We start from the raw sequence: 72,089 nt of genomic DNA, 5'->3' as shown, positions 1-72,089 counted from the left end.
GGAATGTGCATGGGAAACCAGATCAGATTCTGCCAGGAAACTTTCTCCCTTTTGATTCGAATAGATTCCCAAATGTCATTAAGCCTAAGATAACCAGAAGAAGATAATACTGTGAGAGCAATAGAGCGCGATTTTAAAATTCTAGTAACAGTCCAACTCACATTAGAACCTGCAACAAAATCCCAGAAATCTTGATCTTTGAAAACATAAGATTTTAACCATGCAACCCAAAGCGAGCCATCACCCGCTAAGATTTTCCTAATAAGATCAATAGAACATGCTTGGTTCCAGATTTTAGTGTTCTTTAAGCCAAGACCACCTTCGGCTTTAGAGAAGCAGATATCATCCCAGCTTACTCGAGCACCTGAAACAGACTTGTCTTCACCTTTCCAGAAAAATCTGGAACAGAGCTGGTCCACTTTGGCAAGGATCGAATTTGGGAGGATAAGCTGTCTGCACCAGTAATTCGAGACACTGAAAATAACAGAACGGATGAGTTCGAGTCTTCCAGCGTAGCTCAGATTTTTAGCAGACCAATGATGGAGCCTCTGTTTAATTTTTTCAATGAGCACAACACAATCCTTCTCAGTAAGTTTACGAGTAACAAGAGGGAAACCTAAGTATCTCACAGGAAGGCTGCCTTTTTTTAAACCAATGATATGTTGAAAAAATCCATTGATCTAGAAGAACAACCAACAGAAAAAATTTCACATTTGGAGGAATTAAGATGAAACCCAGAGATTTCATAAAAATGATCCAGAACGCTTAAGACACCCATAATAGAATCAACATTACCCTTACAGAAGATCATTAAATCATCAGCAAAAAAAGATGGGTAAGGAAAATCCTTTTGCATTTAGGGTGATAACCAAACACTCCTTTGGCAGCAGCCAAATTAAGCATCTTAGATAAAACATGCATAGCAAGAACAAAGAGAGTAGGAGATGGTGGATCACCCTGTCTTAAACCTCTAGCGCCCTTGAAATAACCAATAAGAGAACCATTGAAAGAGATGGAATACCTAGCTTGAGTGAAACAAGTCTCAATCCAAGCTATAAAACGAGGAGGAAGAAGGAGGGCTCTTAGGATAGAGGAAATAAAATCCTAATGGAGAGAGTCAAAAGCCTTATGGAGGTCAATCTTCAAAGAACATCTAGGAGAAATAGTTTTCCTACCGTAACCTTTAACCAATTCTTGGGCGATGAGGGTATTATCAACAATACTCCTACCCTTGATGAAAGCAGTCTGGTTTAAAGAGATGATATCAGGGAGAAATTCAGACAATCTTTTAACTAAAATTTTAGTGATAGCTTTGTAAAAGACTGAACAACATGAGATGGGTCTGAAATCTTTAACAGCTTGGGGATTTGGAACTTTAGGAACAAGTGCAATGACAGTGGAATTAAAACCATGATTCAAATATTGTTATGGAAAAAATGCTTTACATCAGCCAAGACATCTTCTCCCACAATAGACCAAGCCTTCTTGAAAAAACAGGGAGAATAACCATCAGACCAGGGGCTTTATCATTACCTTGACTAAAAAAGGCGTCTTGAATTTCGTTATTAGTAATATCCTTAACAAGAACCGAAACTGCATCATGAGGAAGAGAATAATTCAGCAGCTCTTTAAGGGAAGAGGGATCAATGTTTTTAACACTGTTGTCAATAGATCCAAGCAAGTTAGAGAAAGAGGAAGTAACTTCCTTAGACATAGCATCGAAAGAATCCAAGCGATTGCCATTTCCATCAATAAGCACACGAATGGTGTCTCTCTTGTTCTTAAAAGCGAGCATAAAGTGAAAGAATTTAGTGTTTTTATCACCATTTTTTATCCATTGAATTTTTGCCTTTTGTTTAAGGAACAAAATTTCAGCTTCTTCAAGAGTCTTCAGCTCATCTTGAATGAAAATCTCCTTTTCAATTCCATCATCACCATTTAAGGTACGGAGTTGTTGCAACTCCAGCTCAGCTCTTTTAGCTTTCACTTGAGAAGGAAGATTATTGAAGTTTTCATTGTTGAACTCTTTAAGAGTAGATTTAAGCCTTTTAAGCTTAGTGAAGAGAACATACATAGGATTTCCACTAGCAAAAGGGAGCCAAGAGTTCCTACAACATTCAAGAAGCAAGGATGATCAGACCAGAAATTAAAAAATTTGAAAGGTTTAGGTCTATTTATAGGGGACTCTTTTGCAAGGTTTACAATAGCCATACAGTGGTCAGAGATACCAGGAGCAAGGAATTCCACAAAAGAAAGAGGAAAAGAAGTAGACCAGTGAGGATTTATAAGAACCCTATCAAGCTTCCTAGCAAGAAAAAAATCAGTCTGCTTGTTATTCCAAGTAAAAGAAGGACCAAAAAAGGGTGATCAAGAAGATCTAGCTCATGAATAAGATCTTGAAAGTCTTTCATGTCAGTGGTGAGGTAATGGCCAAGAAAATACTGGTCAGAACTTTCATGAGAGTGCAAAAAAAGTGTTAAAATCACCTCTAACTATCCAAGGGTAATGATCAACAGAAGAATTTACAACTTTTAACTGATGCTGTAATTGTCTCCTAATAATTCCATCATTGCTACCATAAATAGCAGAAAGGAAAAAATGGGGAACCATTGTAGAAACCCTTAACAGTGATAATTTGATCCGAAACAAAAATGACATTGAAATCAAGACCTTTTCTCCAAAGCAGCCATATTCTGCCATTAATAGCAAAATCATAGTTTGAACTGTTATTTCAATTACATAATTTAAAATTTAAAATTTTATCAGAATTTTCTGCTTTTACTTTAGTCTCCAATAAGCATAAAACATCTACTTTATTATGAGAAGCTCTTTGTATCACTCTATCTTGTTTAAGAGGATTGTTAAGTCCTCTAATGTTCCAAAAGCTTAAGATCATTGAGGGGGAGTAGATCCCTTTTGACCTCCCACATTAAGACTTTTAAATTTTTCAACTTGGTCTTTCTTCTTTGACTTTATTTCATTCACAAGATTTGCTACTCCTAAAGAAGCAGTTCTGACTTTTCTTTGCTGATTTTCTAAGGGAACAGAGATGTAACATCCCAAACTATGGGTTAGTGACTAAATGGTAAAGTTTTAGAAATTTGGTGATTAAAGTAGAAGAATGGATTAGTTCAATGATTTATCTGGAAATAAATCCTAAAAGTTGTTAGTAATTATCAAATGAAGTATAGGGAAAAATGGTCATTTGACTAATAAATGAATTAAAAATAAATATGATAAGGATATATATGTTAGATGGGATAAGGATGAAGAGATATTCTCTTCATCTTCTTCTTCTTCTTCTTCATGTACGAGAGAGAGAAGAGCCAAGCTTGCAAATGTAAGATTCCTTGTTAGCTGATTATTTGTTAATTTTAAGAGTGGGTTTTGATCATTAGGTAATACTTAAGCTTATGGAAAGCTTAAGTTGTTCTAAAATCAAAAGATAAAGAAGTTATGAAATATTAAAGAAAATGAGTTTTTAAAGGAAATTCTGGAAAAGAGTTAGTAAGTGAATTTTGAGAAGGAATTTGACTTGTCATAAATCTAATTAAGGAATATAGAGTGTTAGAATTAGATTTAAAACATGTTAAAAATCTGGTATGATTCTTGAAGTTAATAAAGATGAGAGAATATTAAGGTTTAAGATGAAATAAATGAGTATATATTGGTTTAAGTATGTGTACTAGAGTTAAGAAGGAAAAAGGGGATGAAACATGAATGATTTAATCCAAAATGAATGAATTTTTGGGTTCAAAAAGAGGTTCTGGGCAGAGTGCATCGATGCACATTCATAGTGCATCGATGCATCAAGGTTAAAACCCAGAAATCGTTTGAAGGTGTATCGATGCACATGAAGTGCATTGATGCACTCTTTTAAAATAAATACATCGAATGCAATTCGTGCATCGATGCATCCCAGTAATAATACAACATCGAATGCATTTTATGCACCGATGCATCAGTAGTGCATCGATGCATACCTTCATTAAAAGATGAAATTGCCTTTTCTGTTAGTCTAAAGAGTGAACCATTAGAGTATATTAGTTATAATACTAATATAGATCTATGTATGATGATGTAGATATAGAACGTGATCCCGTTCCGGATCAATTGAAGGATTATAATCGAATCAAAACAAAGCTAAGGTGAGTGCAATTTAATTTGTACTTATATTATTGAATAAACATTTGGCTTGCGATGAGCCAGTGATGGAGTTACTATGGTAAGAAGTAACTCCTAAAATGTTATTTGATTGGTGATCAATGTTATGATTTGTGTGATTATGAGATATATAAGTTATATGGAAAGTATATGTGAAATAAGATATGAGCTTATATGAATATGTGATATGAATAAAGCTATAAGAAATGATTTATGTGAATACATGCATTTGTGATGCGTGTTATATGATATTAGATATATGTTTACACATACATATGGTATGTGACCGAAGAGAATGAACATGTGATTATAAGATCAATGATTACACGTACATTTGGTACGTGACTGAAAAGAAAAGATATATGTTCATAAGAGAAAGGATATGAATAAGTAAATTGAACTGTTATGAATGTTAATGCCCATGTTATGTGATAAGAGAGCTAGTGGTATAGTTGGTATGCCAAGGGTCGAGGGTTTACCTATGTTCTTCGGGACATATGGACTGTTTACCTAGGTTCTTCGGGATCTATGGACTGGTCCTTCGGGACGAATACTGAACTAAGGTTCGGTGCCCTATAAGGGAATTGATACGAGCTGTGGTGACAGCATTAGTGCACAACCTCAATGTACTCACATACCTTAAGTTCTCAAATGTATACATGGGCTAATGCAAGGGCTTTAAAGATAATAAATAACTTGTTATGATACTATATATATGCTTTGTTGTGAAATGACATGGATACTCGATGATGAGTATAAAAAGGTTCAATATATGCTTACATGATAGAAAGAAATTAGTAATAATGATATGAGTACTGATAAGTATATTAATGATATATGTATAAGTATGCATTATGTTATATGAAATGGTTTGTGGTTTTATTATATGTTTTATATGCCTCACTAAGTCAACGACTTAGCGTGTAAGTGATTTACACGTAGGTATGGAGAAGAGTAAAGAGCGATGTGGAGTAAGATAGGTCAGTTCTCCTTACTCAATGTCAGATCAGAAAAGAGGTGATTAATATGTACTTTAATATATAAAGTTCTAGTTGGCATGTATTCAAAAAGATATATTGTATAAACTCTGAATAGTTTTGTAATCGTTTTGAATAAGTTAAATGTTATAAAAGTTTTTTTAAATTACTCACTATTTTATACGAATAAAAGTTTGAAAAGTCAATGTGACACCTCAGACTCGTATCCGGGTCGGATACGGGTTGGGGGTGTTACAAGAGATGTCATCAACAGAGTTTAGAATATCAAATCTGTTATTCGAACCAGCAATAGGGACTTTAGAATTAACCTTTGGGGGTCTACCTCTACCCTTTTTAATAGAGGCTGATTGAGTAGAATCCTCTTCTAAAATTTCAGTAATTTCAGTTTGAGATTTGGCAGCATCAGAGGCATTAGAAACAAAAGAAGTGCAGTCATTGTCGGTTTTAACAGTTAATGTCTCAATTTTATCACTATTTAAACCGAGAGATTGAGAGGGATTTAAAACTTTAACTCCAGGAGATGGAATAGAATTATGGGAATTTACAACCGTAGAGTTTAGAACAGAGCATGTTTTTTCATTCTGAGTTGTTATGACATTAAGGACAGTATCAACAGAACTGTTGGGTTCGGAACTAGTTAAAATTTCCTGGGCTACTATTACATTAGGATCAGTAATTACCTCTATTTGAAGAGAAGAATTTGAACCAGCTGTGTCAATAAGAGCATCAACAGAAGTCAAAGGTTCAGTGTTAGTTTTAACAGGATCCTGTAAAGCTTTAGTTCCTTCAACTAAAGGGGCTAAAGAATTAGAGACAGAAGTTCCTTTTCTTTTCCAGACTTGGCAACCAGAAGATGGAGGAATAGACTTTTGAACACACCCTTTATCACTGTGACCAAAAATATTACACTTCCTACATGTTTGAGGGAGCCAAGGAACCTCAACTAAAATCGAAATAGTTTTACCATCTTTGAGCACAACATCAACATACCTAGAAATTGTAGCCCCAATTTCAAAACAAACTTTAACAAACTCCAATCTAGATTTGGACGTAGTAATGGTGTCCATAGATATAGGAACGCCTATGGCATTGGCAACATAGCTAAAGCCAGCTCTAGAAAAAAGCTCAAGTGGGACATTGAACAGAAGAATCCAAACTGGAATTTTAGACAGATTAAAGCTTAGGGATTTAAGGTTTGGTTCCCATTTCCTAAGAATTAGGGGATTATTATGAACGTGCCAAGGACCATTTTCAATCACCCAATTCAAAGCAGATTCTGAAGAGAAAGAGAAAATGAATAGGTTACTACCTGCAGTACTTACCTGCAGTCGGAAGCCCTTCAAAGCTTTGTTCCATAAACTGTTGACGATCCTTTGGTTAGTTATTGCATCATTCGTCTGGAATTTTTTCCCCATTCAGTGGTACTTGAAATCATTTGTTGAGGGTCTTATGACCATTGTCCATTCTGTTACTGGTTAGTACTTGAATTGTCATGGTACTTCGTATTGCAATCATTTGTGTATTATTGATTTATATTTCTATTATTTATATTCAGCTAATACGAAAGATTGTTGATGGACCATCAACAAAGAACATGAGAATTGGTAGAGCTTCAATATCATTTCTAGCAGCGTTGAAGCTGATATGGTATACATTATATTAATTTTTATATTTTCAAATGCTTTATTATGCATTGTTAAGTTGTTACCAGAATTGAAGTTTGATGGTTGATTATGATAGTCATCCTATAGGCCTTTCGCAAAGTTTGTCAGTATTGAATGGTAAGATATGTGGAATGGCTTTTTGTGTTCCACCTCACTGTGGGACTTGAGAAGAGAGCTATCTAAGAAGATATTAAGGCTATTATCAAATAAGGATTAAAATATATTTTTTATCTCGTCTTAAGTTGTCCTTTAACTCAAATGTCGAGAGGCTCCAACCATTTAGCCACTGTAGAGTGTGGGGTTGTGTTTCTGGTGTGGCACGATATTGTGATGTGCACTATATTGTATAATATAGGTAAATGTGTCAAATGTATAGGAGAATTTGGTTTTCTTTTTCATGTAGCACCTGTATATTGCTAACATTTTCTACTACTGCTGAAGCTAGTAGTATTAGGGAACAGTTGTTATTTATAGATGATGGCAGATTCAAGATTTATGTTGTTATTCATGAAAAATGGAATTGTAATTTGAGTCATAATTGCTTCGCTTGAAATAATCTGTGAAAGTTTATTTACTATTTATGATTGCTTATTTGTTGGCAGTTGTCTCTTTTCATCTTATTATTACTTGGTTTAGAACTGGGCGGGGGAGCTAAGAAGCTTGTTCTCGAGCAATCTAGTCGATTTTGGATATAGCCCATTTTATTGGATTGTAGTTTAACTTCATAGGTAGGATAAAATATTCGAATTATTTAGCAATGTAATTTTGTCAAATTTATAGTCATAGTTAGTTGGACGATGGCTTTGTGAGGAAGTATCATAATTCTTTGTAGTTGATATAATTATATCATGGAATTTATTCCATCGCTTCTTCTGAAGTCGACCGATGTTTACATTTTCAATTTTTCTCTTACTAGTCTACTTTTTTTGTGATTAAATTACAGGAAACCTTTGTATAGCCTCATGAAGTGGAACACAAGTACCTGTACAAAAGCTTGGGGATGAAGCTATCGCTGACAATGCAAGTTGCGCATAAAGTGAACCTTTTTTTTTTCTTTCATGTTTCTTTATGAGAAGTTTGAGGCTTCTTTGTAATTAGTAAAATCATAGGCTATTGTAATTTGTAAAATAATGTCATTATTTTCATTTATAAAAAGTTTTATACTTTATTGTAATTTTTTTTAAAAATTGTCCTTTATTATAAATTTCAAAACGCTTTATCCTTTATTGGAAATTCAAAAAAAATTGTGCTTTATTATAATTCTATGATTTTTATACTTTAATAGAGAAATTGTGACGATGTTTTTTCATCATTAATATATAAAAACATTAATTTATTAATGACGATATAAATAAATAATGAAAAAATTTAGATTATTTTGATGACGTAATTAATTGTTACTGAATATAAATTATAAGGTAACATCGTGCATTAATGTCACTATATGTTTAACAATACGCGACGAAAACATAAAAATTGTCAAATTTGACATTTAGTGACTCGCCTAGCATAACGTTCATTGTGACGTCAATTTTTACGTCATAAACTATAAATAGTGACATCTAAGTTTCAGTGACAATATTTTAGATGTCACAAATAAATAAATTTCTTGTGGTGTATTGATTTGAGTTTTAGGGTATGTGAGATATTATGTACTTGTATTTTTTATTATCTTTACGTTTATAATGATTTGGATGAGTGATTTGTGATACACTGAGTTTTAGTATAAATATTGACTATTGGAATGCTTGAGATATCACATATTTTTACTTTTTGTGATCACTATGTTTATAGTGAATTATTGTTCTTCTTACTCGTAAAGGTAAACAAAAATAAACTATATTAATTTTTATCTCTTACGTGTATATTATTCTATGCTAACATTGCGTTATTTTTTTAGATAATAATTGTACAGATATGTATCGCTTGTAATTAGACAAACAGAAGCGGATAAATCACATCAACAACAACGTTTAAACACTGATATATAAGATACCAACAAGAGACATTAACCACGACTTCCTTATTGACAAAATTACATTTATTTAGTTCAATCTTCAGTAGTTATGACCAAATTCATTTAACCCTCCTACAATGAAATTGAAACATAAAATATATCATTATTTAAATCCCGACCTTTTTTATTTGACAAAATTTAGATTCTGGCCAACGTCTTTGGGCTTTAATTGTCACAATCAACAATCACGTGAAATAAATAATTGATAATTGGACTGTCTTCCTTACCTAATACCATGAAAAATTATTATTTGAATTTATTTATAAAAATATATAAATTTTAGGTACAAATTATTATATATTTTAACCATGATAGCTGAAATAAACAACCAAAATTTAAGAATAACAAATAATTAGTCCATAAAAGAGAGTAAACGTTGTGAATTTGAGGAAGAAGATAAAAGAAAGAATGTCAGTGATGACGAAAGCAGAAGGAAAAAAAATACATTTTTCAAAGTATTAATTGAAAAATAATTAGGCTAGGCATCGAGAAACTGGCAAAGAAAAAATAATAACAAAGTGACTATATATTTGCCAATTAGAGACAAAGTCAATTTAGAACATGTCATTAATTCACTAAATAAAGATTGGTCTAATTATGCAATTGATAACAATCCAAAGAATTTTATTAACATCTCAGAGCACCATTCACCTGGAACCTTCCTTTCACTTTGAAATTAGACTCAAATAGTAATCAGCAAAAATCATTGGACTATTACTTCATCATCCATTTTGTTTAAATGTTATAATTATAATTTAAATATCGTATTTTAGTTTTAAGACGTTAAATTTATGCACTATTTCTTATTTGAGAATATTGGTCTCTCTTCTAGTTTTTGTTTAATTTCATCATTAATTTTTAACCTATTAACATTTTAAAAAAGAAAAATAATATTTTTAGTCTTTTGTGTGTACAGTTTTTATTAATCTAATCCTTAAAAAACTATAAACATAGATGATTGAAAAATTATTTAATTAATAATATTTTTTATTTTAAAGATTAAATTTCAAAATACCATACGTCAATTTCTGACTATTCCAAAGAGTTAATATTAGATTTCGTCATAAAAATAAGTAAATTCATTAATAATAATAATAATAATCCATAAATGAAACTAAGAATAATACACCATTTGCATGGCATTGATAAATCGGTATAATCCATATACCAAAGGAATATCTAACCATTTTTATTATATATATCATATTATGTTTACACATGATGCTTTATACTAATTTTCATTTTGTATTTACGTGTAAAATAAATAAAATACCGATGTATAAAAAAACATTAAATAATAATGAAGTATACATTCAAGAAGAGTTGATATTCTAATAGAAAAAGTTGATACGATGACCATCAGTAGGTTTATTTTACAAAAAATTAGATTTCAGAAAATGGTTTCCATAAAACGAATTATAATTTTTGGAAATCATTTTTCGGTATTTGGATGTGCTCTGTAAACCATTTTCTATTGGTTTATACATTTATAAATTGTGATGAAAATTATTTACATAACATCATTCAAACACTGATTTGATTATTAAAAATAAATGACTCTGGTTTGATTATTTTAATTTTTTTTGTAAACTTATTAAGTATTTTAAGTGATACAACAAAGTGTTATTTTTTCTAGAGGTTACGGATTAGAACAATTATGTTTATAAAGTGTGTGCATTATTAATTGTTAAGAAAGTTATAAATAAATATTATCATCTAATCGCCCTAGATTATTAATTTTTTTTGTAATTTACAGTGAATTTTATAAAAAAATTAAGGCAAAATTAAAATGCTAACCTTAATTCTTTACACTTACAAATGGCAACAAAATAAAAATAAATTACTAAAACTAGAAGTAGATGAGCAACAACCTATATTATAAATGTACGTGTATTTGATTCACCAATGTGCAGCAGCTTGATCAGAAGTAGTGAGGAGTTGCTCCAAGAAATCATCCCCTAAGTCCTCAAATACCACCTCATTGTTAATCCTCACACTGCGGTCACCGCCGCCACCGTCTCTTTCTTTCCTGTTTCTGCTCATTATCTTCCTCTTCATCGAGTGTTTTCTCTTCAAAGCCACCACCGGCGAACACCCTTCGTCTTGGCTACACTTCATTTCTTTTAAGGATTCCAGTACTTTCTCCTCCGGAAAGTTGAGTACAGCTGCGGAGCCTCTCATCGTGAAAGCCGCCTGATCATAAGCCATAGCTGCTGCTTCCGCGCTGTCGAATGTTCCGAGCCAAACCCTTATCCCGTTTCGGGTTGAATCCCTTATCTCCGCCGCGAACTTCCCCCACGGTCGCCGTCTTACGCCTCGGTAAACCTTCTCTTTGGTCGCAATTTCGGCCTCCGTGGAGCTAACCTCTGGTGTTTCTTGTTTAACCTCCGCTAGTAGCCCGTATAAAAGCATCTCCTCGGAGTCATTCTCGTTGAAAGGAAGTGAAGTTTGATCCATTGGGAAAAACTCCGATGACCCTAACGATGATTCCGATGAACAATTCGAATTTGGAGAGTGAAAAAGGAAGGAATCCATCGTGTTCTTTAAGGTTTCTGTAAGAGTTTTCTCTGTTTTTCACTCTGTTATGTAAGTGTTGAGATGCAGGGCAAAGAACACTTGAGGCTTTGGGTTGCCCTTTTATAAACGAGAGGAGTCGAAGGGGGGTTTAACTGTAATTAAAACATTTTTTGACAAGTGGCAAAGGATGCTGACATGGCATTATAATGTTTATTCGTTATTTTTGTGGTTCCTACTGTAAGTTTAGAATGGACACGTGGGTCAACTCGGGGCGTGACGGCCAAAGTTAGAGTAAGTGACGTGGGTGGATGACCTCACTTTTTGTTGGAGACGAGGCAAGCATGGGGACCATTGTCCACTTTGTCATCATCCCTCGTGGAAAGACAACCTGATAGGTGGTTAAGAACTACTTTTTCTTTTTTTTTTTAGATGTTTTAATTTTTCGATTAAAATATATATCTAACATTTTATTCATTAATTATTTTTAGATCACTCATTAAAAAATTATTATCCTTTACTTGTGAGTTCTTTAAGTTTTGATTTTTTTACCTAACTCGTCATTACATGTAAAATTAAAGTGTTTTAGGATTATTTTTTTAGAATTAAAGTATTTGGTTTCACTTATATATAAATAGATTTTTGTAATCAAAGTATTTTGAGATTATTTTCTTAGAATTATGGTTTTATATTTTATACAAAATGAGAATGAAGACTCAAACCAAAATTGTGCACTGAGAATAGATAAGTTCTCAAAATTGAAGTGTTGAGACTGTTTGATTTCTAAAAATTGAATAAATTTTTAAATTTTCTTTTGTTTTCCTAGAAAAATGACGGAAAGAAATGAAGAATATGATCACATGCCACACGTTACACATTTATTGGGTAATTTTTTTTAGAAAATTGCATAATTTAGACATTTGTTTTATATTAAAACCTTCATGTATTAATGTTGTCTTTTTACGTGTAATCATATTATAAAACTGAGTGGAATTAATTTTATTAAAATAAATTATCATAATATTAATATTTTAATACTATACATTTTAAAATATTAACATTAAAAAATCTCTTAAATTAAAATTTTTCAACATACCCTAATTATTTGAAAAAATGACAAAAATAGTGTAATATTTGATGTTGAAATCACATAGACAAGAATGTAGGATACATTTCTATCCAAGATTGTTCAATGAATTGGGGCAAACATCCAAGGAATAGTGGCTCCATGATTTGACAATTAAAAGCAATCTCGACTTGGAATAAACCTTTTCCACTTATTCATGTAAAATGGGAAACAAAATAAGGGTTTCACATTGGAATTTTTTTTAGCTAAAAGTGATTACAAAGTAGTATTTGTTATAAGTACTCTTAACCATTTAATAATGAACATTCAATCATTCTTGCAATCGTTGGTGTTCGAACACATAATCTCTAGGAACAATAACAATTCCTTTAACCACTAAGGTAAATTGTTACTTTGACTCCTAATATTTTATTTGAGGAAAAAAAAGTAAGTTAACAAATTATTTTTTAGCTAAAGTGATTAACAAAGTAGTATAATATATGATATTCTCAACCATTTGACTATAAACATTCAATCACCCTTGGAGTCATTGGTGTTTTAACCCATGACCTCTAGGAACAATAACGATTCCTTTAACTATCGGGTTAAGTTGGTTCGTGTCAATTAATAAATGATTAATGTACCAAAATAGGGGTCTTTTCCCTAAAATGAGACTTTAGATGTAAAAATGCTTAAAAATGATTATTTAATCAAACATTAAACGTAATTGTTTGACATTATGCCTAAAATTTTCATAAGCATGCAACATATAAATATTAGGGTAAACTACTTATTCGGTAATATATATATTACTTAGTTTCAATTTTGGCCACTTATTTATTATTATTTTTAAATGATACCTAATATTATATTTTGATACCGTTTTAGTCATCCACTGTTAAAAAATTAACGGTAATACTAACATGTCACCCTAAGTTAATGTCGTGTCAACATAAAAAAATAAAAATAATTATCATGTCAGCATCACCATTACTTTTGTAACGAATGGTGACCAAAACATAATGTTGGATATGATTTTAAAAGAATTAGTTAGGTGACCAAAATAAAAACTAATTAGTAGATGGGTGATCAAATATATATTTTATATTAAATATTATTGTTCTTGGATGATAATTTACAACCAACACGAGTCACGGAGGAATTGAGGAAAAACAAAGAAGATGGTTGATAATTATTGCTATTGTTGGATAATCTTTCTATTAAGTTAGGTGTATGTTTAATAAATACACAAATGAAATCAAGATGATCATCATTGCAATTCAATTATATGATGCATTGTTGATAAAAAAAGGGTTCAATCAACAGAAAAGTAATGTCGTTTGTCAATTAAACTTCCGTGGAGTTTAATTTGCATGGATGGTAACGATTATTAATATGGGAACCGTCAAGTTTTAATTTCATGCATGATTTTCTCAATGAGTCTAATAAATTAATCCGTGGAGCTTAATTTCATGCATAATATTGATATTTTATTAATACAAATATTATATTTATAATAAGAATCAACTACCTCATTAGTTAAAGAAGTGGTTATTATTCTTAGAGATTTCGAGTTCGAGTATGACATTTACAGAAGTGTTTGAACATTCATTATTAAATCGTTGAAAGTCTATTGAACCGTTCTACCCTGTAATCACCTCAAACTAATTTAAAAATATTACATTTATAACATAATAATATTTTATAATATAAATTATATATTTTTACATTAAATAATATCAATATCTAAATATAAAATATACTAATATTTATGTTATAAGTATATTAATATTAAAATATTAGAATATATTGTCATCTTAAAACCCAAGTTTAAGTTCAACCACCTACAATTTCTAATTTTTCATTGGATGAAATTAATTTAATAATAAAATTAAATAATATTAATTTAATAAATAAAATATTTTTATTGACGTGACATTCTCACGTCATCACTTTTAGACATGTAATATATGTCATGTCAATACATTATATATGTAATATGTACTTGTTATTATTTATGTGCATGTAACGTTACATCAATATTTTGGACACATATGACTTCATGTTAATGACAAGTGTAAGCATTTAATCAATTACAATGCACCCAAGAGAAAATGGAGACAATAGTTACATAAAAAACTCATACATAAAATAAAAATATTAAATCTGAAGATACGAAGAAAAATGAAATATTCCACTGAAAATGACGTCTAACATCAAAAGAACCAATAACCTTTATAAGATTTTTGTCTATGTCGAACAAGACGCTTTACAAAGTGATAAGGAATGATCGAATCAAACAATTTGGTAAATTGTTGGGCTACACAATTTTGATTATATCGGTGAACAAATTTTTACCGAAAGGAGATTTAAATGACGTCTAACATCAAAAGAACCAATAACCTTTATAAGACTTTTTGTCTATGTCGAACAAGACACTTTACAAAGTGATAAGGAATGATAAGCGAATCAAACAATTTGGTAAATTGTTGGGCTACAATTGATTATATCGGCGAACAATTTTTACCGAAAAGGAGATTTAACAATATGTGACCACCGACAAACCAATCAAAAATAATGTTGCGAAGATCTTTATGCGAACACCATACACCGTTGAAGTATATGAAAAAAACATACCAAAAGTAAAAATAAACGGTCACAAGAATAGAAAAAACATGTCAAAAGAGAAAACTTTAAAGAGACATACGAAAATTGTAGAATTTTCTACTTATCTTACAAATGATAAAATTACAATTCAATGTAATTAGTGATCATAATTGTAATTTTAACTTTATATATTTTTTCTTGAAAATTTGTTGACCGTTTAGATGATAACCCTCTAGAAAAAGTTAGGTTTGGTGCAATCTTTAATGAGTTGTCAACCACATCCTTTCTTAATAAAAACGAGATACATATGAAACGACACCAAAATCATAAGTTGTTATTCTTAAGGGTAAACTATTTCTGAGGTCATTAAATTATGAGGTTGATTCTATTTTAACTATTGAACAAAAATTGTCAATTAGGTCAAAATTATAAATTTGATTTTAATTAAATCACTAGTCTTTAACTGTTAAGGAATTATTATTGGAGTAAACAATGTGTATAATAATATATTTTATCATCAATTTGATCTCAATTTTAAAAATAATTTAATAAATTAAATTTAATTAATCTTGTAATGAGATGATTGGTCAACAAATTAGGGAAATGAGGATGAGAACGTGGACTCAAAGTTGGAACCTAGGTGGTATATGTCATAAGTGCACTTAATCGCTGACAAACTTCTATACTTGGTTAATTGTTATGTAAGATTCTTTTAGAAATATGAATAAGGATGGAATTGAGGGGATTCAAACTTGAATCGAACCGAGTCGATCGTTGAATGGATGATGCACGCGTGCAAAGGAATTGTGTTGCCACATTCAATCAGAAAGGAAAGGAAAAAGAATGACTCTTTAGATACCCTTCAAAATGAGTTTTCATTTTCAATGTGAAATGACATGCTCTTACACTATTTAAACATTTCTTTGAACAAAATAATTAAATAATATTATTAACTAAACTTTTAATTTATTCATCAGTCAGTTTTAGTAAATAAGAGCTTCTTGGCAAAATATATTGTATAGTTCATATTTATTTTTCTACTTTTTTTTATTAATTTGAGTGATTGGTTAGCAAGCAGTGATGCCAACAGATTCATGGTACATGGTCTAAATTGTAGATTTTCCAATCTTCACCTTGTAATAATTATCAGCCAATTTGGCCCACTTTACACTTGTCCATTATCTCCAATATCTTATTTCCCAGCCGCCACGCTCTGGTCACTTTTCGGCCATACAAAAACAAGGATAAACTATGTATTTATGTCATCCAATTATCACTTTAATTCTGTTTTGCTCACCTAACTATTATTATTTTCAAAATCATACTTAAAGTCATATTTTGGTTCCGTTTTGGTCACTCTCCATCAAAAATTTATCATAAGGTAATACCACATCATCAAAAAAAATTACCTATCATTAATTCTATATATTTATAAGGGGTGACTAAAACGAAATCAAAACGTAACGTTATATGATTTTGGAAAAAAAATAAAATAGTTAAGTGATTAAAACAAACCAAAATGATAGTTAAGTGACTAAGTACGTAGTTTACTCTAAAATAAAATCATAGGCATATTATTATATTTTTTATTTTTTATTTGGTAATATACAGATAGTATAATATAATTTAATTAGTTAAAAAAATCATTTGTACTTATGTTTGTATAAGTATAGATATATATTAATAAAATAATATTATGGTTAAAAATACCACTTATAATCTATACTTAATAGGAATATATTAAAATATTTTTAAATAAGAAGTAAACCCAATAATTAATATTTTAAAATAAACATATTCAGCTACATATTATATTTTAATTGAAAATAAATAAAATAAAATTATTAATATATTTTGAATCAATTTAAGCCTTAAGCCTCAAACTGCAGAAATTTTGGTTCAAACCTATTCATTAGGTGTCAATTTCATCCAACTGTTTACATAATAGAATGGATGGTAACGGCCCCATTTTACCTAATATATGGTCTAATCTTGGTTTTAGTCTCTTTACTATGTTAAAACTTAAGATGACTACTTAACTTTAATTTAACATAATCTATTCCCTCTATTTTTATAAAGTTATTAGTAGGTCCAATTGCTATCATCTCAATCGTTGCCATTAAATTTAAAATGTGAAACTTTTTAAAATAATTTTAAGCATTTAATTGACTTATAAACTTATTATTGGCTTAACATGGATAAACATAACTATATGATTAAATAATAGTTAAAAAATTACACCACTACTATAAGAATAGCAATTAAGATGTTATTTTTAGGAATTAGTAAAAAAAAAATCAACGTCATATCATATGGAATAGATTATATATTAGGGTAAGATTTGACATAGTTTAACCTTAGCTATTTCCACATATGAAAGAAAATAATAATACTTATAAACGTAAAGATTATAAAGAGTACAAATAAAATATCTATTGGATCCCAAAGTTGATATCTACAAATTACAAAAGGATTATCTCTCTAAAATAATTATCTGCCGTAATTAAAGACTTAGACCTACCATATACTTATAGGCAAGGAAACATGATTTTATGTTAGGGGTGAACTTTTAAATTTTAGGGGTGAACCAACATACAAAATTGTAGGAGGCGAAAACAGTTATCAATAAAAAAAATTCAAAAATATAAGAAATATATGAACTTGAAATTTTCAGGGGGACAACTACCCCTAACCCCTTTCGGTCTTATCCCTGCCAGGACAAACGCAAAATTTTATGTTAAAGGGCGAACTTCTAAAATTTTAAGGAGCTGAACTTATAAAATTTTACGGGTAAAAATATATTCTATAGAAAATACAAAAAAAAATTGAAATATATAATAACTTAAAATTTTCAAGAGGGCCACTCACTCTCCTACTTATGATATGCAATTATACATATACTTTTTTAGCTTACATAAATTTAAAATCGTTAGATAAGTCAATAGACAGATGAGATTAACAGTGAAATGAGAATATATTCACTAAAAAAACAGAGTTAATCTCAATTTTTTATTTTCACTAATCCAATTATTTTAAATATATAAAATTAAAAACTTTACCCTATAAGTCGATCATAATCTTATATAAATAATACTACTTGATTTGAATTAATTTTTTTATGGACAGGAGTCTCAAGCTTCAATTATTCGTCAAACCCCTATTAAGTTCACATTTTAAACGTGGTAATAGTGAGGTTTTTTCCTTAAGAAATATTTGTTGTATCTTTTTAAGCACAAAACGATGTTATTTATGTCTTGAACCGAAGAAGCAATTATGTTAGTTGTGGTTAGGCTCAATGCACCTCTAATTAGGCTCTGATTGATGGCTTCTTTTCGCCTTTATTCTCATCCATTCCTTGAAGTCTTTGTTTTTTGACGGTGACAAATTGAATTTTATTGTGTAACATTGATTTAAATAAAAATATATTTAAGGATAATAATCAATTAAAATTAATGAAAACTATCTTTTATGAAAGTATTTATTTTTCAATATTTTATAAATACCTTTAAACTTTAATATTTTAAATTTATTATTATACTCTTGATATTTTTTAATTTTTACTTTTTTAAATTTTCATAGTATTTTTATTTTAACTAATATTTAATATTTGTTTCTGAATCATTAAGATTTTCAGTCGATCATATTGGTATTTCAAAAACTCTCAAAAAATTAATACTAACGATATAAAAGTCGAATGACATGATCTTTCATCCAATCATAAAGGGATGAAGTATTCATAATCATCACAATCTCATCATAAATTTTTTAATACAAATGATATATTGGGTTCATTTCATACCTATGGTACATAAGAAATAAAAACTTCGAACCTCAATAATACTCCGCTCAAATCAGAATAAATGAATCATTTACAACTATTATAAATTATTTCTACAGTTAAACTTCAATAATTTTAATTTGTCTGACTTTTAAATTTAGATATTAATAAACATATACTATATCTGGTATGAGTACATGTTTACCTTGTATATATTTACAGGTAAGATGGAATACAATTAGTGCTCGTTAATAATTCACAAGCTTAATGTTATAGGTAAACATATAGTATATATAACATATATATATATATATATATACATATATTCGGTTGGTCAAGCTATACATCTTTATTCACTCAAATTCCTTAAGCTACAAATTCTAGACTCATTAAGAACACTCACTTTCCTTCTCCTAGAGTTCCTCTTCTCCTCTAGTCTAGATAAGATTAGGATTAGATAAGTAAAATGCCTCCTCAAATGCAGTTTTTTTACCTTTATTTTTTATTAGTCTTAGATAATTATAAGATAATATTTTTTTTAAAAAAAACTCTTCATGATTTGACAATAAATGCTCAAATACCTCGTAGACATCGTGTTCGAACTTGAAACCTCTAGAAATAACAACCATCCTTTAACTACCGCAATCTATGGAAGGAAAAAGCCAATACACCCAATTAGTCGATTTTGGAGATCAGCCTCATTCATTTGTGATGCATGTGGTCTTGAGGGACACTTTCTTTCCTATATATGTTCTCCATGCAACCTTTCAGCCCATAAAAGTATGCATTTCCTTGCCACCCCCCATGTTAGAAATCCCCCGACATGAACACCCAATTTCTCACAAATATTCCTTCCACAATATGAATCTATGATTTTTGATTGTGGACTTTGTGGTTCTAAAGTGAATATAGAGTAAGGGAGTTGGTCTTGCTTAAATGCATGTTTATTGTCCATGTAAAATGTGATTTACAGAAGATAGATCGGTTCCATGTAATTGCTTCAAACCCAATTATAGCATTGAATCCTCGATCCTCGTCCATCACCAATCATTCTTCACGACAATCTTAATATCAAATGTTCGTATTTTATTTGTGATAATTGATGGTTAAACTTTAAGGTGGCAACTGGTGCCAAGTTGTGTCACAAGATTACAAAAATAAGGTCTAAAAAGACCGCCATTAATGGTTAGGTGTGATATTTCTCGACAGTTCTGGTTCATAGAACATGATAGATTGTAGATATCAGAGTAATGTCATTTATGACATATATAAGTGATACGTGGAATGTTGCTTGGTCACTGGCCAAGTCTACGACATTGACTTGGGAAACGTTGCTGCCTTCATTCTACTGATAACAGAGAGGACTTCTCTTTGATCAAAAACAGGCTTACTATACCAACAATTTCAGACTAAGATTAACACGATGGAATAGAAACTGGTGAATTTCAAGCAGATTACGATCGCCAAAGTGAAGTAAATGCTTTCGACGATACAAAAGCCGGTGTTAAAGGACTAGTAGATTCAGGGATCACAAATCCCTCGTATGTTCATTGATCAAGACTTCATCCTTGAAAAAACCACCGATTCTTCCAATTCCCGACTCAGTGTCCCAACCATAGACCTCCAAGCCATCAATGAAGATTCAACTGCTCGTGCCGAGTTAATAAAGCAAGTGGAAAGTGCTTGTGCGGATTGGGGTTTCTTTCAGGTCGTCAACCATGGGATTCCATCCAGTGTTTTGGATGAAATGATTGATGGAATCCGTGAGTTTCATGAACAAGACACTGAGATAAAGAAAGGGTTTTATACACGCGATCCATCTCGTAAGGTGATGTATCTAAGCAACTATGATTTGTTCAAATCCAAAGCTGCTAATTGGAGGGACAGTTTGGTTTGTATCACGGTCTGTGACAATCCTCCTCAACCTGCAGATTTGCCTGAAGTTTGCAGGTACGCGGTTGTAGATTACGTTACTCTAATTCAGGTGCGAGTGTCCGGATATATTCGATATAAGCCATTTTTTTTGTCAATTGCATTGCAGAGATATAGTGATGGATTACACCAAGCAAGTAACGACATTGTCGTTCACATTGTTTGAACTCCTGTCTGAAGCTCTTGGGGTTAACAACCCTAGTTGCCTTAAAGACATGGGTTGCACTGACTATGTTCCTCATTGGTCACTATTATCCTCCATGCCCTGAACCAGAATCAACAATGGGAACCTCCAATCACAAAGACAATAACATCATCACCATTCTTCTACAAGATCAAATGGGTGGTCTGCAAGTTCTTCATCAGAATCAATGGGTTGATGTTCCCTGCAGACCCGGAGCTTTGGTTGTAAATGTTGGAGATCTTCTAACAGGCAAGTCCATCCTCATGAATCTTGAACATTGTATCCATGACATGGTAATCATTGTATTCATGTTGTTTCCGTGTTATAATGCGAAGCTCATCTCGAACGACAAGTTCAAAAGTGTGAATCACAGGGTGTTAGCGAAACGAGCAGGACCTAGGATATCGGCGGCATGTTTCTTGAGGATGCCGGGAAATGGATCGACTTATGGACCAATCAAGGACTTGTTATCTGAGAACAATCCTCCGATCTACAGAGATATCTTGATCAAAGACTATCTGTCGGAGTTCTACTCGAAAGGTCTCGATGGTAGCGGTGGACTTGGACGTTTCAAGCTGTGAAAGTTGGTCTACATAAGATCAGTGTAGCCAAGAAACTTGAGAATTGCAGAAGAGATGCTGGTTCTTGATTACTTTTTAAATAAATTTTTATGGATATGGTTATAAATATATGATGTTCTGCCTTCTAATCATGGTAAAACTACTCTGTCCCCCCCCCCAAGTACCTATGTCTAATATCGAGTTTGCTCTGAATGTTTGAATTATTGTTATTATGCAAGTAAGATCTCCAATGTGCTGCCTCGAACTCAACATAAAATATTGGAATCAGCTTTCGATTTTGATGTAATTCGAATATTATTTATGCATGTTTGGTCCCGGTTAGGATCAATGGAATTTATTTATGTTTTCATTTTAATCGATAGAGAAATGGAGAAAAAATATCAAACAAAATAGGTAATGACAGAACAACTTTGAGCTCACTCAACATATAATGCAGATTACCTAATGACATCTGTGTCTTACCTAATTCACATCCAATTTTCATTTGTTCACATTGTTAAGTTATTTTCTATATTAGTTTCATTGCAATATTTTTTGTTGCATGATTATCCAATTCGTAATCTTTTTATTTCAAAATATTAAGTCAGTAAATTTAATAGAAAAATTTTAGGGTAAAGTACCCAAATGGTCCCCCTACCATAGGACGATGTTTTGTCGAGTTCCTCGACTATTAAAAATTACAAAATGATTCCCGACTATAATATGTTTCTTTGTTGAGTCCCTAGACTATTTAAAGTTACAAAATTATCACCCGACTATTCCTATATTCCAAACTCGTCCTATTTTCTTTAAAAAATTGACGGCGGTCTGAGTTGAACGTTAACCTGTTGATTGTGATAAAAATATGATCACAGAATCTCAAACGACATATCTCAGTTATCATGTTAACATCTAGCTCAGACTACCATTAATTTTTTTTTATGAAAAAAGGGCGAGTTTGAAATATATGAATAGTCATGTAACCTTTTGTAACTTTTAATAGTCGAGAGACTTAATAAAGTAGTACTCTATAGTTAGGGGACCATTTGTGCAATTTTCCCAAAATTTTAATAGTGTTAACAATTGGACTTGATTTTTTAAATTAAAAAAAATCAGAAAGATTAAATAAAAGTAAGAGAACAAATTCCAAACTTGCAAAAAGTAAAAAAGACTATAATATTTTAATCAAATATAAAAACACACAATGCACCGCAGGCATAGTGTAGTGTGAGTTTATTTTAACCTTGGTTTAGTCCACACATTAGCGGTGTGATTCCTGGCTTGTCTTTCAACAGTTTGCAATTTGGTGATGATATGGTTATTATGTCCAAGTAGAGGGGGAATCCGTTGTTAAATTATGGTATTTGTTGTGGTAACAGCGGCTCATAGGTAGCTTTATTATAAATCCAAATATATCTTTGTCAGAGTACAGGGGAATCAATTGTTAGATCATGACATTTGTCAAAATACGTATGTTTTTTATTTCGTCGCATATACATGTATATCTCATGAATAACTATTAAACTTCGTATTATTAGGGTTTTACTCTCATACCCTCAATCAGAATCAAAGGTGGATATCGATTCAAGAGTTCCCTTTTTCCCTTTTAATTTATTTCATCCACCAAACATATCGAAGTAGTTCAAATTCTTCGGAGTGTAGGGAATCCGAAGTTAGGGGTGTTCAAAATTTTATTTTAATTGAATTAACCGATCGAATCGAACTATTTCGATTAATTCGGTTGGCCACCGAATTAGTTCGATCGGGGAATAGTTATAGTTTTTTTGGATATTCGGTTAACGGTTAATTGGGTTCGAAATCGGTTAATTAACCGAAATAAAATTTTAAATATTAAATATATTATATATAACATATGGGCTCAACCCAACCATTTAAAATTTAATTAATAATTTAAGATCTAATAACTTTTAAACCTAAATCAATATTAAAAAATTAAAAAAATTATATAAAATTTTTATTTTATAATTATATATTATTTAAATTAATTTTAATCTGTTTTTCTGAATTAAAAAATATTAAATATATTATATATAACATATGGGCTCAGCCCAAACCATTTAAAACTCAATTAATAATTTAAGATCTAATAACTTTTAAACCTAAATCAATATTAATTAATTAAAAATTTTATATAAAATTTTTATTTTATAATTATATATTATTAAAAAATATTTAATTTTTATATAAATTAGAAAATTTTAAAAAATTTCGGTTAATTCGAAAATTAACCGAAAATTATTCGGTTCGTTAATATTTTCGGAAAAAAAATTCGGTTCGGTTAACGGTTAAAGAAAAAAAAGTTCGGTTAATTCGGTTAATGGTAGTTCGGTCGGTTCGGCCACCGAATTAACCGAATAAAGAACCCTATCTGAAGTAGTTCAAATTTTCGAATTATTTGTACTTTGTTTCTTGATTTTATTTCCTTTCTAAGATTGTCATGACTTTGTAAAATTCTGAATTTTCATCAATGAATTGCATTTTTTTAATCCAAGCTTTTGTTACTAGCATTTCTTTCAATTTTAAGCATATCTCGAGTGAGTCAACATGGTGAATATAAAAACGTAAGATTGCTTGGTATTACTTTGAGCTAATCTTCGGAGCGTAGGGAATCCGAAGTAGTTCACATTTTGGACACTCGTGTTTGTGATAAAGAGTGTACGATTGAGCCTATTAAATGAGGAGCTTTGTGAAACTAAAATTTGGGATGGATTTGAGGTTTGACATTCCAATTCTCGGTGAAGAATATTTTCATCAAGTTGATACTATATGGGGCATATAAGAAAGGTCGCAGTTTTGAAAAGAAAAAGAAATAAAAAGGAAAAAGAAGAAGAAGAAGAAAAAGAGAGAAAAATTAAAGTGAAAACCTGAAATGGCGCATTGAGAAAAATGAATCTAAAGTGAAAACCTGAAAGGACGCTTTAGAACGGATATGAGGAAGGAACCCGAAGGGAAGACATAGACGGGTTTGATTTCAAACATGAGATAAAACCAAGAAACAAGTTGGAACTTTGCAAGGGTCATGAAGATGAAGAATGTGCAAAAAAAATGTCCACGATTCAGTGGAAATTATAGTCCTAATATAATTGACATCATGCATTCATGTTTAGGCATATAAATAGGAGCATGCATGTTCATTCATTCATTTCAAACATTCTAACATTTTGACAGGGATGCAGATTTTCAAAGGGGACATTCCCCTGCATGAACTGGAGTTTGATGAAGAACTCAACACATGTGCATCATTACATTTTACAGAAGCTCGTTGGAAGTTGAAGAAGTTCATATAGGAGAACTTGTTCAGTTCTAACATCCATTTTGGTGCTTGATTTTATCGCAGAAGAAGATGGATCAGTGTCAATTTTTTGCTCGATTCTTCACAGAAGGAGTTGAATCAGCATAAACTTATTTTGCCGGATTCTATCACAGAACGAGGTAGATCATCATAGACATTTTGTTTGATTCTTCACAGAAGGAGTTGGATCAATGGTATCTTTTTGCTTGATTCTTCACATAAGGAGTTGGATCAACGTAACCTTATTTTGTTCGATTATATCACAGAATGAGATAAATCGACGTTGGCAAATTACTTTGATTATTCACATATAGTTGGATCAACATTTGTCGTGTTGTTTGATCTTCCACATAATAAGTTGGATCAGTAACAACCTTTCACTTGATCTTTCACAGAAGGAGTTGGATCAGTGAAAGTCTTTCGCTTGGTTTTTCACAGAAGGAGCTGGATCAACGTCAATTCGGTGTTCGTTTCTTCACAGAAGGAGTCGGAACAACATCACCATTTTTTCTCGACACCATCACAGAAGAAAGTGGGTCAGCTTCGTCGTTTTGCTTGATTCTTCACATAATGAGTTGGATTAGCATTGCGTTTTTGCTCAATTTCATCATAGAATGAGGTGAATTAGCATTTCTACAGGAAGAATTAGTTTATATAGGAGAGCTCGTTTAACCTAGACTGAGTCGTTGTGGTAGAATGGAGGGTTTATATAGGAGATCTCGTATGTTTTGTCCGAGCATTTTGAAAATGAGGAGTTTAAGAGAGCTTTCTCAGATTCCAGAGTTGACTTTTATCATTGGGTGAAGGGTTCGTATAGAAAGAATCTGGAACTAGTGGTTGGCAGTCAACCGAATAAAATTGGTGCTTCTTGTCTTTGTTTCATTCTCATTCCACATCAATAAGTAAAGAGGGACAGCTGTTATCACTCACTTTATCCGGGTAGTGATACGTTTCATATTATAATATGATATATAGTATATACTACATAATTGCATGTGATAGTACATATTAAATATAGTTGCATTCACATGTCATATAAATTATAAATAATAATTGTATATATTAGATAGTTAGTATGTTACATGTTTCATATTATATAGTTTCATTTGCATAATTAGTATACTATATAGTCTATATTATTAATAGGTTAGTTCATATTATGTAGCCCATTTTTTAATTTTTCTTTTAAATAAATAAAAACCCAAAAAAGAGTCCATTTGCATTAAAAATAGTCCATTTACATATTTTTCACATAGGCCCAAAGTATTAGCCCATACATTTTATAAATATATACAAATAAAAATTAAAAAAAAAAAAACAAAAAGTTCCTAATACTATCTATTGTCGCCGGTTTTTTTTGGTGTAGGAGGGAAATTTTGGATTTGATTTTCAAAGTCAAACAATACATTGATTGGCCCAACTTTCAAGGGAGTTTACATCATCTATCCTAGGCTAAAAAGCACAAACAATCTCCACCGTTCATTAGCTTGGATATAATGGCCATGGAAGCTTTTATCCAAGTGAAACAAACACAACTAATATGGACCCTTAGATGGAAGGATAGATCCAATGGCTCTCATTATGCCACGTCATCAATCCACACAAAAGAGCACAAAGCATTCTAAGCCATTGGATCACAAATAGATCCAATGGCCATGTTTCATATTCTCCAAGGAAGCTAGGGCTTCACCAACAACACTATTGCCGGTCCGAGACCTCGTCGGTGTGTCACGGCGCGTGGGGCTCACGCGTCATTCCGTTCTTCTTCCCCCGTTAGTCACCGCATCTCTGCCGGTAAAGTTTCGAAGCATGCGAAAAATTAGAAAAAAATCAGAAAAAATTAGGACTAAAGAACCTTCTCGAATCCAAGCTCGTTCTAACCGATTTTAGGAGAAAACGGTTGGATCCGGGAGCTAAAACCAACAACATAAATAGGCTTCAATCATTATCATTTAACACACACAAGGATTAAGCAAGCCAAAGCATTATTAAATATTCGAAAGAGAGGAAGAAAGGTTTACCATCGCCGGAGGGAAGCGTTTTTGGGTGAGTCTCCCTTTCTTTTTACTTTTGGTTCGAATATGATTTTTTTTGGTGTTGGTTGGGTGGCCGGCAAGGGTCGGTGGTTGGTCGGAGTAGCTGACCGATGGTGGCTTTGATGACAGGGAGTTGGTCTCGGCTGTCGGGTTTGTTGGGTTGTTGGTTGTTTGGATGGTGGTTGTAGATTTAGGGTTTAGTAGGAAGTTGGGTTTGGTGTTTGAATGTTCTTGAAATCTTAAGGGAAAAAATTCGGTTTTGATCTTTAAAAAACAAGTTGCGTTGATTTTTGGGTTTTATTGGAAGATCAAAGTGGATTTTGGAGGATGAACATTTGATATTTCTTAGGAAATATGGGTGTTTGATCTTCGAAAAACGATTTTCGGATTGGTTTTGAAGCAAAGCTTGTTTTTGGGTTGGATTTTAGAAAGAACATGAATAACAAATGGAAGAATAAGTTGGTATAGGTGATTTTCGGTTGGGTGGGGGTTAAGAGCATTTAGAAGAGTTCGAAATTTTGGAAAGAACAAAATTGAGGTTTTTGCTTAATTTTTGGGTCTTATATTGTGTAATATTTTGGGTTATTTGTTTCATTAAAACCTCCTATAGTTGGCGTGGTTTTTTTTGGAAAGTGTCTTTTTATTTATTTTATTTTAGTCACCAATTATTTGAATTTATACTTCGAATTTTAATTGAATTCAATTTAGTCATTAATTCATATTCAATTGCCTTGAATCTTTTATTGAATGTGTTTAATTATTAATATCACTTATTAATTTGTAAATATTTTAAATGGGTCACTTGTTTAATTGTGAGATAAAACATTTAGGTTTTTCAATCTTTTAATTCGATCGCTAATATTAATTAGTCCTTAGGTTTTTTAATTAAGTTTTAGCTTTTAGGTTCTTTAGTTTATTACTTATTTATTAAAACCTTAGTTTAGGTTCCTTAATTAGAAATTAATATGTTTAGAAATTACCTTGTAGGTTTAGTTTCCTTAATAATATTAATTAGAAACACATGAGCATGAATTCATAATTAATTAAAAATGATATTCTTTTATTCTTGAATATTGAAACGGGTGGTCTTAAAATAACTAGACATTCTTGTTCAATATTTTTCGAATAAATAAATGTTCTATCAAGTGGTCACCGCAAAAATCGAATAGGTTTATTAATTTTAAATAAAATGGTAGAGGGTTGTTCCTACGTTTAAATTGCTAAGAACGAGTTGTTTGATTAACGTCAAAGGCTTGGCTTTCGTTCTTTAAATCAAAGAACGTCCTTATTTTTTTAATAATAATTTGACTAATTTGTCACATTATTTTTCTCTTTTTAGGGTTTAATAATTGATTACTTATTTAAAAAATTAGGGTTGATAATATTTTATTATTTCGATTAAAACATAAGAAATAACCGCCTTAATTTCAATTAGAGGATAGTTTCTTCTTTATTTGGAAATAACAAATATTGTGCATCTCTTTAAATTTTTTTTATAATTTTATAGGGAATAAAATGATCATTAATTAAATAAATTTTTTATTTTTTTAATTTTTAATATAGGGACAAATTTATAATTGGAGGTATTAATTTTGGGCGATGTGGGGTGCTAATCCTTCCCCAAGCGTAATCGACTCCCGAACTCATAATCTCTGAATCACATGCCAAATCGTGTCTTTTTAAATTTTTTATTTAAAATGGCATATCCTGGATTTTCAACCTACCTAATCCCAAAGGTTAATAGAGACTCCAAACGTTTTTTTAAATCTTTTCTAAAATTCTTATCTTTTAATTCCGATTCTTTAAATTTATTCCGATTTTCACCACTTCGAAAAAAGTACTCGCGACACTCATTAACCAATGTGAAAATCCCAACAACAAGAATGCATTTGGTAGTTCCAATATGAACAAATCATGCACTTATTAATGGGATGATGTAAAGTTCTTTACTGAAAAACAGTGCTTTGATTAGTTAAGAGTAGCGGAATTCAAGAGAAATTGTCAAGATAACTTGTCCCCCATGAATTTCACTTCTTTTCTTCCTTCTTATTATCATCTTGATCGAGAAGCTCTTCAAGCAACTTATCATCCAAGTACTCCAGCTCGATAACTTGTTTCCCCGATGACGACGAAGAAGAAGAAGCAGTCGCGCCGACACCACTACCCATCGGATACTCCTGCGGGAAGTTGAGAATCGCCAGGTGGCCTCTCATTGCATAGGCGGCTCTATCGTAAGCTCGAGCGGCCTCCTCTGCGGTGTTAAAAGTCCCCAGCCAAACACGAGCGCCGTGCCGATTTGAGTCGCGTATCTCGGCCGCAAACTTCCCCCATGGCCGCCTTCGTACGCCCCGGTACCGAGTCGTGTCGGTCCCTTCTTCCTTGCCCTTAGAAGCACCCTCCATAACAGCGTCTTTGTATTATCTCCATGGCTTAGGTTTTGTTGGGAAATGGCATCTTATATGGAGTTTTTAACACACATTCGGGTCCTACAAAATTAAAATGCATGAAACAATTTCTTGGCTGCGAATCGATTCGACGTGGTTTTCAAAACTTTCTTTGTCCAATGTATCTGGATGGTCAAGGTGATGGCTATGGAGTTTTTAAAATCCTTTTTCCTCCCTTTCATGGTGTCACTTCTTATTAACATGTTTAATTTTAGTTAACGTTATGATAAAATTAGCCTTTAATATTTATTTAAATGATCATTTTGATCCCTTTTCGTAAGAAACTAACTACGATTAAGAAAAAGAATGAATCTATTTGTTGGATTTAATTGACACAAAAAGTTAACTTCATTTCACATGGCATATAGTTTTTCAAAGAGGTCGTTAACATTTAGTCACAAAAGCTTAAAATTTATAATAAAATACAAAGTAAGATACAAATCAGGTTTCTTCTTGTAAAGTAAAATTTGCTTGGCCGTGATGCTTATAGTTTTCATAATATTTTTTTAAATTAATTCTATCTTTAACATCCTATTTTACTGACTTACGTCAAATCAATTTGATATTAGGCACTAATTAAGTGGATTCTCGTTTTGGAAAATAATATAATTTGGATTTACTGTTCTTTCAACCCAATTTCTTGTCAAAAGTTAAAAAGTTTTTTAAAACTTTATAATAAAAAGATTTCTAAAGAGTTTTTCTGTTTGTCAAAGAAATATTATTTAATTTAGTAAGATAAAAATTTAGATCTCGTAAATAAGATCATAAGTTAATTTTTAATATTGTGAATAAAAAATTTGAATTACATATTTATAGTATTCAATTCAGATTGATCGATTAAATGATTAAGAATGTGTGATAGTTGATAATTGGAGCCAGGGGTGGAACTCTGTTGGGGCCCAAAGGGGCCTTGAGCCCTGTTAAAAATTTTATATATTCGATATACTTTTGATTTAATAATACTTTTGTTAACGTAAAAATAAAATATTTAAATTAAAAATAAAAGAATTTATTAAATATTTAATCGATTAGGAGCCAAATTAAAGAATGATAACCTCATGTTCTCAAATTTTTAGTTTAGTAACAATTGAAGTTATTATAAATTTAAATATTAGACAAATTAGGTATTGTCTTGTGAATTTTGAGTTATATATATATGGGGTGAATACAAGGTACTACCAATATAAAGACTCTTAACCATTGACAATGAATGTTCATTCTGTTACACACGCAATGCTCAAACTCGATACTTCAATGATAACAACAATCCCTTTATCACTAAAGTCGCTTGATTTGTGCTGAATTTTGAGTATGAAAACCTAATAAGTCATTTTATTTTTCTTAAATAATCTAATATTTCGGTCACTGCCAATATTTAATCATGACTTCGAGTTAAGAAAATCTAAATAGTTAGTTATCCTACAAATATTTAATTTTAAGAAATAATTTGAGATAAATTTATAACTTTCTTGACATATTAGAACATTTTGATTTGACCACCTAAAGTAGCTATTGGATTTTTTCTATTCAAACGCCATCATCACCGACCAAATCAATGTTATTTTTCCTTTTCTTTTTGCATAAAGATACATATTGAATTTTTCTATTTTTTCTTCTTCAAGTACGATAACTTCTTGATTCTTTCTTCATGTTTCAGTTCGATTTGTTCGATGTAAGGCTAATGGTGTGGTTTATGCACTCGTCAATTATGTCTCCTTCACGTCTGTGTTGTTATATGTCAAGTCTATTGTTTCTAAATGTATTTCTGTTATAGTCATTTCTGACACTATTTACAATTAATGTAGACCGTTTATTTTTTAAAATTAAAATAAAATATATTTTCACTCACATAAGTGTAAAACAATCTAAGTTTTATAAAAAGTCAATTTTTATAAGTGTTTATACATTTTAATTCTCAAATAGATTCAATTATAAACTTTATCTACATGATACATCAAATTTATATAAAAATTAATTATATTTTTAAACCCCGTCAAAAAAAATTATTAAATATTTTTATGATATCATTATTCACATGCACATTGTCACATAAATACCATGGATCATCACATTAGTCCAGTTAACTATCGTATCATCGCTATAACAATTAAAGATAATTTTCGACTATCAAATGATAAAATTAATATAATTAAATAAATTTAAAGATTACGGTCATACAATTAAAAAAAATTAAATGATATTATTAATTTTAGTTTATTACGAGGATAAAAATACTCTTTTAAATCTTAGTTATTTTATTTATTTTTAATTTTATTTCTATGATAATTTTTTTACTAATTTTATTTTATAATTTAAGGATCTTAAAATTGTGGATTGGCGTTTTAAAAGCGCGTGATGGTCTTATGTAGTCGATGTTTTAAACTTATTTTTCTTTTTTTGTATTTTTTCTATTATAAAGAAATTGGACTGAAAATTGTTTAGATTTCTAATTGATTGCCAGCTCAGAGCCTCACGTGATTTCGTCATCCAACGTGAGCTCTCACGTGATCTGATACGTCAATTTTTTTAACTTTTGTACACATGTTACTTGTTGATTTGCTGTTCGAATCCAGTCATTCATGCTTATGATTGGTTTGGAAAGTTGTAATTTTTTTTTTGGGATAAATCAAATAACTTAAGATGAAAGCGTTCCAAATTTTAAGCTCAATATAGTTGTCCCGGCGGGGGTCGAACCCGCGACTTTTAATTGTAAGATATTATTTTATTAAGTATTCTGATTATTAAAGTTATAAAATGATTCATCGATTATAGGTCGTTGTTTTGTTGAGTCTCCGAATTATTATAAGTTATAAAATGATCATTCAACTATTTACATATTCCAAACTTGTCATTTTTTTGTTAAAAATTGGCAATCATTTGATTTAGATGTTAACATACTAATTAAGATATGATAAAATTATATTTTAATGATGTTTACACTTATATTGTTGTTGTTTTCAAGCATTGACTTGGTGATATAATGTTTCAAACGCTTACTTGATTGCATAATGTAAACATATATTCAATCTATAAAATACAACTCAAATAGTTTTGGGATCAGATTTTTATCATATCTGAATGAGTAAGTTAACGTCATACGTAGAAGACCGCCAATTTTTTGATGAAAAACGACAAGTTTGAAACATATGAATAGTCAAGTGATTATTTTGTAACTTTTTATAGTCGGGAGACTCAATAAAGAAACATCTTATAGCCCTTGGTTTATTTTGTAACTTTTAATAGTCGGGACCCAATAATTTTTAGATTAAAATTTAAGAAAACATAAGGATTAAAATAAATATTTGTAGTAAAAAAGTAAGTTTTAAATAATTAAATTCAGACATTTAAACTATAAAATATAATGTAAAACTTTAAAAGGTCATAACTTTATAATTCGATACCTGATTGCGATGATTTTTTAATTGTACGTAACTTTTCGAGATATATTGATATATATGTTGACAAGAGCCAAAAACATGGTTTTTAGAACCGGATCGGTTAACAAATCGGTCATGCTACCAGTTCACTGGTTCAACCGGTCGAATCGGTCCGATCAGTCGGAAGAATCGTATGACGTCATAATTATTTAAAAAATTAAATAAAAATATCAAAAATATTTAATAAAAAATAATTTTTTATATCACAAGTCATATTCAAAGCAAGTCATAACATATATAAGTTAAAAACCATAAAATCAAGTGAAACAAAATGATTCAAATTAACCACAACATAATATTTAAAGTAAAACATATTAAATAATAAATATAATTATATAACTATAATTAAAAAATATTTGGGGCTAAAAAATCATAACAAAATGATATTGTTTAATTTAATTTTTTTTAAAAAAAACAAATTCACATGGCTAAGAAACATAGAAGAGCATCCCAACTAACTTCTATAAATAATAGAGGTAATTTGGCATTCAAAATCATGGAGCCTTTTGGTGAGCATTGAGTGAACCATTCTTTCACTTCAATCAAGCTTGAATTTTAGGCTTCAATCGAGTTTCTAATTTTTTTTTAAGTTCAAGCCTTTTTGAGTTCAAGTTTCAATATTATATTTCGAGTTCGAGTTAAACTTGATAATTTTTAGCTCGTAAGTTTGAGTCGAGTTGAACTTAGTTTTAAAGTTTTTAAGTTCGAGTCGAACTCAGTAATACTCGAGTTTGACTTGGCTCATTTAACAAATGACGTCGTTTGGTTTAATTTTTAAAAAAAAAACAAAATTGACGGTTTTTTCCAGTTTTCAGCCGGTCCGGTTCGAACGGTTCAACGATTTCGATCGGTTCACTAGTAGCGGTTCAACCGGTCCGATTTTTAAAACACTGGCCAAAAGTACCTTTTTGTCATTCCCCCCTCCCCCCCCCAAAAAAAAAACATTGTTTTGATATTTAATTTTGAAATTTCAATAGTAATTTTAAAATTTTAACTTCATTCTTTTTTAATCCGTCGGATTTGAAAATTTGATCCTTTTGTATATAAATATATTATTATCTATAAAGATTCGATAGGAGTAAGTTTATCAAAGAATATGATATTTTCATTTTGGTCTCTATAATTTATATTTCCTTTCAATTTGAATGTTAATTCTAATTTGTTTTTTCTGTGACAACGACGAAAGTTTGGTGATCTAGGGTTTTCCAATGGTCCCCTGAAATTGGAATTTGGGCTCATAAACGGGCTTAGGGTATTAGGCCAGCCAACGGGTTGTAATTAGGGCTTTGTAACTTGGACCTTCGAGTTATGTAATTGGGTTATAGGTAAATGAGTTGTTGGATTTTATTTATGGACCAAACAAATTTTGACATATTACTAGGGGTGTAAATGAAACGAACTTGAACGAGTGGAGCTATATTCGTTTTTTTATTTATTTTTGAAATTGTTCATGTTTGTTTAAATTTTCAATATCGTGTTTGTGTTCGTTTATTTATTTTTAAAGGTGTTTGTGTTCGTTCTTTTAGTATTCACAAATATATTCGTTTAATGTTTGTTTGACGTTCACCAACACTCTTTTTACTCACTTATTTGCAAGTGAGAAAAGTTATAAAATTACACCACTAATTCTTAAATACTCTATACTTCACAATCTAAACTATAGAATTCACCTTATGTTCAATTTAGTCCCTATCTTCACTAATATTTAAAATGTGAAAAATTCAAATGAAATGGATAACCAAATAAATGAGTCATTAAACAAGCCAATAACGAGATTGTTCGTAAACATAAACGAACTGAACACACATTTATTCGTGTTTGTTTGTTTATTAAATGAACATAAAAAATTTATTCATACTCGTTTATTTAACTTAATAAACAAACATAAACGAACATTATGCGAATAGCTCACAAATAATTCATCCAACATCCATCAAACAATCTGTTCATGCAAACTCTAGATATTACAACCGCTAATAATGCAGTGTTTCACAATTCAAACCCACCCTTCAACTGCCTTATTCATTTAGCAATTAATGAGGAAAACAATTCTTTTCTTAAGCAAATTGAAGAAGGTTTTAAAATCTTTCATACCTTCAACAGCAACCTTTGACTAAAACAAATGGAATTGCCCACTTTCAAAAGGGAAAAAACTGAATGTTTTTTCTTACCTAAGACGTGGTTTGTCTTTGTATTTGATTTCTCAAGTTTGGAGAGCCTCAGTTTTTTATTATTATTTTTAATTTCTGTACCTTCCTTTGCATTACAATGGGTTTTATATGGCAATATTTTTTTTGATAATAAAGTGAGAAAATATTTTTTTTAAATAGAATAATGGAGAAATTATTATTTTTAAATAGAGTGAATATTACAATGTTAATAAAAAGTCATTGAAATCACTTGACGTCTTCAGGTCCCTACTTATCTTCTTCGTCTTCCCAAACTTTATTCGTCAGTTCAAGCACACCAACAACTTAAGCTTCATCAATGGCGTCTGCTCCTCCACCATCTTCGATCAGCTCTTCCGTCAACTCAAAGACACCAACAAACGGTATCAACATTTTCGCGTCCCATACCATATATGTAAGTTGAGAAGATATCGAATTTTTCATACATCTTTATAAAAACTTCATGTAATCCATATATCTTCTCCAATTTATCATACAAAATATACTATTTAAGAAAATAATCGCTAATCATTTTTATTTGAGGAATTTTTTTCTACCTCGTTATTTAGGTGATTTTACCGATTTGTATAATTGCTTTACAAATTTAAATTTTTAAGTGAAAATATTATAGCTTTTCTTTTGGTGATGATGATCAAGGACCCACTTAAAATTATTAATAAAAGATGATTTTGAAAACGGGACAATGGGAATATATTACTAATTGATAATTTGATAGTTACTTGAGTGTTGTAAGATCTTAGATATTACTAATAGTCGTCTAACACTTTTTTAAGTTTAAACTTCAAATCATCAATCATAAACTTCAAAACAATAATAATCATAAATTCTAAATATAAAAATAAAAATAAATATTTTTAATTAGTTTACATTAGTCTTTAAACTTAAATTTCTGGTTTATTTTTAATTTTTGTTTGATGATATGATATTATGAGATTATATAGGAACAAATATGAGTTAAGTCAGATTAAGTTTTACATTATATATATATATTATTAGATATATGGATCTAATTAAAAATAACGGTGCTATTATAGTTATTATTAAATGGGTAAAGTATAGTAATGGTCACTGAACATTTCTGAAGCTTGCATTTAGGTCCCCCGACTTTTAAAACTTGCAATACAGTCTCTCAATATTTATTCCGTTTGCAATATGGTCCTCCAACTTAAACCACAGCTAGAAATTAGGGTAAATTATATAAAAGGTTATTGAACTTTTCAGACACTTGAATTTAGGTCCCCCAACTTTTAAAACTTGCAAAACAGTCCTCAATTTCATTCTAAACCCCAATTTCCAAAGTAATTCAATTTCATTCTAAACCCTAAATTCCAAAATAATTCAATTAAATTCAATTATGTCAGATTTATTATTATTTAATTTCATCTTATTTCATGTGATACGTATTTTTTATATAAATATAATAGTATAATTCTTATATGTTGAAGAAATTTTTTAATTAAAAAAAGTAGTTAGGATATAGAAGAGGTTGAAAATAATTCGAATTTTAAATTTATAAAATGTTATTTTGACGTATAAATAAAAGTGTAAACTACTAGGTTGACAACTTAACTATCTAGCCCTTTTTACTTTTGTCATCGATCTTTTAAATTTATCAATAATACAACATAATTATTTAACTGTTTCAACTAAGCCACTAGTCGTTACCAATTGATACAAATGATGAAGTGGCAGTTAAAAGGAATTGACATTATTATACATTCAGTCTTTATTATTTATATAATCAATTTGGTCCTAAATTAAATAGAATTTAATAAATTAATCATTTAATTAGGATCTGACATGTGTTAGCACATGATCATGACACGTGTCATTGGTGACACATGTCACCACCTAATTATTTATATATGCTATCAATTTGGTCCTAAATTAAATAAAATTTAATAAATTAATCATTTAACCAGGATCTGACATGTGTTAACACATGATCATGATATATGTTATTGGTGACACATGTCACCACCTAATTAGAAGAAAAATTAAGTTACAAAGAAGTAAAATTTGGGTCTTAGGCAAAATCAAACCTGAGTCACGCAAATGAAAGATACAGGGTGGAGCCACTAAGCTAACACCATCGTTTGTGTTAAGAGATATACAATAATACATATACTAATAGTATGACCAATGCTAGAAAAAAAGAATATAATGGAAAATGGAAATAATGAGATTTGAACTTCGGCAAAAAATTTGAAAGCAATAAATGATGGGAAAATATTATATTTTTTTACAATAAAAAATATTATATTTGATAAATTGTTTGATAGATTTAATATATTTTTAAATATTAGTTGATACAATATTTTAAAAGAATAAATTTAAGATTTATATATATTTTAAGCTAAATTTAATAATTATATTTTTCATATTTATAATTCATGATTATATATATAATCTTAAGTTGAGTATTTCTAATATAATTAATAATTTTAATTTCTTATTAAAAATAAAATATTCAAAAAATATAAATGATTCATACATTAATATATGAATATATTTTTTATTTATACATCTAAATATAAATATACATTTATATAAATAAATTTTTATTCGTATATTGAAATATTTTGATTAAAATATAAACATATTTTAAATACTAGTTTATACAAGAAAAATAAAATATATCAAAAATATAAATGATTCATACATTTAAATATAAATTGAATCATTTATATTTTCTATACATCTATATTTAATAAGAAAATAAAATTATTGGGGGACTGTTTTGCAAGTTTTAAAAGTTGGGGACCTAAATTCAAGTGCCTAAAAAGTTCAATGACCGTTTATATAATTTACCCTAATTTTCTAACAGTGATTTAAGTTTGGGGACCATATTGCAAACGGAATAAATGTTGGAGGACTGTATTGTAAGTTTTAAAAGTTGAGGGACCTAAATGCAAGCTTTAGAAATGTTCAGTGACCATTACTATACTTTACCCTTATTAAATATGTAAAGAATAATTATAATAATGTATGGATCGGATTTAGTTAAAAATATTTACTCTAAACTTAAATCCGATACGACTCAACATTGTACTTAAAAAAACTTAACCAATACATAAATTTTTTAACAAAATAATCTTATAAAATTGAATCAAAATTCATTATATCTGATCTCATAGCCTCCTCTAATATTATGTTGCACGATACAATTTATATTATAAAAAACTAAAATAAAGAAATATAAATTCATAGACTACTATAAATCAAAATAGCATGGTTATCAAAATCGGACCGTATCGGTCGGTTCAACCGGTTGAATCGTGAATCGGTGGTCTGTCCAGTCTGGTTACCTCATAAAATTGGTTTGGTAATGAGGTAAAATCGGGGTGAACCGGCTGAAAACCGGTTTGAACTGCCGGTTCACTTTTTTTCTTTAAAAAAAATTAAACCAAACGACGTCGTTTGTTCAACGAGCCAAGTCAAATTCGAGTATTGCTGAGCTCGACTTGAACTCGAAAACTTTAAAAGTAAGTTCAACTTGACTCAAAAACTCACGAGCTAAAAATTATCAAGTTCAACTCGAACTCGAAATATAATATTAAAACTTGAACTCGAAAAGGCTCGAACTAAAAAAAAATTAGAAGTTCGATTGAAGCCTAAAATTTGAGCTCAATTGAAGCGAAAGAATAGTTCGCTCTATGCTCACCAAAAGGCTCCATGATTTTGAATGTCAAATTACCTCTATTATTTATAGAAGTAAGTTGAGATACTCTTCTATGTTTCTTAGCCATGTGAAATTGTTTTGTTCTCATATTTTTACTCTTTAAACTTTTGGGATGCTCTTCTATGTTTCTTAGCCATGTGAGATTATTTTTTTTAAAATTAAACCAAATGACATCATTTGTTATGATTTTTTTAAGTCCTAATTTTATTTTTTTGATTATAGTTATATAATTATATTTATTATTTAATATGTTTTAACTTAAATATTATGTTGTAGTTGATTTGAATTATTTTGTTTCACTTGATTTTATGGTTTTTAATTTATATATGTTATGACTTGTGATATTTTTATATATTTTAATATTATAAACTTAAAAAAGTGTTACATATATATTAATATTGCTTTGAATATTATGTAAAATTTAAAAAAATTATTTTATATAAAATCTGGTTCAACCGCGGTTGAACCAGTGAACATGTACCTTCACCAGTTCAATGTCCGGTCCGATTTTAAAAACATTGTAAAATAGAGTTCAAAGAATAAGTTGAGAAAAAAAGAGTAAATTTAAGGACTAAAATTTTAGAATAATTTTAATAAAAATATTTTTTTATAAATCTGAGTTAATATAAAATAATATATGTTTAAAATTCTCTATCATTTAATAATAAATGTTTATATATATATATATATATATATATATATATATATTCAAATTCAAGATCTAAAAAATAACAAAATAACTCCTTAATTGTTAAAACCATTTAATTTAGTTTGTGCAATAAAAATATGAACTTTAAATATAAGAAGAAGAAAAAAGAACAATAATCGAGACACTCAAAGTCTGCAACATGTTCTATTTATTTATTTGGAGCAGACAATTTTCTGGTGAAATCGTGAAGGAAAACTCACCAAATTATGGCTTTTATCATTGACAATCTCCCTCGTTTATATTCTTCCTGGGTTCTCTTTCCCAGAATATCTTCACAAATCTCTGAGTTCATCAATCACTGAAAACATTACAGGGTTTTCTTTCTCAGTACACAACTTTCCATGTCTTGATTCTTACCAAGATCCAACCAACTCCTTTTGTTTCCATTGTTTGGTCTTTTTTTTTCCTCATGGATCTTGCAAGTAAAAGCTACTCCAACACGATCCGAGTCTCACAACAAGCACTTTCGCCGATCACAACGCCGGGGAACTTGATCTTGGGCTCCCATTCATATTCATCCGACACGAGTTTTCCCATTATAGCTATCGCCGTCATCGGCATTTTAGCCACCGGTTTCTTGCTAGTCAGCTACTACATCTTCGTCATCAAGTGCTGCCTCAACCGGCACTGTATCGATCTCCTGAGGCGATTTTCGCTGTCTCGGAGACGACCCGAAGATGCTTTAACGGCGGCGGTCGAGCACCGAGGGCTGGACGAATCCGTGATAAGGTCAATCCCGATATTTCAGTTCAAGAAAATAAATGAACACAACAACAATGGAGAAGACGATGAAAGAAGCTTCTTTGAATGCGTTGTTTGCTTGAGCGAGTTCATAGAAGATGAAAAACTGAGAAGAATGCCGAATTGCAGCCATCACATCGATTGCATCGATGTCTGGCTCCAAAGCAATGCAAATTGTCCACTTTGCAGAACGAGCATTTCAAGCAACACCATCAATGGCAACGCCACGAGCTCGGCTCAGATCCGAGCTCGACCATCAATGACGATGAAGAAGATTATGTAGTGATTGAATTAAGCAACAACGACAATAACAACACAAGTTCCATTGATGAGTTATCCAACAAGAAGAAACAAGCAAGAACGTTACAGAAAGGGACAAGCATGGGGGCTGAATGGATTGACAGTAGAGACAAAAACGAAGAGTTTGCAGAGATTCAGCCAATAAGGAGATCGATCTCGATGGATTCATCGGCAGATCGGCAGCTTTATTTAGTAGTTCAAGAAGCTATAAGACAAAAGAGGCAAGTCAATGAGGTTAGCACCATTGAAAGTTGCAGTAGTAGCAGAATGGTGAGAAGATCTTTCTTCTCTTTTGGTCATGGCGGAGGGTCAAAGAATGCAGTTTTACCTGTTTATTTGGAGCCATGAAAACCATATTTTTAGTTTTTTTTTTCATTTGCTTTAGCTTAGAGATTTTCTTTATTTGTATTGATAGATAATTAATGACATTTGTGACATACAATTGTTTATCTTGAAATTGAGAAAAAAATATTATTTTACTTGAATTTCTTTACGGGGTTTATAAATTAGGTCAAATTATATACAAAGGTCATTTTAATATAATTTTTGGTTGATTTAGTCCTCTATTATAATTTGATATTTGTACTACAATGAGGAAGGTAGGCAAAATTATGGGAAAATGGTGAAATAAAAAAAAGAGATTGAGCGAAATAGTGTTTATGAGAAATTATTTAGAAAAATATTATGATTACTAATTTACTATAGAAATATTAAAGTCATCGACAATTGTTATTGATTATGACAAAGTCACTAGCCATCGCCAACGATTTTAATTCATTTGTTTATATTTTTAGGACTAAAATAAGAAAATAAATCATAGGGACCAACATGAGAAAAATAAAATACAATGATTTTAGATGTTCTCAAATGAGTCATAACCACGATTATGGACATCATTATCCATTGCTTAAACAACAAATCCTTCCATTTGGAATCCAGAAGATTATTTAATTATTATTTTTCAAAAAGCAACTCATTAATTACATTTCTCTGTTCTTTATCACTTTAATCAACATCATTAGACAGTGATTAACAATTAGAATGACAAGTTCTCCCCCTCAAAAAATTGTTTTAAGTACCTAAAGTCTATGATACATAAAGACAGACATAAATGATGACGTTACACACCGTATAAATGCGGGATGACTAAAGTGGAGGGTTGCTACTGGAGTTTTGTGTGGCAAAAAGGTGCTTCTAAAACTTAAGGGAAAATTTTATATAATGTCAATAAGACCAGCGCTGCTGTATGGATCAGAATGTTGGGCAATCAAGAAGGATCACGTAAGGAGGATGGAGGCAGCAGAAATGAGAATGTTCCGATGGGCATGTGGTAGGACTCTGTGGGACATGACAACAAACTCTGCTATTAGGATGTCCTTGGGGGTGGTGCTTGTATCTGAAAAATTGAGAGAGGGAAGACTACGGTGATTTGGGCATGTCCTTAGGAGACAACATTCGGAAGCGGTCAGGAGGGTAGAGTCGATTACAGTCGACGATCCCAGAAGGAGAGGACGACCAAGACGGAAGTGAGAATACTGCTTGAGATCTGATTTGAAGGATTTAGCCCTTACCGAGGACATGACCTCTGATAGGAAAGTATGGAGACTTAAGACCAGGGTAGCCGAGTAGTGCGGGTCACATCCATAGGGTGTATCATTTCCGTCTTCTTTTAATGCCTTTGTAGTAATTTTCATGACTTCTACTTCTTACACGTTTATGTCATTGAAATTTATGAAGACTTAGAACTAGGATAGCATAGTAGTATGCCTTAGTTTAGGTTTTAACTCATTTTGATTTTATTCCTTCTCGTAGCTGGCTATCGTTGACTTCTGTGTATCTTTCTCTTCTTGTTTCCTCTTTTTAAATTTAGTCGGATCTTACGTTTCTGTCTATATGCAGAGATTTTTACGCAGGTATTTATTTGCAGGGATTACTTCCCATTAAAGACGTGCATATGAAGACTGCATATGAAGACTGTTTAACTATGTATTTATTTATTCATTTATTTATTTATACATGCATAGCATTTTATCCTTATTTTTAATTTTCTAACTGCCGAATGTCTTCTACGGAAGTTACTCTCAACCTGGCGTTGGGGGCATGCCTACTACTCTACCTCCCCTTATCCCATTACATATGAGAATAGGGTTTTGTTGTTGTTGTATGTTAATGTGCAAACATTCTCTCGGAAGATATGAAAAAATGAGTACAAAATGTGCAGTCATAAGGGAGTGACATGGAATATCATGGTTGAAGGGGCCAGCTTGTATGAAGCAGGCTAGAATTTACAACATTAATTTGCAGATATTTATTTTAAACTAAGGTCCTCATATTCTCCTCTTTTTTTAATAATTTCTGGGAATTTTTTTGTAATCAAATTATATATGCTGGTCTTCATGCCATAAGAGTTTTCTTCAAGGTTCTGGTTGAGTCCCTGTAAGGATTTTATTCGCTTTTGCATCGTTTTTGTGGTCGTAAGCCGGGTACGGCAGCTCTTCTGGTCCGACTTGAGCTTACAGGTCACGATCTTTTCCCCACAGCACCAAATACAGGCCAACAATCACAATTGCTCCCCCTACAATGCTGATCAACGAGTGAAAATTTAAGTCTCCGCTTCTACTCGAAAGTAACCGGAATGTTGCAGACAAAATTACCTGCCGATATGAAGCTTTTTGTCGAGGACGAAGTACCCTAGAAGTGCCACGAGCAGTGTCGAAAGGGGATTGAACATGGTCACAAACACCGGCCCTTTCTCTTCGGTGCTCCACAGTTGCATGTAGATTATCAAACCAGAGCAAACCACTCCCTGTCATGTATGAATTGATGTTATGAACAAAAAACCCCGAAAACTGTCGAATAATACCCTGCTTACAGCATATATATAGTAGCCCAGAAATCAGAAATCGAATCCCATTTTCCATGCAGCCGGTTCATGATTCACAATGACTGAAAACTGCCGATTGTGCTGCTCTGACAAGCTCATCCATGTCGTTAATGACAGCGGTGCCGGATATATTTTCAGTGTAAACGCCTACAAAATATCTAACATCGTAAGCATATTTTATCCATCTCGGATCTGCAATTTAGTCTATTTGAATGGATACGTTTTCTTTTACCTGCATGATGTACAATATAGACCAAGTTAAGCAGCTGCAAACAATAAGAATTGAACCCTTTAACCAATTCTCATGAATGGGGGATTTGCCTTGAATATGGATTAGAGTTGGCCCCAGGGACTTTATTGCAGGACCTTTGTACAATGTCATTGTTGTTACACCAACCAACGAGACAAAGGTTCCGACAACTTTGGCAAATTCTCGAGGATTTCGAAGATTAACTACCTCCAATCTGCATTAAAGTCGAATCCCAGATGATTATAGTCATTGAAGCTTTGCTAATTTATTGATCAAAGTTCGATTGCTAACCGGAATAGAACTGCAATTATAAATGTCAAAGAAGCTATGGTGTTCACCAGGGCTGCAAGGAAAGTTGGTGACGTGTATCTCAAGCTAACGAAATACATGTTGAGGGTCAAACTCACCCTGTTCGAATCGAACAAACAGAAGCTTAATCGTACACGAGTGTCAAATATAAATACTTCAAGAAACATAAAGAGCCGGAGAAGTATGTACCCCAGGATGGAGAGAACAAATATCTCTAGAAAAAGGGAAAAAGTCAGCTTTGGCCTCTTTTTTCTGCACCAAAGAACAGAACTAACAGCATAAAACTTGAATATTCCAAACAGTTCCATGAAAGATTAGTCCATAGAAAAGTAGATATGTTTTCGGCAGCGTTACATTTATCAAATAACAATCGTAACATAAAGTGACCTTTTGAGGAAATAGGCAAAAGGGAACATGGCAATGCCGGCTACGATGTGTCGATACGTGATGTGTACGTGAGGGTTCATACCATGATTAAAGCAGGCTTCAGTGAAGATATAAAGGAAAGTGTAGCCAAAACTGGCGAAGCACCATAAGGATATGGGGCTTGAACCTTTGGTAAATGTTGGAGTACGAGCCGGATTTTTCCGTCATACTTTCGCCTTTTCCAGTTTACTTTCTTTGTTTTCCTCTGTTTCAGACTCGATCACAAACTGAGTATAAAAGTACACAGAAAAAGTGGTGGCATTGTTGTTTTAGTCTCTAATTACTGTTGCATGTTGTTGTCAGTATCATGTTCTTGATTAGAAATGTCTGAAAAGAAAAATAATTGTCTTATTCTCCATGGAATTCTTTGGTCCGAATAACTATAAGAGGTGATGAAATTAGAGAAATTGGAAACCAGAAAAGAAATGGTTTCTGTGCACTTCTGTTATCAATTTACCTCATGTTTCAATCAAGTGATGATTGATTCTTTGATTCAATTATGCTTGGCTTATGAATATTATGTTATTCGGATTCAAATATGAGTATTACATATAAAATTTTTTTCTACATATTTGAAATATGATACAAAATCTTCAAGTGTTCGGATGATGTCGAATAAACGATTTTTATCTAATTATGAATTGTATGCGACATATTATCACTAATTTCAGTAAAACACGCATTAAGTAATCAAAAACTTGAGATTTGGAAAATTCAAACTGGTTGATGATTCCAACACGAGTGGACAAGTCTGTCTACTCGTTCCCCTTGCTTTGATACATAGCTATAGTGAGTGTACAGCTGCATATATTCTGACACGACAACTTTGGCTTGATTGTCATCATGTTTTGTTTTGTGTCATATTTTCATCTCCAAGGACGCCAACATCATTTAAAGTTGTGGAATATATCTATGAAACAGCAATTCTCTACAGCTTGCAATCGCATCGGTTTGGACGTCAAAAGATCACACACCAATAATAATCCACGAAATTTGCTTTTATACTACTCAGCCCTATCTTCGATAATATTTAACCTAAGATTTTAGAACATTAATCCGTCAACAAGATAATGAAATAAATATCATTTAAATTTGAAAAACGATATTAAATTCAACACTGATAAATAAATGTATTATAAAAACAAACAAAAGACCTACTACAAAAGTAGACAAAATCATCAGAATTTTCATGCTAAAAGGGAAGGCTAATTAAAAATAACAAAATCATCAGAACTCGTATTATAAATAAGTAGTTAAAGCATATTATAATTTTCATTTAAATGCTTAAAGTATTTTTTGGAGAAAATAAGTACTAAAGTTATCTTTTTGGTCAAAATATGCAAGTGAAGTATTTATTGGTCAAAATAGATACCTAAAATATTCAATCTTTTTAATCTACGTTCTAAAAAAATTGACACAGGTACTAATTAAAGAATATTTCAGGCACTTAGATGAAAAAATTGAATACTTTAAATATCTATTTTGACCAAGAAATACTACACGTGTCTATTTTGATAAAAAAAATTATGTACTTATCTTGATAAAAAAAAATACTATAAATACTTAGATAAAAAATGATATACTTTAAATATATATTTGTTATATAAGCCTAATAAAAAAGAAAAAATAAAATATCAACCATCAATGACCCATTTAAGATTTATATCGTTGTCAACGATAAAAAATATGGAAAAAATTAAAATAAAATCGACTCAAGAGAATAGAGAGATACTAAGATATGTACAAAGTTTATTTGAATTCCAATTGCATGCTATGCAAAATGATAGGTTAATGTAACTTTTGGTACCTAATTTTAGTATCAATGTGAAAAATGGTTTTTATTTTTATAAAAACAATTAGGTATCTAACCTTTTTAATAATACAATTAGGTACTTAATTGCTTTTAATGGTAAATTTGGTACCTAATTTTTTTAGTGCAATTAGATAACTAACTTTATTCAGAAAAAAAAAGAAATTGAAACAAACATGCATCTCTCACCCCTTGCATTGTAAGCATGTTGGTAAGAGAATGATGGAGCAACCAACTCACCAGGAAAAAAAAATCCGGTTCAAGCGGTTATACCGTCGGTTTCTTTATCTCGGTTTTTCAACGTCCAACCGACCGGAACATCGGTTTCGATTCACAAATTGGATGTTTTTTGTTTACCAAACTTGAAGCAAAAATGATACCTATATAAGGGAATAAAACAATGCTGCTGAGTGTAATCACTCACTATATGTATTCACTCTTCTTTTCCTCCTTTTCTATGTACACTATAAAGACGTTCAAAATTTCAAAGATGGAAGGTGGAGGAATACTGACAGCCTGTACAACAACCGGTTTAACCGGCCACAAATAGCCATGGCATGATTAGCGATGATATCGAAATCGATACCCAGCCGAGGAAGGCCAAGGCAACCGACAACTGATATTTTCGGCATTCTTCTTCGAACCTGCAGTTTCCTAAGTCATTGAAGTACAATGTGGCAATGCCTGCGGAGGAAGAAGCTGCAGCCAAAGACAACATAGCTGTCACCTGTGTAACATTTAAATGTGAGAGTTTTCAGTTCGGAATAACAATATCGAGAGGGTTCGAGGCTTTGAAAGAGGCTGACCCAATCTCCGACTACGAAAAGACTGATTACAACCGGATTATGGAGGACCTTCTTTTTCAGCAAGGCGATTCCATCTAATACAGCGAGTGCAAAGCTCCAAACAACTTGCAATCCCATTGAAGCAATAAGGTAGCTGCACAAGCAAAGGTTGTCTTCAAAAACAAAGCTTTATATTTCCTAGCTTTAGGCATTTGCATCAAAGATCGAAGTCTTCGATCGCGGCGATTACTGATACATGCAAGTTCTTCAACTATATATGAATGGATTACTGATATATGCAAGTTCTTCAACTATGCATCAAAGATCGATGTCTTCGATCTCAGTGATTAGTAACTCGAACATAACTTGCAGAAGTTGTATTCGATGCTGCAAAAGGTGAAATGCCACTGATTATATAAACTAAGCATCGTACCAATATCACACCTATGAAGATACAGAGCATGATCCGGTCCTCGTATATTTGATCCTAATACCTTCCCTCGAAGATACGGAGGATATGTGAAGAAGATGCATTCATACTAAAGCAATCGTTTCTGTTTATCTATCAACTTAAGCATAAGCATTAGAATCTGCCACAATGAATAAAACTAAGTAATTACTTACTATCTTCCCTTTCATTTCTCAAATACAAATCCTAAATGAAAAACACGAATTTGCATAAGATTACCGACATTTATATCCCGTATCTATGTTACCCCAACTCTTCATATTCCGCTAAACAACGGAATATGATACAAAACATAGAAAAATATATACTCAACTCACTGTTGCCATAAACAGCAAGAAAAGCAGATACTTTGTACCTCACAAATAATATAAACAAAAATGTTTTGGAAATGCTTTATTAGAAACCTCAAAGAAAGATTCATTCAGTAACTAGATCTTAATCTATCATTTCAGCATCTAAACAAAATATTGACAGATCATCTGCCTGGCTAAATTTTGCAAAACTAAAGAAATTTCTGCTTGTATTTAACACCAAATTTGAAAAAAGAAAAATGCTGGTTAAATAAATTCAGGATGAATACCAGAAAGCAGTGATGGTGGAGAAGCTTGGATCTGTAGCCATGGAAGCAATTGATCCAGATGCAAAAACACACTGTGTAATCCTCAAAAATAGACTTGTCAATGTCCCTGGAGTTCCGGGAAATGCCCTCATTTTTTAGAAGAAATTATTGCACTAAATCTACATAGTTGATTAAAAAATACTTTTTCTAGAGAAACAAGAAAGACCCAGAAACTGAAAATGGAGATTAGATGATAAACATTCCCAAAGTTGAGAATTTGCAGAAACCCAGAAATCAAAAGAAAAGGCAAATAGAAAAGGAGGACATTAACAATAAGGAACTCGACTATACAGCTTTGTTGACAATTGGTAATACCAGCCAAAAGCATTGTCACTTTCCGTTTTCAAGATTTCAACAGTTTAACTACTTAACTGGGCCCCTTAACTAAACTCAATGTTCGGTGGGTAAATATTTTGGTCAAATTGCGAGTTTGGTTACCATGTTTAAATTTGAGTTATAATGTATGTGCAGTGTACTATCAGTTGAAAGCAAAGATTTAAATAGCAGTTCTCCTCTATAATAATGTCTGTTATATAGTGATAGCAGTGTCGTTTAAAATCGTTATTGCATAACCGCCATACCCGCAATCGGTCTAGGTTCCACCATTGTTCTTTGTGTTTGATTTTTCTTTTTGGTTCCTCTGTTTTAATGTCACCAAATTAAGTTCATAGGAGATCTTAGTTGCATATTAACAATAAATCCATCTGTTCAAACATTTTGCCATATCATTCCACATCAAAGCGAATTCAATATGTAATTATGTGTTATACATTGTGCTACCATAATTAGAAGATATAACATCATACACTTGTAACCAAATCTATAAAAATTTATTCAAAAAGTAAGAACCATCATCTCTTCTGCAACTCTCAAGTTTCTTGGCTGCACTAATCTTATGTAGAACGATTTTCACAGCTTGAAATTTGGAAGTCCACCTATACCATTGAGCCCTTTCGAGTGGAATTCCGCCAAATAGTCCTTGATCAAGATATCTCTGTAGATGGGGGGGATTGTTCTCAGATAACAAGTCCTTGATCGGTCCGTAAAGTCTCGATCCATTTTCCAGCATCCTCAAGAAACATGCCACCGATATCCTCGGCCCTGTTTGTTTCGCTAACACCCTGTGATTCACACTTTTGAACTTGTCGTTCGAGATGAGCTGCACATTATAAGACGGAAACAACATGAATACAATGATTACCATGTCATGGTACAATATTCAAGATTGACGGGAATGAACTTGCCTGTAGAAGATCTCCGACATTCACAACCAAAGCTCCGGGTCTGCAGGGAACATCAACCCATTGATTCTGATGAAGAACTTGCAGACCACCCATTTGATCTTGGAGAAGAACGGTGATGATGTTACTGTCTTTGTGATTGGTGGTTGCCATTGTTAATTCTGGTTCAGGACATGGAGGATAATAATGCCCCATGAGTAACATAAGGTCAGAGCAACCCATGTCTTTAAGGCAACTAGGGTTAACCCCAAGAGTCTCAGACAGGAGTTCAAGCAATGTGAACGACAATGTCATTACTTGCTTGGTGTAATCCATCACTATATCTCTGCAATGCAATTTACAAAAAATTTCTTATATCGAATATATATGTCCGGACACTCGCACCTGATTAGAGTAACGTAATCCACAACCGCGTACCTGCAAACTTCAGGTAAATCTGCAGGTTGAGGAGGATCATCACAAACCATGATACAACCCAAGCTATCCCTCCAATTAGAAGCTTTGGATTTGAACAAATCATAATTGCTTAGATACAGCACCTTGCGAGTTGTATCGCGTGTATAAAACCCTTTCTTTATCTCAGTGTCTTGTTCATGAAACCCACGGATCCCATCAATCATTTCATCCAAAACACTGGCTGGAATCCCATGGTTGACTACCTGAAAGAAACCCCAATCCGCACAAGCACTTTCCACTTGCTTTATTAACTCGGCACGACAAGTTGAGTCTTCATTGATGGCTTGGAGGTCTATGGTTGGGACACTGAGCTGGGAATTGGAAGAATGGGTGGTTTTTTCAAGGATGATGTCTGGATCAATGAACATACGAGGGATTTTTGTGATCCCTGAATCTACTAATCCTTTAACACCGGCTTTTGTTTCGTCGAAAGCCTTTACTTCGCTTTGGCGATCGGAACCTGCTTGGAATTCGCCAGTTTCTGAGCCCATCGTGTTGATCTTTTCTGTAATTGTTGGTGTAGTAAGGCTGTTTTAGATCAAAGAAAAGTCTCTCTGTTACAAATAGGATGAAGAAAGAACTGAAGAAGGCAGAGACGTTTCCAAGGTCCACACGGCTCTGTCGTTGTCTTGTCCAATCAAACTTGTCAGTTTCAGATTACCAGGGACCGGAGGTACATCAATCCATTGATTTTCATGAAGAACTTGGAGACCACCAATATGGTCTTGTAGAAGCACCGTGAGGAAGCTATTATCAGCATGTTTGCTTGTCCCTAGAGTCAATTCCGGCTGCGGACATGCCGGAGCGTAATGGCAGAGCTGAGTGAGACCCTTTGCACAATCTATCTTTAGCAGATGATCAAGGTTCAACCCCATAACTTCTGATATCAACTCAATGAGCAAATGACCCAAACTGATGATGTGGTCCGAGTACTCAACCATCATATCCCTATATCAAAGTCATACAGGTAAAAGTTCATAATCACTTCAGGGTTAATATATACATACATATATATATATGTATGTATACCTGAATGGTTCAGGCAACTCTTCCGGGTTAGGAGGATCAGGAGCCATGCTGCAACAAATAGAGTCTCTCCAGTTAGCTGATGGGGGGAGATTGAAATTTCTATTATGTATAATTTTTTTCGTAAAATCACGAGTGTAGAATTGTTTTTTGAACTCAACATCTTGCTCAAAAACCTACGTACACTAGCCTTCATCTTCTCAAGAACACTCGCAGGTATTCCATGGTTAATGATCTGAAAAAAAACCCATTCATGCAGTACGGACTTCTTCGACTATCAACTTCCGGATAATATGATCCTCCTTCACTCCTTGAAGATCTATAACAGGGATACTATACTGGGAAGCAATTGGAACATAAGTTTCCCCAAAGGTATCCGGTGACTGATGAAACATTCGAGGTGTTGTGGAATTCGGGTTAATTTCTACCAATAATAACAAATTCAACCTGAAAACTATTATCTAGGTGATTAGTGTGAAAACGATTGTACTAAAAATCACTCCAAGGTAGATTCTCAGGAAAGAGGAGGGGTTACAATGGTCCCTCTTAAAACTCACTTTCCTTAGACATAACTACCAAGACAAGTAATTTTAATAGGAAAATAATTAACAACAACTATACCCAACAATAGTTATTAAATATACATAAAAGAGAACACCAAAATTTAATGAGGTTAGGCCAAAATTATGCCTAAGTCCTCGAACACTACTAAAATAATATTTCACTAATAGAGGAAATATTACAAAGAGAGAGAAAGAGTACAAATAGCCTATAATATAGAAGAAGACTTATATTTGTGGGATGCTAAACTAAGGAGGATGAGGGTTTTATTTATAACAAAAGAATTTCCCCTTTTCCTTATACACAACCAATGTGGGATTTTGCCAAAAAACCAACAAATCTCCACCTTGGCAAATTCCACACACATCTCTCAAAAATCCAATCTTCAGTAGTGTCTGCAAATTCATCTTTAAATTTGTAACAATATTGACCAAGTCTAAACAATGTTTAAACTTGACCACAGTTACTACTTTTGTCAACATATCAGTAGGATTCTCAGTGGTCCGAATCTTCTGGATTATGACTCCACCTTCTTCTAGAATCTCTCGTACAAAGTGATATCGAACATCGATGTGCTTCGTCCTTGCATGGTAGACCTGGTTCTTTGCTAAATGAATAGCACTCTGACTGTCACAGTGCACTTTGATGTGCTTCTGTTCCATTCCCAATTCACCAAGCAACCCTTGAAGCCAAATTGCCTCATTCACATCCTCTGTAATTGCCATATACTCTGTCTCTGTAGTAGACAAAGCCACTGTTGACTGTAAGGTGATCTTCCAACTGACTAGTGCCTTTGCAAATGTAAACACATAACCATTAGTTGATCGACGCTTGTCCAAATCACCTGCATAGTCTAAATCACAATACCCAACTACACACTGACCATCTTGTTTGTCCTGCTGAAAGACCAAACCAACAACTACGGTGTTCAGAATATACCGCAGAATCCATTTCACAGCTTGCCAATGCTCCTTTCCAGGATCATGCATATACCTGCTCACAACCCCAACTGCCTGTGAAATATCGGGTCTCGTACACACCATTCCATACATCAAGCTACCAACAACACTTGCATACGGAACCTTTGAGATGTATTCCCGTTCTGCATCATCCTTAGGTGACATGGATGCACCTAGCTTGAAATGAGGAGAAAGAGATGTACTAACTGGTTTTGACTTCTCATTCATGCCAAAACGTTTTAGAACCTTCCTCAGATATTCTTTCTGAGACAAACAAAGCCTCCCCAATTTCTTATCCCTTGATATCTCCATGCGTAGAATCTTCTTCGCTTCACTAAGATCCTTTATCTCAAACTCCCTGTTCAATTGAGTCTTTAGTTTCGCAATTTCTGTCTGATTCCTGGAAGCTATCAGCATATCATCAACATAAAGAAGAAGATATATATAGGATCCGTCTTATAGCTTGCGTAAATACACACAATGATCATATTTGCTTCTTGTGTACTTATGCCCTATCATAAACTTGTCAAATAGCTTGTACAACTGCCTTAGAGATTGCTTCAAACCGTATAACGATTTTTCTAATTTGCACACCATCTTTTCTTTTTCAGAAACTTTGAATCCATCTGGCTGAGTCATGTAGATTTCCTCATCCAAGTCTCCATATAAAAATGCAGTTTTTACATCCATCTGAACTAGATCCAAATTCAACTACGCTACCAAAGCCAACAAAATTCTGATGGAGGAATGTTTTACAACTGGAGAAAATACTTCATTATAATCAACTCCCTCCGTTTGAGCGTAGCCTTTAGCCAACAATCTTGCTTTGTAGCAGATGTTATTCTTGTCAGGAAATCCATCTTTCTTTGTATATACCCACTTGCACCCAATTTCCTTCTTTCCCTTCGGAATACTAGCTAGTTTCCACGTCTGATTCTTTTGAAAGGATTGCATTTCTTCATTCATGGCGATCCTCCACTTTTTATGTTCTGAACTTTGTACTGCTTCATTAAAAGTGGTAGGAACGTCATCAATTGCAATTTGTGATGCAAAAGAGACCATATCAGCATAACGAGCAGGTTGTCTAATGATCCTCTTTCCCTTTTGAGTGCAATTGATTCATGTTGCTGTGGAGGTTCTTGGGTCTGAACCTCTTCTTCATCTGACTCTTCTTCTACCATAGGAGAGTCAACATCAGTTTCTTTACTGGCTGGGACAATTCTGCTTCCTTCAAAATCCACCTGTTTGGGAGTTCCATCTGTCTGCTCCAATTTTTCTGAAGTCACCTTTCTCAACATGGTAGATTCATTAAAGGTAACATCCATACTGAAGATTATTTTCTTTGTTTCTGGACACCAAAGACGATAGTCTTTCACACCAGAGGTGATCCCCATAAAGATCGCATTCTTTACTCTTGGATCCAACTTTGACTCCTTAACATGGTAATATGCAGTGGAACCAAACCCATGTAAGGAATCATAATCTGTAGCAGGTTCTCCAAACCATTTCTCTAATGGTGTTTTACCACCAATAACAATCGATGGTAAGCGGTTGACAAGGTGACAAGCATAGACCAAAACCTCAGCCCAAAATTCTTTGCCTAACCCAGCATTAGACAACATACACCGAACCTTCTCCACTAATGTCCGGTTCATACGCTCTGCCACCCCATTCTGTTGTGGTGTAGATCTGACAGTGTAATGTTTGACAATACCTTCTTCTTCACATACTTTCAGAAATGGATCATTTTTGTACTCTCCACCGTTGTCTGTACAGAGACATTTGATTTTTCTGTCTGTTTGAGTCTCCATCTTCTTTTTCCATTTAAGGAAAAATCCTAGCACCTCATCATTTTTCTTCATTGTATACACCCAAACTCTCCGGGAAAAATCATCAACAAATGTGACATAATAGTGTGTTCCTCCCAATGAAGTTGTCTTGGAAGGCCAACATACATCTAAATGAACATAATCTAAAATACCTTTGGTATCATGAATTGTTGTTCCAAATTTCACCCTCGTCTTCTTCCCTTTGATGCAATGCTCACAAAAAACTAATTTACAAGCCCGAGCACCCTTCAATAATCCTTGATCTATCAGCAATTTCAAGGATTTTTCACCAACATGCCCCAAGCGTATATGCCATAAGTTGGTTGCTTCTGACTCCTATTTATCAGTAGAAGTTACCACTGCTGCTGTCCCAACAATTGTATTACCCAGAAAGTAATACACATTGTTTCTTTTTCGGGTTCCCTTCATTATCACCAGTGCACCAAAGATAATCCTCATAATCCATCTTTTGCCCTCACTTCTAAACCTTTTGACTCTAAGGTTCCCACAGAGATGAAATTTCTCATTAAATCTGGTACATAATGGACACCTGTTAAGGTTCTGATTGATCCATCATGATTCCTCAAGCGAATTAAACTAATCCCAAGTGTGTCAAGAGGGGAATTATTTGCTGTGCAGACAATTCCACCTTTTAGTTCTTTAAAATCAAAGAATTATTCTCTATTGGGGGTAATATGGTGGCTACAAGTTGAATCTAACAACCATGAACTGGAACAGCTGGTTGATGACGTAGCAGCGAATGCAAAATCTGAATCTGCATCATCATACTCGACCACATTTGATTCTGAGATAGCCTTTCCCCTTTCAGGTTTGCCTTTATTCTTTAGCCTGGGACATTATTTCTTTCAGTGCCCTCTCCTTCCTTTATTTTGACTCTTCGAACGACCTCTAATAACAAGAGCTTCTGCTTCGACACTTGTGTTTTCTTGTTTGTCTTTCTTTCTCAATTCATAACTATACAAGGCAACAGTTACTTCACTGAGAGACACATCAACCTTCACATGAAGTAGAGTATTTACAAGATACTCAAACTCATCAGGAAGTGATCCCATCAACATCAGAGTCAGATCTTCGTCTTTAAAAGTCACGTCCATATTCATCAGATCAGTCACCAGCTGATTAAAGCTAGTAATGTGATCATTCATAGTGGTACCTGGTATATAGTTGAAGTGGAACAATCTCTTTTTCATGTAGAGCTTGTTCTAACCGATTTTCTTTAAAAATTTCTCCTCCAGTGCCTTCCACAATTTACTTGCAGAAGTTTCCTTAGAAAATGCATACTTCTACTCTCTAGAAAGACACGATCGAATAGTATCACATGCCAATCTATTGATCATCTTCCATTATTTCTCCTCAACATCATATGGTTTCTCTCCTTCAATAGCAATGTCTAGACCTTGCTGAAATAGGGCATCTAGAACCTCACTTTGCCACATGCCGAAATGACCGGTGCCATAAAAAAATCTCCACTGCAAATCTAACATTTGTCACAACATTTCTTGTAGATGTTTTTGTGTCGTCTGCCATTTCTGCTACAAACTCTATTTAATAGTTGTCAATGCGGAATGTCAATTATCCCAAGGAAATTTTTTCTGATGTGGAAGATTAACCTAAACCGCAACCACAGAGCATACTAAAATAAACCAAGAGCGTTGATACCAATTATTGTGGAATTTGGGTTAATTTTTACCAATAATAACAAATTCACCTTGAAAACTATTATCTAAGTGACTAGCGTGAAAACAATTGTACTAAAAATCACTCCAAGGTAGATTCCCAGGAAAGAGGAGGGGTCACAATGATCCCTCTTAAAACCCACTTTCCTTAGATAGAACTACCAAGACAAGTAATTTTAATAGGACAATAATTAACAACTATACCCGACAATAGCTATTAAGTAGACATAAAAGAGAACACAAAAATTTAACGAGGTTAGGCCAAAATTATGCTTAAGTCATCGAACACTACTAAAATAATATTTCACTAATAGAGGGAAATATTACAAAGAGAGAGAAAGAGTACAAATAGCCTTTAATATAAGAGAAGACTTATATTTGTGGGATGCTAAACTACTAAGGAGGAGGAGGACTCTATTTATAACAAAAGAATTTCCCCTCTTCCTTATACACAACCAATGTGGGATTTTGCAAAAAAACCAACACGAGGAACCCCCAAAATTCCAGCATCTACAAGCCCTTTGACACCGGCTTTTGTCTCGTCAAAAGCTTTGATTTCACTAGCTTCGTCATATTCCGGTTCAAACTTCACCTGCTACCGCCATTAGTATTCTCTGGTATTTGAATGTAACCTCTTTGTATAAACAATCTTGGTGAATGTCTGAATGGCAAACGCTAAAATTAGAATAAATAGGAGAAACTAAAGATAACAACAAAAAGAGTGATGGTGACAAGAAAAAGTCTAAACGAGGAAAACGTTTGTGAATATTCTTTTTTATTGATAATCATGTTGAAGATTTATATACACATGAATAACTTTGTTTATTTAGCTTTGGACATACTCTTATATCATAGAGTATTTGTATTATTCTTTCACATAGTTGAAGTTAACAAACACATTTGTATTATTCTTTTAGATCGTTGAAGATAAAACATGAATGATGTTAAAATGACAATCGTACCAATCATCTTCGAGGTTCAATCCACGAACATCATTCACACTAAGGGTGCATTTGGAAATATCGACAGTGCTTCACGACGCACCAAAATCGACTGAAACTTCTCTCACATCTTACCGGAACATCAAATGTGATAAAAACCCTCAATGTTCGATCGTACGCCGAGTAAGCAGGAGATTCTGGGGTTTGAAATGATCACAAAGTTGATATGTTTTCTGATACACAACATCAATAAGCACTATGAATCCAGGATTGAAAGATTCCAAGAACATGGGTAAAACCAAAAGATACAGCATATTTAAAATCAAAATGATCAAACCCTTTCTGAAAACTAAATAACAATGAACTAAACTTTGTAGTTAACGATATCATGCTGTCCAAGTAATAATATGCTCTTCTTCCCCCTAATCTTGAAGGAACAAAGTCATTGTGCAAGCATATATGAATAGATATGTTGATTCACCAAGGTCGACAGAGATCGAACAAAAACGTAGAGGTTCCTCTTCAATATGTTTTTGTTTTCGAAACCTTTTTCTTGAGTCGTCTCTTGGGCATTGAGTTCTTCATGCCAATAAAGAAGAATAATGCCCCTAACAGCGCCAAGTTCTGAGAAAGGGAATTTAGTTAGAAAAATATAATTTGAAATGAATTGCGACATGAAATGTATAATTGGAAGGGAGAAATGAAACATATATCAACTACGAACCTGTGTGAATTTGGTAAAATGTATACCGAATTCTTTCTGTTCTGTGTCATAGTTGTAGAAGTCGTACAATATAGGAGTAACTATGAGCTGTTGCAGAACCTACACGAGTACAGTAGTGTAATACATCAGTGGACTTAGTTGATAATTGAACTACGAACTAAAATTGATACATAAGTCCATAAACAAACCAGAAGATAAGCTCCGATACTAGTGCCCAATGTAAAAAGGATGCCCCCGACACCTTTAAAGGCTATAGAAGCAGCAACTAGATACTTAATCTGTAAATCACAGCTCCAAGAGTTAAGAAATTAGAAAAACGTGAAACATAAATAAGTTCATCTCAGTCGTGAAATAAAGCAATTCTTACATCGAATTTTGGCACTTGCACCCCGGTATGAGCTGACACAGTCTTTGAGAAGACATCGAATTTTGGTTTCAATGCCTTAGCTGCTGGCCCCCCATCATCACCTAATTCATTGAACCTATACACATGAACACATAAAGTAAGAAAAGAAACAAGCAAGGCACACTGTCATAACCATTTTTTTTGAAAAACACCTTAGCCCAACGGCAAAATTCCAGAATTTATATTCTAAGCTCAAGCTTGAAAACAGTTTTGCATTCAAAAAGATCTCAAATCTCCTATCATCTACTGCTCTTTTATATATGTATGAGTGTTCGTGTTGTTGAACAATCAAGTATCAAGAAGATGAGAGTTTTATATCATCCACTTTCTTACTGGTAAAGGTAAAATTAAAGAAAAATGTTCAAAATAAAAGGAAAATTTCTTGAGGCAACTACGTTGTCTAGCACAACGCCTAGAGATACAACACGGCGTTGAGCAAGGTGTCAAGACCGATCACCATATGATGGGGCCCCATTCGTCATCACGCAAGCATCGTGATACCATGATCCAGTTCAATATTGTTATTGTCCTCTTTGAATCCCAAGTCCCTCAAGATTTTGTCACCCTAAGACCTCTCTTTATATTAGAATCCAGGGAGCATACTCCTAACACTCTTTGATTTGGGTAAGGAGATTTGAGCCTTGATCTTTGAGCAAGGGATCATAGCCTAACCACTAGAGCCAAATGCCTCTTTAAAATTCTTCAACAGTTAACCATTAATATTTCTACGTTAGAAAGGGGAATCAGCATATATATATATATATAACTGCCATAAGGCATAAACATCTGAGCAATTTAATATGAACATCATCAATACAATTTCAGACTTTTACATGTATAAAGAAATTACCCAAATTGACACCTTAATTTGCACTAGTTTTTTAAATTTTCCAACAAAGCAAGCAACTTTACTATAAACAACAGCTATTAACATACAACTCTAACAATTATTAATCATTAAAAAAAACAAATATCATTAAATCGTCGTAAATTAAAAACTAATTCTTCTTTTAACATTTCGAAACAGCTCTGAGTTCCAAATCTGAATTAAGATCTAAACTACCCTCTCCTTTTTTCCTCGAGAAATAAACAGACCCCATTAAGATCTGAAGTGAAACTTACTCTTGCCAAGCAGAGAGGAGAAACGCCAAAGCGAAAAGAACTCTCCCGACGAAAGAAACAAATCCCATTTTCGTTTTCGATCAAAAACCTTAAAGTTCAACGAAAATGAAATCGAGAAAACAAATGAAACCGCTACTGTATGAAATCGAGACGAGATCCAGAGGTACAAAACGCAGTGGTCAAAATAATGGTGTAGTTTTCGATTTTTAATATTTAAAATTAGACATTCATAATTTTTTTTATTGAAATTAGAGCTACTATTTATGATATTTTTTAGTGCATTATGGTGAAAGGGACATGTTTCTCCTTTCGGAGATTTCAAGAATTTTTTATTCTAAATCCAATTTTAATTGAATCTAATTTATTCTTTATAAAACTCAATTTGAGCTCAAATTTTTATTTAAATTTCTTTTAAAGATCATACTATCTAATTTTTTTAAAGCATTTTGTTCTATTTTTTTAAAGTATTTTGTTCTCCCAAATATTTTATTTTTATCCGAAAATAAAAAAAATATTTATGAACAAAATTATTAGTTAATGATCAATGTTCTTCTTATCTTAAAATAAAATATTTGAAGATTAAAATATTCAAAAGAAAAAATAAATGTTGAATTGACTATTTAATTATTTAATTAAACATTAAAGATCTATTCATCCTAAAATAAAATATTGAGGATCAAAATACTTTAAAATATATAAATTAAATGATTATTTAATTAAACATTCAAATTATTTTTTATAATTATACCGAACGAAACCCTTTATCCAATTTTATCTTCATAAAACATAACGACTTGTTCCATTCAAATTCAAAGTAGAAAAAGGAAAAGCAAAAAAAAAAAAAAACTATATAGGATAAGTCGGACTAAAATCCGTGGGTTGTGAATAACTAATTATCCTATTATTGAAATTAGTTGAATTGAAATAGTTTGATACGAACATGATTATTGTATTTAACAATTAACAACATTAATCAAACACAACTAAAGTACTATATAAATCAAAGTTTTGGAGTTGCAATAACATTGGACGACATTCCCAGCATGCCACAAAGTTCAGGAAACAACCCTTTTCTCATTTCAACGGCCATTTTCGTTCGAGCATTTGTAACTCCTTCCTCGCCGTCGCGCACGGCCTCCGCGATCCCCGTTTTCAGTGCCTCCTAGCCCTTTATCTTCAACCCAAGCAACAACATATCGCGCATGGTCGAACCGAAGTTTTGGCCCTAAAAAAGCCATGAAGATTAAAGGAACCCTAATCTCTCTATCCAATTCGCTCATGTACAGAGCACACCTCTGTCACGTCTCATGTCAACGTAGTGTGACAGAAAGCGAGCATCACGCCGGCAGCAACGGCGTTTCCGTTGACGGCAGCGACAGTTGGAATGGGGAGGGAGATGAAGGATAGGATAAGGGGCTTGAGGGAGTCAAGCAATCGGTCGAAGCGTTGTTGAGCTTCTTGATTGGACCTATCCGCGGCATTGACCCAATCGAGGTCTTAGCCATTGCAGAAGAACTTGCTGTGGGACACAATGACAAGGGCCGAATCACGGGTCGACTGAGGCTTGGCTCGTGAAAGCGCAGCGATGATTAAGCTGATTAGGTTGGGATTGAGCCGGTGCTCGACGCTTTTTCCGGTATGGGCGAGGATGAAAAGGTTGCCACGTTTCTCTAACGAGCACATTGGATCGGCAATTAAAATGGTAAGCTACAAAACCAAGGCTGGCTGCTACAAATGAAGAAATCTGATCAAATTTAAAGGTTGAATATCTATCTTCATCTTCAACGCAATCAAAAGTTTTTTTAGATAAATGCTAAATCTAATCATAATTTTATCTAGAAAGGAGAGGAATGAGACTCTAGAAGAATGAAAAGGAGTGTTTAAGTAAATGTATAACTCATTACCTAAATGAATATGAGGACTAAATATGAACAATTTAACCAACTGATGAAATATTATTGTTCAGCACAATTAAAAATTAGGTGCTCGGCAATAAAAAAAGGAGTTGACTTTTTAAGCACTTCTAAATTAGGTTTACTTTTCAAATTAATATAGTGTACTTTGGTAATTCAAAGGGAGTAATCTCACATTAATTAAGTACATCTTCCTTGTAAATACAAATTTTTTTATTAAATGGACATAAATAAAATTTTAAATTAGACACAAACATTAAAATAGATAAGAAAAATTAGTGTCCGCCTTAACATGGACATGCATCTGCCACTACAGCACTTCGTTGAAGACCATCTCCATGTCTCTCTTTCTCCCTCTTTTATTGTATGACTCAAACTTTTAAAATATGCAGCAAGGGAAGAGAAGAAAACTGCATCCGAGGAGGCCTAAGCTATGATTCAATGACTTTGAGTAAAGATTATGAAATGAATGGGATAAGAAATGCAAGCTTATAATAAAAATTTTATATTTTTATGAAAATAAAAGTGATCTAATTTTATTAATAAAAAAAAAAGAGAACTTCAAAATTATAACGAAGCTTTATAACCATAGGTTTGATTAATAAAAGTATTTTTATCGAGGTAAATTTCCTTTATGAAGGAAGGTTAGGTTTGCCAATTCCTTTCGGTTATGGGCCTAGAAAGGCCGTTAATAATCCATACTCCATAAACTAGATTTAATTAAAAACCTTTTAATAAAGAAAATGTTAATTAATTCCAAAGAATTGATTAATAGGATTCTTTATTCTCAAATCTTAATTAAAACATTTTCATCGCTCTTTCTTCATTTGATCTCTTTTTTTATGAGTATCCATTAATTGGTTTGATCCAATGCAGAATAGATTAATTAATCGTGAAAAAAATTATTTGTTTATTCTAAAATTTATTTATTTTAAATTAAGTTAAACTTGAATGATTGTAAAGCTTCTTTAATATATAATCAAAAGAAGTGGACTCATGTGATAAAAGAAATTACACATCAAGAAGTGGTTTACATATTCCCGGGTTATTAAATTTTTTTATCAAAGGTTTCATGTTTATGAAAAGAAAACATTGATTCATTGCTAAAGAAGTGGTGATGACTTTTGATAATTATGAATCCAGTCATCCATTTGCTTATCCAATCAATCAAACTTATTCTAATCTTTAGGAGACACTGAAAAAACAATCTTATCTCCATTTCATACAGATTTTCTAATTCGAATTATCATAAAATTTAGCAATCTTATTATTGATATATATTACTTCTTTTAAAACATATTTTAATTATATTCATATCATATAACATAGATGTAACTTCTCCACTAAACTTTGTTTACTTTCTTAGGTTTGACGATAGGTGACACTATGGTCCCATTTGATTGGAATAACTAAAGAATGGGCAAATTTTCATTTAAATCCCTATAATTTTTGAAATTGTAGTTTAGCTACGAACTTATTCGTATTTTCAAGTTGTGTTTGTATTTTGTGTGTATATGTATCAAATTTGTATTTCTTATGGATACCTTTTTGTCATAATTCAATTATTATTTTTATCATATTTTTAGCATATAATCGTATCGTATAACTTGTAATCATCAACCGACCATTCTATGCTTGAGTGATTTCTCCTTTGCAACGTAACTTCTCCTCTAAACTTTGCTTACTTCTTAGGTTTGAATATAGGTTATAATATGGCCACCATTTGATTGGAACAGCTAAAGTATGGGTAAATTTTCTTTTAGATCCCTATAATTTATGAAACCATGGTTTAGCTATGAACTTATTCGAGTTATTTCTTAAGTTTACATATCCTAATTTAAAGTTGGAACTTTAAGTTGCCCTTAACCCTATCTTATGAATCTGTTGAACTCAAATCCGGATTTCTTTTACAATAATTTTGGTATTCGAAATTATATATTTTAAGATGAAAATTTTAGAGTTTAAGGCCTCATAGTAATTATAAAAAAATGAATATAAAATGAAAATCGAGGGGTAGGAAAAGGGCCATTTTCGAACACAATACAAATATATAAATCACAGGTGAATTTATTCACGGATCGGATCGGATCGAAAAACTAAAAAACTTATATGAGGTTGATTATTGAATAGATGTAACGGGAACCAACAAATTAAAGCAAAAACATTGGAAGAAACATGGGATATGTTCATAGCTGTCATATAATATGTAGCCCCAACATTGAAATCGGTCGGCCTGTCCCTTTACAGATGGAGATTGAAGATCATAAGCTGTTAGCATCGCCATGACTCACTTCTGTCCTTTTAAGTAATGTTTTCTTCTTCTTCTTCTTCTTTATATCATTTAAATAAAATGAGATCTCTTGGAATTTGAATTGGAAACCCCATCCCAACCTTTATTTTTGGCAATATTTGATTGTTCACTTTGAACTGTTTTTGTTGAGGTTGGCCAACCCATGTGGCTTGTTTTTTATCAAGTTTTCATCCAATAAGGCAATAGTATTTATGACATGAATTATGTTTTGTTCTGCATGAAAAATTTGTGGTAGTGAAAAAATAAATTAGAATAAAAATGAAGATACGTGCTTTTTTCTTTTATACTTTATTGTTAACTGTAGTCTGTAGTAAAATTCTTCTTTCTTATTCGTAATTTTTCTCGTTTGGTACTTTATATATATACACACCCAAAGCCATATCTTAGGAAATAGAAAATTGAATTATATATAATATTAAGGTGTTATTGATGAAAAGTTGGGTATATGGGGAAGTTAAACAAATTCACAATTCAAAGTTTGTCGGGAGTATGCTTGTGTGATGTACGGTGGTGTTTAAGTTGCTTGAATATGCACTCTTTTTCTTCTAATATAAGTTTGGGGGTTTTAACAAGATCCTTCCGATGTCGTTTTTGTATGAACCTATCAATATAAGTCATACAAAACCCCCTTATTTAAATAAAAAAAAGGTTTGAAACTTACAAGTGAAAATTTCCTAAACCAATAGAAAAAGAATCCATTGGCCCTTACCCTAAATTTGCCCTTTCTAGGACGGAACTCTTTTGATTGGGTTTTGCCACAGAGAGAATTAATACCATATATATAAGAAAAAAATTTAAAAGTTTTATGTTAGACTAGAATTCTAATAATATTAGGCACTCGATTGATTTCATTGTTGTTATAACAATTTAAAGGTTGTGAATTTGAATAGATAGATTGTGATTTATATGTTATGGTTGGTTTAAATATGTATACAAAATAATAAGATAAACTACAACAGATGTCACTTTTGTTTTATTTTCATTTGATTTTAGCCACTCAACTTTCAATTGTTATGATTTGGATACTTGTGTTATTGATTAATAACAATTTTCAATTGTTAACTATCATTACATTGATGACACATCACGTTAACAAAAAATCTTAATTTTAATTTGACTCTCGAACTTTAAATAAAATATTAATTTAACCCTTTGAAAAAAAAATATTTTACATTAACTTTTATTTCATTCATTTCACTTAAAAAAATGAAATGATTCATTTTCCTTGGAGAGGTATAGGAAATTACTTTTGGGACCATTTGAAAAAAAACAACTAACAATGCATATCAATATCTATTATCTAACCTAATTTCTTTAGGTTTGACTCCCATCTATATCTTCTATATTCATTATTATTTAATACACATTTAATCATTATTCACAAATGATATTTATATTTTAAAAATGAGCTCTATATTATATTAATTGAGTGTCTTCAATAATAATAAAAATATTATTTTATTTAAAAGATTCGAGTTTAAACATCAACATATACAAAATGTATGTACTTTATCATAATTTAAGAAAATTTTTAAATATTACTTTATAATTATTCTACCCTATTCAAAATAAATGAGTCGTATACTTTTGTAAAATTATTAATTATATATTTGTTTTGAAAATTAAGTCAAACTACTTTATAAACATGTTGGTTTGGGTGGGTTGCTACTCTTTTTGACCTAAAAAAAGTACTTTGTCAAATCCACTTGAAATGTAGTACTAATGAGGTCTCACCTTTAAGGTGGTGATATCAACCTAAAAGAACAGTGGACCTTCAATGTAATCAATGCCATGAATGTACTCATCTCAGTTACCAATCCCCTGCTGCTTAGATAATTTTCTTGTCTTATTTAATATAGAAATAAATTTTAAATTTTAAAATGACTTTTATTTAGCTTTGTAAATATGGGATTTATTTAAATATCTTAGATGTTTTCGGTTTTGTAAATTCTTTGTCAAATTAAGGTGAAATTAAAGATATAAATTCTTCGACTTTTAAAATGTTATAATTTTTAAAGGATGTTTAAATTATATTTTTCATTTAAGTGTTTATTTTTTTATTAATGTAGGTGTTTAACATTTTCGATGTTATTATTTTAAGTGATTGGTCTGTCATGGTCGTTAAAAATATTCGTTAAAATTCACTCAACCAATCGGTGTGTAATATGTGACCTAATTTTTTAATTTACTTTAATTTTTTTTAAAAATAAAATTTATAAATTTAAAATATATATATATATATATATATGATTTTTTCTATTTTCAGAAAATACCACAAAATGAGAAAATAACCTCAGTGACAAAAAATGCCTTATAATATACGAATTTAACCAACTGTTTTTGGATTTGCCAAAATGACCAATAAATTCGCAACGCGAATTCCAATTTCCCAACCCAGTTTCCAATTTCGCAATGCGAATATGTAAATCGCATTGCGATTTTCCAAATTCGCGTTGCGATTTTCCAAATTCACAACGCGAATTTTTAAATCGCAACGCGAAAGTCAAATGTTTTTACGCAAAATACAATATTAATTTCGCAACACAAATGTAAACAGTATTATCGCAAATCATCTCTAACCTAAAACCCTAAAGCACAACTGAGTCTCATCTTCATCTCTCACTCTCTACGGCAACATCCGTCCCCATCTCCGACGAAATTTGTCCCCATTTCCGACGAAATCTGTCTATCTCCATCTCTCAGATCAACCCTCACAACCATTCACGGTCAGAAATGGAAAATCAATCACCGATGTTTAGTTTTTTTAATCTCTTATTTTTATTTTGAAACTTTTGTATTATTATTAGATTAACCATTTCACTGAGATTGCTAAATTCATTCGGTTGCTGCCAATACTGCTAAACTGTTTAGTCTTTAACCCTGTGAAGTTAGTATTTGTCTTTGTTTTGTCTTTTTATTGAAGAAACCCTAAATCGCAACACCAAATTCGCAACGCGAAACTAAAATCGCGTTGCGAATTTAAGTTTCAGAAACTTCTTTGATTCGCCAAATTGAAACTTGAATGAATTGAATTACTTCAACAAAAAAAAGACAAATACTAACTTCACGGTGTTTCTAATTTAAGTTTCAAGAATAAACTACTACTCTTTATGTTGTCCTTGAACCTGCACTAAACCTATATGTTGTCCTTTTAAATGTTTATATAAGTGCTTACTTCTGGAATGTTATTTGATGCATTTTGTAAACTATGATGGAATAATGACTTAGGTGAATGCCGTGCTAGTTTGAAACATATTTGGCTTTGTTTTCACTGTTTAATATCATGTCTGTTTATAGTGTATAATTTGTAGTTTTTGGTATATCTAACTTGGTATGTTTATTGTTTTTGTAGAAATTTTTTTCGGCTGCATTGACCTTAAGGAATAAATTAAGCCTAGCCACTAAAATTGCGTCGACGCTTACACCTCTACAAAGAAAATTGTTTGAGGATACTTACTTCGGGTCATGGCTGAAAGTGCAACATACGGGTGGAGATGCTATGTTGACACATTTGTTTCTTCAGACCATGACTAACGATCTACCCGAGGGGGTACAACGTGGTGATGAGGAGATATGGTTTCATTTTCCTCCGGCACCGGCGTATATTTGTTTTGGGCGGGAGGAGTTTTGCTTAATCACCGGTCTACGCTTCGGGAACGATGATGTAGGTCGGTACACTAGTCATATCGCCCGCCCATCATGGTTATATCGGGTTTTTCCTGAGCTGACATAGTCGAAGCCGAGTATACACGTTGACGACTTGAAGAGATTATTTGATAAAGATTGTTTTACTCGGATGGATGACCTTGATGTTGTCTGAGTATGCCATTTATTACTTTTGCATGACGGCTTTTTAGGCAAAGAGGTCAGACAATCAATCTCCGAGGACCTAATATTATTGGTAGAGGACCTAAATGCATACAATATAATCAAACCAAAACATACATACACAACAAATTTATACATAACAATGTTCAAATAATGTACCCACAAAAACAAAATTAATCCGATAAAAAAGGGTTATTTCTAACGAAGTCCGGAATATTATTTTTCCAAATAATGTACCCACAACAATGTTTAATTGATTTGTTGTTTAATTTTCAATCTGTATTATGTTGAAGGTAAAAAAGACCTGTTGAAGGTAAATTTGCAACGCGAAATAAGCGTTGCGATAGTCAAATTCGCAACGCGAAAGTCAAATTCGCTACGCGATAGTCAAATTCGCAACGCTTATTTCGTGTTGCAAATTTGACTTTCGCGTTGATCGCAACATACAATAACAAGGTATATACAACATCAAACACATTCCAAGCTATAAATACAAGCTAAGGACACTTGAAGAAGCAAGAGAACAACTATCCAAGCAATCAAATACAAGAGAAAATCCCAACATGATAACAACTGAACAGATCATAGCAATGTACAAACTAAAGTTACTAATGAATGTCTAACTAAAAATGTATGCATTCACACATAAAATACACATAATACAACGTTTGCATTTAAAAATCAACTAAGTTAATAAGTCCCAAAAGGTGAAGCCGGTTGTGATTGGGATTTTGATTTTGATTGCGATTTTGATTTCCTTTTGCTTGACACCATATGAGCCTTGGATTTTGATGAGGATCCATTTTTTGGTAGAGGAAAAGATGATTGTGATGGCACTGGTGATCCACAGGTCAACCATGTATGACCACTTTCCTTGCACCGACTACATGTCGATATCCTCTTCTCTTCACCCTTAGACAGTATACGATCGTGATTTTTTGGTCGGCCAGGTAGCCTGCTGTCCATGAATGGTGGCAAAACTGTTTGTAAGTCATCTGGTATGTCACACTCAGAAGGATGTGGACATGGGTAGACAATCTCGACATAAGTCTGTCGATATACTTTTGTTGTGTAGCAATCCATAGCGTATGCGCTTGAATCATCTTGGTTTAGATGAAGAACAATTTTTATAACATGGCCACATGGATAACCAGATGTTTGTCATTTCTTACAACTACACGTTTTTGTATTTAGATCGACAAGCCCATTTAAGTTATTATCCAATACTTCAAAAAAAGTGTTTGAACATGGTTCAACTCTCCAAGACGTTGACTTCACAACACGTTTCGTTATCTTTTTTTCAGTCCATGGTGTAACACGACGTTCCAATGTTTCTGTAAATTTAAATAAATAATACTTAGTGAAATATATGATAAGTTACGAATTTAAAGAAATAATACATGCATGGTTTCTTTTCTTGTAGTACCACTGTTGAATAGAGGCTCGAAAAAACTCCATTAACATAGTAATGGGTAATTTTCGGGAATGACGACTTAGAGCGTTGATTGATTCTGCACTATTAGACGTCATGAAACCATATCTTTCTCTAAGTTGATGTACTCTTGACCATCTTTCAAACCCGACATCTTCTAGTGTTTGAGCACATTGAGGCAAAACACGTCTTAAACAATTTATATGCTTATTAAAATCCACTTCCCGATAAGCTTTTAGAGCCTTCTAGTATGTCCATTTGTGATTTTTTATACCAGCAAACATTGATTTTAGATTTCTGCACAAATGAACACAACAAAGTCCATGAAAAGCATCTGGGAAACACCTTCTAACAGCGTTGTCAATTGAGTTTGCCCTATCGGATATGATTGTCAGATTGCTAATAGGATATATGTAATCCCTAAGATGCCCCATAAACCATGTCCATGAATCAGAGGTTTCAGATTTGCCAACCCCGTAAGCTATTGGCAGTATCCCATTGTTAGCATCCATGGCTACTGCTAATAAGTTTACTCCAAGGTATCGACCTTTCAAATGTTCTTCATCAACTATAATAACTGGGTGCATGCAAGTAATAAACGAACGATCTACACAATCATATACACAAGAAATATAATCATTTAAATGTGAAATGCATGCAACTAACAAAAATAAGTCAACAAAATTATAATTATTTACTAACCGCGAAACAAATGGCGATAAATAGCAACTCAAAGCGTCCATCTCTATCTGTTTTGATATGAGTTACCGACCCAGAATTTTTCAGCTTTAAATTGTGACAATAAGCCGGCAGTTAGGCAAACGATGCTTCTGGCGACCCCTCAATAATTCCAAGGCATAACATTTGGCTCTCCAAGCTTGAGAATATGAGATACTAATCTTGAACCGAGCATTCATGTCAGTCATAATTTCATGTCCCCGATATACCCTTCTATTTAAAAACATTAACTCAGCTAGAAAACCACCCAACACCTTTTTGTTTGCCTGTCTATGGTGAGGAAAAACTTGGATTCTTGAACATGTATGTTTATCAATAAAAGTCCTAACTTGAAACATTTCGCAATCTTTTATCCTCTTTGCAATCATATGCCACGTACAGTTTTTGTCAATCATACACCTTGTTTCGAAACGATCTTTGCTTGATTTGTTAACTCTTAGTTGATAGCCATCTTCCACACATTTCGTATACAAAGCTATCTTCAAGTCTTCCTTTGTATCAAAACAATCATCTTTCTTGATACAAATAACTTTTGTGTAACAATCAACTGATATATTTATCAACTCTTCTTCCGGTATTTGAAGTAATTCTGGCATATTCCAGTTATACTCCCATAGCATTTTCTTCTTTTTCCTTTATTCGGTGACTTCTTCTTCTTCTTTTTCTTCTTCAAGGTTATATGAATTACAGAATGGATGTTCAACATGTTCATTCACAGTCGTAACTTCCTCCTCATTATCATCAACAACATCTTCCTCGGCAGCGGTTGTTTCATCATCAAAATTCGGGTATTGACCAATATCAAAATCATTACATGCATGGTCTGTTTCTTCTTCCATCACATCATCAAAATCTGAATATTGACCAAGATCAAAGTCTGAGTATTGACCAATATCAAATTTCGAATACTAACTAGTACTCATAATTTTTTCTGTTAGCTCATAATCGTCTAACTGGTCAATACGAAAACCGAAATTTGGTGCTGAAAGTTTATTGAGATTTGGTTTAGGAAAATGTTATGGGTTTTGAGATTGTGTTTGGTTTTGGAAATGTGGTGAAACAAAATTTGCTTGGTGATGAAATTGTAGTGGAACCATTAAATTTTGGGTTGAAGAACTTAGTTGATTACTACCCGCTACTGACCAAACTTCACTACTTCTAGGTTCAACAACATATAATGTAACATCATCTTCTTGGGAAACACTAATGTAAGCAATGAATCGTTCAACATATTCATTGTCGGTTAACAAATAAACTTTACCTTTTCTCAGATAAGATAGCCTAAATCCACTTAGAGGCTCTAAATTCAATTTTTTTGCAACACGTAACATTAGAGTTTCATAAGTTAACTTTTTTAAAGACATTTTTAGTTGAAGATTCATGGGCAAAGGCACATATTGTAAAACACCATGAACATTCTCCCATGACCCTCCAAAACACAAATCTATCCAAACATGATCAATATTAGATGATTTTATTCTAAAAATTATAAATTAATTTACTAAACAAACGAGCTATAAACTAGATATCATCACTAACTTAGAGAAAATATACCGTTATTAAGTTGATAGTTGTTAATTTGGGAGAGAAATCATTGAAAAATTATATAGAAATAAAATTATGTAAAAAAAATAGAGATGGGGAAGGATGTCGTTGGATATAGGAACGGATGTCGCTGGAGAGAGTGATAGATGGAGATGGAATGAGTTGCGATTTAGGGATTTAGGTTATGAGTTGTTGCTGCTGAGATGTTATATACCCAAAACATTTGTGTTGCGAAACTAAAACCTGTTGCGAAATTAAATTCGCATTGCGAATTTAAAATTCAGTTGCGAATTTAACTTTCGCATTGCAAATTTGGAAAATAGCAACACAAATTTGGAAAATCGTAATGCGATTTACATATTCGAGTTGCGAAATTGGAAACTGAGTTGTGAAATTGGAAACTGAGTTGCGAAATTGGAATTTGCGTTGCGAAATTGAGATCGTGTTGCGAATTTGTTGGTCATTTTGGCAAATCCAAAAAGTTGGTTAAATTCGTATATTATAAGGCATTTTTGGTCACTGAGGTTATTTTCTCCCACAAAATTCATAAGATTTCAAAAATATCCTAGAATCTCGTCATCGATTATCATTACCGTCGACGATCACTTACTCTACTGTAGACATCATTCGCAACTCCCTGCAAAGGAATTTGGATATTGTGATTTATGATTTGGATATAAGGATTTAAGGAATTGAGGCTATGATTGATCGTTGATGAGTTGGTAAGTAGTCGGCGAGGGCAATAGCGATGATGGACAATTGATGAGTGAGGTTGAGAAATGATATCAAGTTGCTTATCACTTGAACCAATTTCGTTGATATTATTATTCTCTTTCAACACGATTAGACAATGAATTCATCCAACAATATTATTTAAGCTCTTTATTTACAAATTGATCTAATAAGAGATTAAACCTTTTAAATAATGGTTAAAGTTTAAATCTTAAAATAATAAATAAAACAATTAGATTAAAGGATTATTGAATATCCGATGCAATTGTTACACCCCAATTTAGGGGCTAAGTTTTAGAAATTATAAAATATTGTATTAAAGTGGTATTTTGGAAGAAACTAAGGATTAAAGTGTAAAATCGTAAAGTTGACAAACTATTTTAGAAAGTGAGGTAAATTCAGGGACTTAACCCTAAATTTACCCATTTTGTGTCGACAGAGATAAAGTTAAAAGGTTTACTGTTTGGTTTCTGGTTATAGACCAGAAACAAAGCCCCTAATTTTTTCCCCAATTTTCTTCCCCGTCGACCCAAATTTGTAGCCCCAATTTTCCACCATCCGACCATCATTCGTCGATTCGAAACTACCAATAAACTCACCATTGAACGGAGAACAAAACCCGACCTCTATCCCATCGTGAATCGACATCGTTTGTTGTAAAATTAAACCAGAAGATTTTTTGGTTTTAACTCGATCGTCGTTAGTTTTCCGTCGATTCTGATCGATCCGGCCACCCGTTCA

The 72,089-nt window shown here is 32.3% G+C and overlaps 4 protein-coding genes and 6 pseudogenes across 4 annotated transcripts; 2 read left to right on the top strand and 8 right to left on the bottom strand.

Annotated features, from left to right (window-relative positions):
- Positions 1 to 10,676: 10,676 nt before the first annotated feature.
- Positions 10,677 to 11,464, bottom strand: LOC120208138 (ethylene-responsive transcription factor 1B-like). The gene has a single exon (XM_039207486.1). The coding sequence runs from the start codon at positions 11,376 to 11,378 to the stop codon at positions 10,743 to 10,745; it is 636 nt and encodes a 211-aa protein (XP_039063417.1). The 5' UTR covers positions 11,379 to 11,464; the 3' UTR covers positions 10,677 to 10,742.
- An 8,763-nt stretch (positions 11,465 to 20,227) lies between these two features.
- LOC120207972 lies at positions 20,228 to 21,678 on the top strand (annotated as a pseudogene).
- A 7,131-nt stretch (positions 21,679 to 28,809) lies between these two features.
- On the bottom strand, positions 28,810 to 29,350 carry LOC120208272 (ethylene-responsive transcription factor ERF096-like). The gene has a single exon (XM_039207587.1). The coding sequence runs from the start codon at positions 29,233 to 29,235 to the stop codon at positions 28,861 to 28,863; it is 375 nt and encodes a 124-aa protein (XP_039063518.1). The 5' UTR covers positions 29,236 to 29,350; the 3' UTR covers positions 28,810 to 28,860.
- Positions 29,351 to 39,585: 10,235 nt separating this feature from the next.
- On the top strand, positions 39,586 to 40,702 carry LOC120208130 (annotated as a pseudogene).
- A 2,046-nt stretch (positions 40,703 to 42,748) lies between these two features.
- Positions 42,749 to 44,429, bottom strand: LOC120208119 (annotated as a pseudogene).
- A 2,077-nt stretch (positions 44,430 to 46,506) lies between these two features.
- On the bottom strand, positions 46,507 to 48,013 carry LOC120208264 (CASP-like protein 5B3). The gene is made up of 3 exons (XM_039207580.1): positions 47,849 to 48,013; positions 46,821 to 46,953; positions 46,507 to 46,741 (listed from the first exon to the last, which is right to left on the bottom strand). Exons 1-3 carry the CDS (start codon positions 47,977 to 47,979, stop codon positions 46,547 to 46,549), a joined length of 459 nt encoding a protein of 152 aa, XP_039063511.1. The 5' UTR covers positions 47,980 to 48,013; the 3' UTR covers positions 46,507 to 46,546.
- Positions 48,014 to 48,705: 692 nt separating this feature from the next.
- Positions 48,706 to 50,193, bottom strand: LOC120208245 (annotated as a pseudogene).
- On the bottom strand, positions 50,142 to 51,005 carry LOC120207962 (annotated as a pseudogene).
- Positions 51,006 to 57,064: 6,059 nt separating this feature from the next.
- LOC120208256 lies at positions 57,065 to 59,020 on the bottom strand. Its single transcript, XM_039207571.1, has 5 exons — positions 58,850 to 59,020; positions 57,689 to 57,803; positions 57,510 to 57,599; positions 57,322 to 57,420; positions 57,065 to 57,221 (listed from the first exon to the last, which is right to left on the bottom strand). Exons 1-5 carry the CDS (start codon positions 58,915 to 58,917, stop codon positions 57,120 to 57,122), a joined length of 474 nt encoding a protein of 157 aa, XP_039063502.1. The 5' UTR covers positions 58,918 to 59,020; the 3' UTR covers positions 57,065 to 57,119.
- An 829-nt stretch (positions 59,021 to 59,849) lies between these two features.
- Positions 59,850 to 60,532, bottom strand: LOC120208212 (annotated as a pseudogene).
- Between the last annotated feature and the right edge of the window lie 11,557 nt (positions 60,533 to 72,089).

Source organism: Hibiscus syriacus, unplaced genomic scaffold (genome assembly GCF_006381635.1).
Source record: "Hibiscus syriacus cultivar Baekdansim isolate YM2019G1 unplaced genomic scaffold, ASM638163v2 tig00000538_pilon, whole genome shotgun sequence".
Taxonomy (NCBI): Eukaryota; Viridiplantae; Streptophyta; class Magnoliopsida; order Malvales; family Malvaceae; genus Hibiscus; species Hibiscus syriacus.
This window is presented reverse-complemented; position numbering and strand designations above follow the sequence as displayed.

What these genes read in the sequence shown, in the direction of transcription:
- LOC120208264 (XM_039207580.1), bottom strand. Translation starts at nt 47,979, where the DNA reads ATGAGGGCATTTCCCGGAACTCCAGGGACATTGACAAGTCTATTTTTG. An exon ending in TCCACCATCACTGCTTTCTG is followed by an intron (nt 46,954 to 47,848) that starts GTATTCATCCTG and finishes TTGCTTGTGCAG; the next exon opens with CTACCTTATTGCTTCAATGG. An exon ending in TTTTCGTAGTCGGAGATTGG is followed by an intron (nt 46,742 to 46,820) that starts GTCAGCCTCTTT and finishes AATGTTACACAG; the next exon opens with GTGACAGCTATGTTGTCTTT.
- LOC120208256 (XM_039207571.1), bottom strand. Translation starts at nt 58,917, where the DNA reads ATGGGATTTGTTTCTTTCGTCGGGAGAGTTCTTTTCGCTTTGGCGTTT. An exon ending in CTCCTCTCTGCTTGGCAAGA is followed by an intron (nt 57,804 to 58,849) that starts GTAAGTTTCACT and finishes TCATGTGTATAG; the next exon opens with GTTCAATGAATTAGGTGATG. An exon ending in ATTTTACCAAATTCACACAG is followed by an intron (nt 57,222 to 57,321) that starts GTTCGTAGTTGA and finishes TCCCTTTCTCAG; the next exon opens with AACTTGGCGCTGTTAGGGGC.
- LOC120208138 (XM_039207486.1), bottom strand. Translation starts at nt 11,378, where the DNA reads ATGGATTCCTTCCTTTTTCACTCTCCAAATTCGAATTGTTCATCGGAA.
- LOC120208272 (XM_039207587.1), bottom strand. Translation starts at nt 29,235, where the DNA reads ATGGAGGGTGCTTCTAAGGGCAAGGAAGAAGGGACCGACACGACTCGG.